The sequence below is a fragment of the Olea europaea genome, unplaced genomic scaffold (genome assembly GCF_002742605.1).
Source record: "Olea europaea var. sylvestris unplaced genomic scaffold, O_europaea_v1 scaffold188, whole genome shotgun sequence".
Lineage (NCBI taxonomy): Eukaryota > Viridiplantae > Streptophyta > Magnoliopsida > Lamiales > Oleaceae > Olea > Olea europaea.
The window spans coordinates 507,284-579,372 of record NW_019236598.1 but is presented as its reverse complement, the minus strand read 5'-3'; the positions used below and the strand labels follow the sequence as shown (position 1 = coordinate 579,372).

Here is a 72,089-nt window from a genome sequence, read left to right as displayed (position 1 = left end):
TCTGTATATGAGATAATGTGGATATATCAGCTCTTAATTAAAGTTGGTCTTAAGGTTTCAATACCAGCAAAGTTGTGGTATAACAATCAAGTTGTTCTTCATATTGCTTCTAATCCTGTGTTCCACAAGCGAACTAAGCATATTGAGATTGGCTATCATTTCGTTTGTGAGAAGATGCAGAAAAATTTAATCTCTACAGGATATGTGAAAATTGGAGAACGATTAGGAGATATTTTCACAAAAGCTCTAACTTGGACTCGAGTTGATTATATTTGTAACAAGTTAGGCATGATTAATAGAGGGTAATTATAGAGATTCCTAATTTGTAAATTTTCCTAATATAGAGCTCTAACTATGTATATATATGTATCTCTTTATATGAATGTGAATAAGAAAATATTTTCTTCCTTAAATCTTTTCATAATTCTGCTAGACATTGTTTTGATTATATGCGGACGAGAGAACTATGGAAATGGTGAAATGGTTGGAGACGAGGATCAAGTTCAAAATGATTGATCAAAATCAATAATGTAGAGTTATTATCCATGTATCAAGTTACATAATTTATAGTCTTAATTTTAAATTTGGCTTCTAAGGTCACTAATAAGAGATAGAGCCACATGCACATGTCAAGTCAAGAAAAGTAAGTGGTTTCCTCGAAATATTGACTAAAGCGCGAAGAACATTAGTAAAACATGTTGAATCAGTATACCACTTTTATTGGCACCTGTATAAGAATTAGTGAGAAAAATGTACGTTGTACATTAGTTGATGAATGTTAAATATAAGTGTACGATGGTTGTTGAAGGGACATGCACAACATTACTTTATAAATTGAAATTCAATAAAATGGACACAAGAAAGACCTGCAAGCAAATTGTAAAAAATTATCGTTGTTCGTTGAATCCACCCATCAACAATGTCCTTGTAAGAATAAATATACACGGAGAAAAGAGTCCATTATTTGCAAGTTCAAACAATTCGTACGATTAGTCATCCAAACAAAGCATAAAATTATTTAAAAAATCACATTAACTCATTGAATAACTTTTAACAAACTATGGATGTAATTTCATTACTCACCCAACTTTTGAAGCACAATTTTCAACTAGATGGCGACATTCATAAATCAAAAATGTATTTGGTTAAACAAAAAAGTTATTATCCCGATGCATTAGTTGTTCAAGGTTATGAACAATAAATATCTTGCAATGATGACTCAAAAAAATCAAAGAAAAATAAAAATCCTTTCATAACCTTGTTCATTATAGGGAGAAGAAAGAACAAAATGAAGGCATCAAGTTAAGGTATAGCAGTCCCGTGATAAAGTTACACACTCGATTTTCGAACCATCAACTCTAAAAACACTCCCACCCACAATTTAGTTTGTTTAAAAAGATTTGAATGTTGTTTCCAACACATTTAGGTGCTTGTTATTTCTCTTCTACAATCCCCAACTCTAAACCTACAAGAAGATGAAGGAAAAAACATTACAGAGAAACAAGAAGAGCTTGTCAACATTCAAATGCCTATTTAGCTCTATTAGATACATAATTATAACTTTCGAAGATATCCCAATAAAAGAGAAGTTGCTTTTGTAGGAATATTTCATCTTGTTGACTATTCATTATTCAAATCACTAATTCGGGGCAATAAAGAGTACATTAATATTAAGATGACTGAGGTTAGAGCAAATAAATAGGAAAATAAGAAAGTCCTAAAAATGAGATGATATTTCTAGTAATAGGGAAAAGGACTTCATGTTGATTAAATTTTAAAATATTTCTCTGTGAACCCTTCCAAGGAAGTCGATCGGTGTAGGTAGGATTAAAAAAAGCAACCAATTTACTACGATACACATGAAAAAAGTTTTAAGCATTAATATCATGAATCATGCTGACGATATAAATGCTTTTTCTTTCTTTTCGAACTTGAAAACCAGTAAACGAAAAGAGTAATGAGATTGAAATTTATCAAGTCACCAAAAGTCATATTTCCATTCATAATCTCCTTGAGAATAAAAGAACTTAGTTGCAAAGTGTTGTGCTAGATATCAAATTTTGACCAAAGTTTAAATAGGCAAAGCTTTGTCGAGATTTTAATGCAACATGACATATTAAAAATATATTATATCATCTATTCAAATCCACTCTATTAGAATTGCAAATAATAGAGTAGGCATATAAGGCGAGACGTGATCGAAATACTCTCCAGCACGTAAAACGTACTAAAAGCAAGCAATTTGATGTCAAAATAATTTTTAAGGCTCTATGAAACATCCAGACCATTGCAATTATAAAAATGTTCAACCTCTCAAAGAGTTATCAACAACGACCTTAATGCTTTTTTTTCCTCCCCCTTTCAACTCCTCAAGTTTACCTCCATTGTTCACATCTCATGTCTCATTCATTTCCATTTTATTCCAAGTGGAAAGTGAGAAAGAATTTTTTATTTATCCAAAATTAGATCCATTTGGTAAATTCTTTCTCTTTCTCCCACAATATGTAGTTACCATTTCTCTTTTGATTTCATTCTTCTTCCTTTGATATTTTTGGGGTCGCTGTCGTAGCGGAAGATTATAGGGAAAATGAATAAATCTCACAAGATAAAAACTCACGAAAATTTTTATTCCTGTTAATGAATGCGGTTACAAAGAGCTTACAATACTTTAGGATTTGCTTACTAGAGGGACGGAGAGTTCAGCGGTGACTATGGAATGGGCTATATCAGGCTCCTAAAGAAGCCGAAAATATTCAACAAGGCAACTGACTAGCTTGATCAGGTTATAGGCCAGAACACGTAGGTACAAGAAAAGGACATACCAAGCTTACCAAATTACCTTACATAGAGTCCATCGTCAAAGAAACCATGTCTCTGCACTCTGTGGCACCAATGTTGGTGCCACGATTATCCTAAGAACACTGCAAAGTTGCTGGCTATGACATTTAGAAAGGAACAAGAGTGTTGGTCAACGTATGGACTATTGGAAGAAAACCTGCACTGTGGGAGAAACCAAGCGAATTTAGGCCAAAGAGGTTTATTGGGAAGGATATTAATGTAAAAGGACTGTCACTTGCCTGTTGCCCAAGCGACATGATTATGCGGCCCAAGCCCCTTTTTACGTTTTTTTCATATATATATACTCATACAACATTTTGAGAGTTTCAGATCTTAATTGTAAGTATTGAAAACTTATTGTAAACACAATTATTATTGATTATAGTGTATTTCTCCTATTTTCTCTGTGAATTTTTCCCATCTTGGGTTTCCACATTTTGCTCTTCATTATTGTCATTATCTTGCGATCAATTCATAATAAGTGGTATCGCAACCATGTTGATTATTTCTCATGGTAACAAAAATATGATATTCTGTTACTGGATCGGAACACAAAATTTACTTTATGGCAAGTAAAGATGAGAGCAATTCTCATGCAAATGGATTTGGAGAAAGCCTTTCTTAGCATTGATAAGATGCCTTCAACCTGAAAGCTTGGATGAAAAGCAGTGTAGGGATTGAAAAGCCCAATCCAAATTCATCTATATCTATCAAATCAAATTCTTCAGGATGTTCTAAAAGAGAAAAGTATCGCTGCGTAGTGATTGAAATTGAAGCAACTTTGTATGACAAACAGTTTGACCAGCAAGTTACACTTGAAAATAGGGCTCGTATTCTCACCAGATGTCCGAGGAAGCATTATCAGATTATCACTTAACTATGTTCAAAGAAATTGTGGCTGATTTGGAAACATTGGAGGTTAAGTATGATGAAAAGGATCTGGCGTTAATGTTATTGTGTTAATTGTCGCTATCGTATGTGACTTTTAGATATACTATTCTTTATAGTCGAGATACTCTTACTATGAAAGAGGTCTATGATGCTTTACTATCTAAGGAGAAGATGAGACATCTTGCTGGATAATCTAGAAGTCAGGCTGAAGGCTTTATTGTTCGTGGGAAAAATAAAGATAGGAATCTTGGTAGGAGTATAAGGCACAGATCGAAATTTAAACATGTGAAGAAAGTATGTCATTACTGTAAGAAGAAGGGATATATTAGAGCTGATTGCTATTTACTGAAAAACGAAAATAAAGCTACTAGTACTATCGAAAAGGGAAAGAAACTTGTTAATACAGTGAAGGCTGGTGTCGTGGAAGATGGGTAAAGTGAACGAGAGCTTTTTGTGATTTAGAACATGGATTCTAAACTTTGTGAGGAATGGATTCTTGACTCGGTATGTACTTTTCATATGTGTCCCAACAATGACTATTTTACAACATATGAAAGAGTTTTGAGAGGTGCAATGATTATGAGAAACAAAAGGCCTTGCAAAATTGTCGAAATTGGTACAGTGAGAATGAGAATGTTCGATGGCGTTACCAGATTTGAAATTGGTACAGTGAGAATGAGAATGTTTGATGGCATTACCAGAATGCTTACAAACTTCAGGCATGTTCCAGAACTGAAGTGAAATCTCATATCTTTGAGTACATTTGATTCAAAGGGTAATAAATACACTGACGAATGTGGAGTTTTTAAGGTAAGTCGAAGCGCTCTTGTTATCATGAAGGGATAGAAAAACTCTACACAGTTGTATATTTTGCTTGATTCCAGAATTATAGGAGATGAAACAGTTTCTACTTCTTTTTTTATTGATGAAAAAGTTACTAAACTTTGGCATATGCGACTTAGGTATATGAGTGAGATAAATATGACATAATTCAGTAGGAGGAAACTCTTGATGGATAGAAGACCAGTAAGATGAAGTTTTCTGAGCATTGTATATTTGAAAAATAGAAAAGAGTCAAATTCACTAAAGGAAGACACAACACGAAGGGGATACTTGAATATATCCATTCAAATATTTGGGGACTGGTCAGGGGTGCCTTCAAAAAGAGATGCTCATTATTTGTTGACAGTAATTGATGATTTCTCCAGCAAAGTTCCAGTATTCTTCTTGAAACAAAAGAATGACGTGTTTGGGACCTTCAAGGAGTGAAAAACAATAATAAAAAAGCATATTAGAAAGCAGGCGAAATGTCTATGCATAGACAATGGGTTGGAGTTTTGTTTGGATGAATTCAACAACTTCTGCACGGTTGAAGAAATCTTTAAGTGATTGCTCGTGGTTATATTGTAGTGAGCAAAAGTTGATACTAAGGATAATCATATTGATATGATGACAAAACTAATTTTCATTGCTAAGTTTGAGCGTTCTTAAATTTAGTTAGTGTTTGTCATTGATCTAGCCTATTAGGTTTGTTTGGAAGAGGAGTGGTGTTTATTTTGGATATGTATTTTTTGGAAATCATTGTGTTAAAATTTGGTTTAAGGTGGAGATTTGTTGTAATGTAATCAAAATTCTAGAGTTTTAAATGAAATGGTCTTGAAGAAATCAAAATTAAGGAATGAAAAGAAAAGTTGCCACATTTCGCTAACCTGCCACTAGCTGACCACTCTAGTAGTACCTACATATTTTCTACAAAGATTGTCGCTCGCCTGACGCTCAAGTAGCTTGAGCAACAAGATTATTCGATTGAAGCCCATTTTCATGTGTTGACACATTCTTTGGATTGCTATTTATCTACAATTTAGTTTCTAAGGTTATATACATACACACATAATTACTATTAATTATAGTGAATTTCTGATAAAACTTTTGACAGTGAAAAAACATAAATAATAAAGAAATTTATAACAATCCCTTTGGCCAATATTTTGCTGGTTCTAATATTATAATCGACAACCTCGCTCGTCAAGAATTGTGCCCCTATGTTGCGCTTGGCCATTTGGGAGATGTCTGCAACCATGAGATTGAATCTGATTGCTTGAATATTGTTCAAGCTGTGAACAATCCATCTAACTGAAGTATTGTTAATTTATGACGCTCTTCGATGTTTTGTTCCTTAGTTCGAGTTGAAGGTAATAGTCAAAGATGCTCTCTCTCCTTTTGATTTTATTTTGGGCTTTATTGATGACCTTGTAATTCGCGAGTGGAGTTCGTGTTCGGGCCAAAACCATCATGCTGAGAGTCATTCTGCGAACGGCAAAGCTCAAAGATTCCAATTTTCACCCCCACTCTCCGTCACGTTGCCATTACAGTCGACGCTTCTTCTCCACCGACTCGCCGCAGGCGTCCTCCGAGTTGCCTCGAGTTGAATCACTTGTCAGCGGCTGTGATTATCAACACTGGCTCGTTGTCACGCACTCACCCCCTCATAATTACCCACAAAGAGACCAAATTATTCACCATTACATAACCACACTCTCTATGGCTCTTGGAAGGTAAAGTTTTTTCTCCAAATTATCAAGGAAAAAATATTTTTTTTTTAGTTTATGTTTTCTGTATATATTTGTCCTCTTTTAGTGAGTTTCATAATACAAATGGGGCTTTTGTTTTTCAATTTAATGTATGTTTTGTAGTTAAATATTAATGTCATATGGTATTTTGAGCAGTGAAGAGGCAGCAAAGAAATCTATATACTCAGTTTCAACCAAATATTACTATGCATTTAGCTGTAAAGTCCCGGAGAATCTGACTCATAAGATCAAATGTAAATTTTCTGGAGTACTATCTAATTTTTCTTGCTTTTGTTTTAGTATTAAAATTTTTGAACATATAGTGCTTACTTGGTAATCAGTATTATACCGTGCTCTCGAATGTCGTCTAATCCAACTCATCAATCATGCCAATAACTTGTTAATACAAATAATACTACTCCTTTGCAGCCCTCCCAGGTGTAAAATGGATTTTGCCAGACTCTTACTTGTATCCTGATGAAGATGGATATGGAGGTACTTCAAGCTCTTTCTGATTATATTCTTTCTTTCTAAAAATATTGTCACAGTTTAATTTATCAATGGTCCTTGCTAATTGAAACCTTGATGATCGACGAGATTGAAAAATATTTTACCAATATATGCTGTTAAGGTTGTGTTCAATTGATTTAGCAGATAAGCACTACTCATATTTTTAAGAGGAACTTGACTTGAAAGGTCTATTTTGGAATCGGAGGGTAAGTTTCAATAACTCAATTCTTGATATCGATATTCAATATTCTCCTCATGGGAAAACTGTACTGCTATATATACTTGAAACCCCTGTAGATAAAGAAAGCTACAAGACTTAAAAATAATAATAATAGTACAAAAAATAAAAAAAAATCCTATAAATGATACCTGGAAACTGTGGAAAGGAAATAAATCAAACACAGAGAAATCCTCAAAGCGAATCCAAATTTCTTTCCCTAAAATAATTATCTAATATTCGTAAGTCTTTGAAAATAATATCCATTAGAATTTCCATCATAATGCTTTCTTAATTTGTTTATTTAAGAAGAGCCACTTTTTTGCCAACTAGTTTATGGTTCAAGCGAGAAACAAGTTGATTAGACCTCTAGACGGATAAAGATGTGAAGATTGGTGGGATTTGCCAGCAAGTGGTAGGGGCAAGGCTGCTCAATCTCAATTGGGGTCAAGTAGGCATATGGATCCTTATGCTAACGTTTAGTTGTGATATTGGGGTTCAAGTGGCCATTTTAACTTTATATGTTGTTAGTTTCCTTCAAAAAATAATCTGCCTTGATGGATGTTTATTTTCTCTCCATAGTCCATCCAAAACGTATACCTGGCTATTTCTATATCTTTATCACATTGTGCATTCAATATTTGCTTAATTTGAAAGTTCAATTTTGGAGTTAATGATCTATAAGATGACATTGATAGGAAGATAGGAAAATACTCGAATAACAGGTATATTGTTGGTCTCGTTCAGATAAACCATAATACATACAGGTGCAATGTGATTTGTCTTCATGTTTATACTATTTTTTATGTTTTGAGTCTCCCATCTCGTCCTAGCATATTTGGCCTAACTTGTATTGCTATGTAAGTTGATCTTATGATTTAATCAGGACATATTTACTCTTTAGGGGAACCATTGGTTGATGGAGAGGCAGTTTCTTACGATGAGAAGTATCATTCTAACTGGTCACATAATGAATGTGACATCGGACCTACTGACAGAAGTTGGTCAAGCAAAACCAAGAAGAAAAATGGAAGAAGGCATAACTAGTTCAATGGAAACGGGTGGTTTAATCAAAGACACCTTAAATATGCTGGGTTGATGTCAAAGTTTGCAGTCTGCACTCGGATCTGGGGTGCTTCTGCAGAGTCATATATCAAATGGATTCAGTTGAATGTTTTCATGTCGATTCATGTTTTCATTGACACGTTTACTTTCATCCCTTGCCCAAAGCCACTTTGCATGTTATCAATTCATGGTTCGTATTGCTCCCCGGGGCATAGGTCAGTGGTACAAAGGACAGGAGTGAGATTATCTCACGCCTTGTTGGCAGTCCAATGTGGGGGTTCGATTCCTGAGACATGGAATTGGACTCCTTGTAGGTGCAGTGTACAGACAGCTCTTGTTTCCTGACCTGTTGGGGGCACATCTTGCGATTTATTTTCCTCACAAAACTTTAGAGGCGGGACGGTGGGATCCCCAAGGTTGAGGTTCAACTTTTATTTATTTATTTATTATTATTATTTTTTTTTTATAATAATCCATGGTTAGTACTGTTTGTGTAGAAAATATTGATTGTAATTTCGTTTTATATTGGGTTGATTGTACTGGCGGTAACGTCTGAGACGTTGGATTCTCCCTTGTTATTTAGAAGCTTCTTCTCACCAACTCTCTTGCTTTTTTTTTTCCCCCACAAGAAAATAGAGCATCAAAAGTCAGCTACAAGTTGTTAAGTTGTTACAATCTCATTTGATAAGTATGTTTGACTAATGTTGCCTGATCCACACAATTTTATAAAGTTTTAAAAATGGTTTGTGCCCATTATTTGTGAATAACATATTATGAAATAGTGATTGATATTGAAATGTGTAGTTAAAAAAGAATGAAATTTTTTTGATTTATGTGTAATGTTATTTTAATGAAAAATGTGGTAGAAAATGAGTACTGTAGAAAAAATAATGTAGTAGAATGGTAGACAAACAAAGCTTAATACTCAAGTTGGTTCTTCAAAGTTCAAATGGAAACTTAAAATTTTGACAAATAGATGGTGTGACTTGAATTTAAGATCTTTGAGATCTTTATTTATGCAGTATTACTGTTTCGGGTAAAGGTTAGTCCTATTGGGGAAAAAAAAAGACAAAAAAAGGAAAATTTCAAATTCAATTAACAAACAAGTTGTGAAAAGGAAAAATTGAAGTTTATTTTCAAATGTAACTTTAGCCTAACAAACATTGTGTAGACTTTTGTTGCCCTGATATTTGCTTCATGAGACTATTCCATACACAGACCCACCTCTCACATTTCTTTAGCCTGGAGGACAATGCAAACACACAATCTTTGTCCTAATTATAGAAAAATCACAAACAATAAGGTAAGTTTAATTTAAAATGCTCTACAAACGGATATTTTTTCGATTGCATTTTTGTAGGATGTCGCTGATTTTATTGAGTTAGTAAAAACAAAGTTACAACTTAAAGTGTGATAGTACAAATACTGTCTCAAAAATAACAGTTGAGCAAAGGATGCCAAATAAGGGAATTGGAATGAAATTAGAATGACTTTTGAAGATTTGTGTTGTGGTGGTATGCATGATTTATAAGCTTCTGAGTTGTGACATAGCATAAAAACAACATTAAATAGAAACAGAGGAGAAATTGCAGTAAAACGATACAAAAGAAACAACGTGAATACATCAACTACACACATACATTAATAATTTTCAACAATAATTAGCATCCCTCAGGCTGAGGTCCTTGTTCTTGGGAGATTCTCTTTTGTTCTTTATAGTTCTGTATAAAGCAGTATCAGAGTATACAGCACGAGACCTGATTCGATGCCTGTGCCTATAACCTTTCTTTTTCTTTACTTCCTCCTTTTCTTGATGTCCTTGATTTCCATTCCCATTCAGTTTGGCCTCATTTTCATCATGTTCATTTGTCTTTAGATTGACCTCTTTCTCTTTGCCTTCTAGGGAAACAACACCCACAGAGGACCCAACTGGGATATTGTTGAACTGTAGGGTAAGTTCCAAGATTTTCACCACATTGTTCATCGTTGGCCTGCTTTTGGGAAAGTGGCTCAAGCATTGATAAGCCAGTTCAGCTACTTTCTTAGCACCTTCAGTTGAGTATTGACCTTCGAGTCTTGAGTCCATTATTCTATCAAGATTACGGGAATCCTTCAAAAGAGGCCTTGCCCATTCCACCAAGTTTTGCTCTCTACTTGGACGGTTCTTATCCACTGCCCTTTTTCCTGTCAGCAATTCTAATAGAACAACTCCAAAGCCGTATATATCATTCATCGTTGTCAAATGACCTGGATTCTGTAAGTATTAGAGACATATTTCATGCTGCTATTCAAAAATAAAATCCTTATTTGAAAATCAAGTTCATATGTTACCAGTCATGACATATTCAGGAGCGGCATAGCCATGGGTGCCCATCACACGTGTTGAGACATGTGTGTCATCTCCTTCTGGTCCATCCTTGGCCAGTCCAAAATCCGAAAGCTTAGCAGTATAGTCCTGGTAAATATACCGATCTTGACAGTATTAGATGGTGGGAAGGGGAAATTTAGCATAAATATAACATGATTGAACAAACTATTGGAAATGGGACAGGAAGTTACAGAATCCAATAGGATATTTGAAGTCTTGAAATCCCGGTATATTACTGGTTGATCTTCCCCGTGAAGAAATGCCAGTCCTTTTGCAGCACCAACTGCAATTTTTATCCTTGTCAACCATGGCAAGGCAGTGGAATACCCTACAGCAGTCAAAAATATATATATTGTCAATTTTTATTCCAGATGATGTTTAAATTCTTTACACGAACCATCATCTTCAATTATATGTAGACTTACTTCTGAATAATTGATTTTCGAGGTTGCCTCTGGCCATATATTCATATACAAGAAGCCTGTGTTCATCCTCACAACAATATCCAATCAACTTCACAAGATGGGGATGCCTCAATTGCCCAAGTAAGATGACTTCAGTCTATAACTTGAAATAAAAATATGAATCAAGACTAGATTCAAGAAATTTTCTAGTATCTAATACAAGGTCAAGGGGGAAAATGAAGAAAAAAGTGAAAAAATTTGACGAAAGCAGCATGAGGTATTTCAAGCTGAATTATCACCAGCCACTCTCGATGACCTTGAGTGCCATCCAGATCGAGTAACTTGACAGCAACAGGCTGAGCCCTAAGCCCAGGCCCGAACTTGTCGTCAATGAATCCTTTGTGCACTGGTCCAAAACCACCTTCTCCAAGAAAATTACTTGACGAAAAGTCATTAGTAATCAGTTTGAGTTCTGTTAGTGTGAAAATGTGTAGATTTGATCCGACAAGAGAGTTAGAAAGGTCACTGGCAGAGAGTAGGGAACCGGAATCACTTATATCAGAAAGTGATAGCCTCTTATCAGAATTTTGTTTAGAAACTCGACTTTTGGAATCCAGAGTGAGGCTCTTGAACTGGAAACAAGTAGGAAGGAGAGTTTTCCATGTAATCTTGAAAGCCATAGTGTATCGTAACTGATCAAACTTCTTTCTAGAATCCCAGGTGTATAAATATGCGTGTGTGGGTGCAAGGTAAGAAGAGAGCAGAAAAAAGTGTGTGGTCACAGATATGTTGGCAGCCAAATATCGTGGTTTTGAATGCTGAGCTAATACATATAGTACCGATAAAATCCATCCTATTTTTTCCTGTTTGCCAATATTAATAAGTTGATCAACATGGAAATCTTTTAAGCCCATTTGGTAGCAATTTTTTCACCCAAAAATCAATTTTATGATCGTTATTTTACTATTTCAACCGTCATTTTTGACTTCTTCACTTACAAATGGAATCTATTTTACCTCTAACGGTCAAAAAATTAATTCTCATAATTATAACCGAACAAGCCATAAATCTAGATGGAGATGATTGAGTCCATCTTCAATAGAAATATTTGGAAGTCTTGAGTTTTTCTATCGAACATGTTCATTATACAATATTGTATTTGTTTGAGTATGAGACAACAAATATTTTTGTCGACCCCGTAAATTGGTCTTTCGACGTGGTCAACTAAAAGCTACTCCAATTGTTCCTCCCTACACACAATAACAAATGGTTAGGTGTATATGGCCATTCCCAGCTGTGGTGGTGGTCACATACACTCCGACGATTAAGTTAGTTGACGATAGTGGTGATTTTTGTCGGAATACGCAAACTTGGGGGAGGAGAAAATGTATAGCCAAGCTTTGGGTATTTATAAGCAAAAGGCGTTGTCAGATGCAAGACACGTGGACTCATTCGACTGTGCGATGAGTCTGCTCGTAGGCGTCCATCAGCCACTTCCTGGGTGGGCAGACAATCAATTCTTCTGAATAGGGATTGACATTTGACAGAAATATCACATCCATCATTTTAGAGATATGGACATAAATCTGGCCATAAGATTTGTTCATGAAACAGGCGACAGAGATGTGCTTATCCTCTTCTTCGTTGTGTATTGCCTCGGTTAAACATGCTTCAGAGAGCTAGGCCTCAATAAATGTAAACGCCTCGGACCTTGTCACTTCGGAACATCAATGCCTCGGTCAACATCATACCTAATGCGCCTCAGATGCGTCTGCCCCTAGATGCACGATGTGCTCTGTGAGGAGGCGTAACAATTTTCTTAATAATCTCGTCAAGGACTATGCAATATGAATTATGCTATTTGTGTTGGGTTGTGCGCCCAACATTGTATGGTTTTGTTGATATAAAAATAACAATATTCTTATATCAAATAAAATTGTTTTTCCTTTACTTATTGCATTTATTTATCTTTGAGCATGCAAACTAAAGTGCCTACGATCATATCTGAAAATATAAGTTGGGTACTTCATACTTGAGTTGAGAAATATAATGAGATACAACTTTTATTTTGATAATAAATAATTTGTTCACAATCAATATATAAGTATTGACACCTAGTACTAGAATGTTGTAATGTTGATCGATTCACTATTCAGGTTTGTGATTTATTTTTATCACAGAAATAGTTAAAGGTTACACTAGTACACTTGGAGTGTATTGAACGGACCACATATTGAGTTTAATTCTATAGCGTGATCATGCAGAGAATTAAATTCCACTACACTGCTGTGCATTTTATCTAAATTCATTGACAAGATTACATATATCTTTTCGTAATTTTAGTGGTTCTTAATTCATCAATAGGTGAGATCAATTTGATTGATCAAATATCTAGATGAGTTTGGAACTTGAGAATGAGTGAAATAGAGAGCAAGAATTCATGTCGGGAACCTTTACCCTGAAAATTGGTAGAGTGATTATTTAAGTATTTTCTATCGAATGATTAAAATCCGAGTTCTGTATTTAGCGATAGCTAAACTTCGACATATGTGATTATTTTATAGGACTATTGAAGAAAATAATACTTAAGTTAGTGAAAATAATTAAAAGGGCAAACACGGTCATTTATGTTCATAACTAATTATCAGATCTCAGATGGAAATAAAATACATATACAACTCAGGCTGAACAAGAAACCGCCAAAACGAATCGAAACTGTTGGTTTGGTTCCATGTGTATCCGTCAACGTTTTTGTTTTGAACCAAACTACTTCGAAGTGATTTAGTTTAGATTTTAATTTTTGCAAACCGTTTCAAACCACCAAACCATTTACTTAAAAAAAATTGAAAATAAATTACTCTAAATTCTATTTAACCTAATTAAAACTTAACACATTTCAATTAAAAAAATACATCTATATTAGACATAATTCAATTAAACTAAAATCCACAATTATACATCTCAATTAATTAATTAATCTTATCAAAATATTTATGAGTCATCATAACTGTGAATGTAAAACCCTCAAATTGGGTCTCCCTTAAAGTAATTCATCAATATTTAGATTTAGTAAAAGTTTTGAATGATTCACAAAAAGTCATAGTAGTTAGATACTATTGTATTTGAATTTTTTTAATCATTTTATATCATTTAACTATAATCAACAAATTTATGTAATATATTTTTATATTTATCTTCAAGAAAATGAATCATGTACTACACTTGCAGATGGTCAACTAAGAGTTTAAAATATTTATATTATATTGTTGCATTATAATGATATTAATTATATAATTTTGATTTGTACTTTTTTTAATAATACAATTTATGTTTTAACATGAAATTTTAGACTAATATTTATTATTTAACTTATTTATATATATTATTTTTTTCTTAAATCGTGGTTTTAAACTGAACCAAATCGAAAAAAATAGTTTGGATTGGTTTGGTTTGGAAAAATTTCAAACCACTTAAAATGATTTGGTCTGAAAATTTGTCTCAAACTGCTCAAATAGAACCGTGTTCACCCCTATGTATAAAAGTCAGAGGAAAATATTATAGATTTAATGGCTTCTGTAATTTTATATATTCCAATAGTTCAATCTTTTGCTTTTAGTGAAAAAATCAAAGATTAATAATTAAATTCGGTGGTCTAGAATCGATTAGACATCATCTAATTATTGGAGCTTGGATAATAAATGTCCTATTAGGTTCTTGTGTTAACTCTATAAAGTATTGGAACTTAATTATGATAATTATAATAGTTTTGAGTTTAATTGTAATTACAATAAAATTTTGTACTTATTTGTAATTACTATGAGAGTTGTAAATTTAATTATAATTGTAATTGAAGTTCTAGAACTATGCATGTAATTAAATGCAAATTAATTGGATTTGGACTTTAATCAAAATTCGTACTTGAATTTTAATTAGAACTTTTATTTGAATGTGAAATTGTTATTGTACATGGATTGTAACTATTTTATTCATATAAATAAAGATTAGATGGAAATTAAACATCCTATGAGATTGTATAACAATTATAATATATAATTCCAGATTGTTCAAATGTTGATAGAAAAAAGAGAAAAAAAAATATTTTTTTCTCATCTTGTTCAATTGTCAAGTTCAAAAATTAGTTTTTTGATTTAATTAAAAGAAAGTGCACATCCACCGATATAATTTTGACTTTGGAGAATACCATAGAAGACTTGGATGTTTGAAACATCAATTTCTTGCAATAAAACATGCTGAAATTTAGTGATTCATAATTTATTCAAGAATTCACCATCAAATTTAGGTAAAATTTGAATCCTTTATTTTTGATATAACAATTTGTATATTAAAAATGTATAACTTTGTTGACATTCAATGAGATGTAAAAATTTGTCCCATTGATTGTTTTAAGTGGTATTAAAATCAATAACAAAAATATTGACCACCTCACTTACTGTTAACAAAACTGTCAATATTTTTGTTATTGATTGAGACACATCTCCAAGTGGTAAAATGGGAGGGTGGAGAAATTCAGTTTTGCTTGAGGCTGCAGCGTCAAGGGTTCGAATCCTGAAATATGGATTTGGTTCTTGGGTAAGTGCAAGTGTACAAGCAGCCTTCCACCCTATACCCCTTGGAGGCATAACCTGTGATTTACCTTCCTCACGATACTCCAGGGTAAGGGCGGTGGGGGACCCTCAAGGTTGTGGTTCAACCTTTTAACAAAACTGTCAACCATATTGTACCTATAGCAAAATTGCTACAATATAAGCCTTGACTTTGAAATGTTCAAATTATAATATCAAATCCATGGAAAGCAGGGAACCTTGCAAAGCACACTCTATCATAATATTCATACATCAATTTGTTGGTTTGGGCAGTCTCTCTTTCATAAACAATTCGTAAATACAACTTGTAATTACCTTTTTATATTTCACACAAAGTCATTCGTGGATGTACATACACTTGAATTTGAGCTTTGTCACCGAGTAAACTTTTAAAACACTGCAGATAAATTCAACAAAGCTAGTTTTTAATTGATTTGTGGTGTCACCTAATTCATAATTCCAAACTGAAAGTGGAAAATCCTGATTCTACAAATAGGAAGAGGGAAATAAAATATTTAAAAAAGGACTGGTAAGCTGGAGGAATGAAGCCCAAAAGTCAGTCAAGAGTCCTGTTTTTTCTTTCTTCATTCATATCAGATGACAAATTGGAATTTTCTCGTACTAAACACCAAAATAATGGAGCCCAAGAGGACCCTATTTTCATTCAAAATCCCACCCTGTGCATACGCTAGTGTCATGGTAAATTCCTTCCAGAGCTTGATGAATGTGTCAACTCCAATGGATTGATTTTGAAATAAGAAAGCAATGTCTCTTGCATAAATTATTTTTAATTTTGCTAATTAAAATCCAAAGATATTTGTAATATTGACAAAAATAGTGTAACACTATTAACAAATGCGTGGACTAATTATTTTTCATGTCCAAGCATGAATCATGTGTGAATCGACAAGGTCGGAATCATCCGCCAAACGAAGCAATAGCCTAAAGGTCTTCAATGTAACTTTTTTGTTCAATAAAAATGAAAATGATGCAGACTGCAGAGCAAGTCAAAATTCAGAAACATTCGAAATGGGATTCATATTCTTGGTTGGTGAAGAAATTTGCAAAGCTGTGTTGACCTGGGCGGGCACTCCAAATTCCAGCCTTGGAGTCTAAATCAGACCTAACACGGGAGGCTCCCATTCTAAATATATGTGAATTGGATAGCGGTCTTACCTAAACTCCGACTTGACCCAAGGTACTGTGCGTCCGTAACTGAAATTTTCTCTATATACATCAACAAACATCATACCACACAAAACCAACTAATGGCAAAGACAGCGGGTCCCTAATGACATGTTTCGTATGCGGGAAAACAGTAATGTATGTTGTACTATCGAACCATCTTCCTTCATTATAGCATTCATATATTCAACAAACAAAGATAATACCTATATAAAATGAGAAATAAATAAATAAATAAGCGCATTCAACAGACCTGCACTTCAAGAAGAAGATGAAGAAATAAACAAAAAGCAAATTCCCCTCCTTTTTCTTATGGCACAACTAAAAACAGAATCATATTCTTTTCTAGATCCCCGAGGAGCAATAACTTCATTTGCTTCCCTCCTCGGAAATGAACTAGAAAATTTTGTTAGTCGATCACACAAGAAGAGCACAGGAATCAATGGCCAATAAACAAGATTCGGTTTATAGACAACCACCTTGCCGAAGCTTTAGTCAAATGCTCAGCACCAAAAACTCAGTGCCAAAACAACATTTCACATTGAACCACTTTCGCAAATTTACACCTGTCATGTCAATGCAATAGAAACACGTTAGCATTCAAGAAGGATCAAATGCAGGACTTAAAACTTGTGCCAAGGACATTGTTTATGGTCATACCTCGCTGTCCAATGATAGCAAAATGAACGGTATTTACAGAAAAGAACCCCGTGATACTCATAAGTGAAATCCCAAGGGGAAGTAAAATTTCATTAGAAAATGCATAGCGGAGTACAACCTTTTGGCAATCAAAAATGAAGCAACTCAACTGTTTACAGCATTAAGCATTTAGCAGCTATGATGATGGGTCTGTGTATTTGGACATGTTATTTAAAACGAAGCTGCAGTTTTGTCGAAGTATCAAATGTTCAATAAGAGACTGGTAAAAAGACTTCAGAGCCTTGATGTCATTACCCTGAGAATGAAAAGATTGAGGTATATATGAGATTAGATAAGGAAAAATGAGATGGTAGATTCGATAAAGCAATTAGGACCATGCAAGGGAAAGGTGCATAACAAGATCATATCATAAGACCGTACATATATACTTATGTGAAAGGTGTTGGGAATGGAGAGGGAAATATGGCACCATATGAAGTATTGATCACACAAGTAAGAACAAGATTAAGACAAGAATGGTAGATAAATCAAGTAATTTTATTAATTGACAATCAATGGAAAGAAAAATACAATTTTAGCAATACATAAACTAGAAGAAAGTCAAATATATATAGGGATAATCCAAACCCTAGAAGCAGAGTTGTGGATAAAATAGAATAACTAAAAGTATTTTGATCTCTTTAAGTCCAACACAAATTACAACTCCCAATAGGACTTCCAAATATAATTTCAATTAGAATTTGCCAATAGACTTCGAATAGGATTCCAAAAACATTCTAAATAGAATTCTTTTTAATGCACACTTTAATTAGAACTCTTAACTATCTTCATTAAAGAATTCAATTCACACCTAAATTCTAACAATCTCCACCTTGACACGAATTTCGATTCAACGAATGAAGCTCCAAAATTTCTTCACCTGGAAAAATAAATTCGACTGCAGCAAAAGGGACCGAACTCTTCAACCAAAACCCAACTTTTTCACCTCATGAAAAATTACTCTTCCTTTTTCCACAGTATCCACAAATGATACCCGAACCCAAATATCGGGTTCCCAAAATTCCCACAAGAAATTCAAGATTTACCAAACAGGGTCGAAGCATACACTGTAGCAAAATCAACTCTTAATGTTTTTACCGAAAGCCTCTTGTTATTCTCGACACCTTCAAAAACTCCAAAAGCATGTGCAACCAAATCAGCATTCCATACCTATCTGCAATGGATTTATTCCTAGCAATTGAATATGATGGAACTGCGAACAATGGCGGCAAAGTGGAATTACCCATATTCTCTAAACTCGACCGAGTAGTATTCTTCAATATAGACCTAGGTCCAAATCCCAAAGGTATAGTACCAAACAGAATCTCAACTACGGTACTAAACCTGTGCTGACTTTTCTTCACCGATTCTGCTCAGCCTTGGAATATGTATAATTGGGACCTCTTCCATCCCTCTAATATAACACCAACATCCTTCCGGACCCTCAAGACTCCACTTGCTCCAGAGAACATGTACCATTTCGAATCAAGAGTATTCAACGAAATGAGATTTTTCTTCAAATCTGAAATATGTTAAATGTGATCAAGTGTTCTACATATTCCATCTACCAACTTCAATCTAACTTTACCAATGCCAGCCATCTAACAAAATTCATTGTTACCCATGACAACACCACCTTACGTCACCGTTTCATATGTTTCAAACAAATCCCGATTGTGACACATATGGGACTTACAAGCTGAGTCCAAAATTCACTCCTTGTCAGGTTTGGATTCCACGTAAGAAATTGTCGAGACATCTCCATCACTCAAATAGTCCTCAATTATGTTGGTCTCGTTCGAAATGTTTGATTGGTTTCCCTGATTTACAGCTGAAGTACTTTTATTCTGTAATTTTTTGCAATCTCTCTTAATGTGTCATTTCTTCTTGTAATAATATCAAACTTGATTGCTAAAACTCGACCTTGCCTTATCCCTTCACCAAACACCATAAATCAGAAGACTTGGACTCAGATCCAACCAGATGCTTCATATTATCCTTTGAGAACAGGATATCATATACGTCTTCAATGATAAAATTATCACGACTATATAAAATCGTATCCCTAAACGAAGTAAACGAAGCGGGTAGCAAACACAACAGGATTAAGGCCAAATCTTCTCATCATACTTCACCTCTAATGTCTCTAAATCAGCAACGATCTCCTTGAACACAACCAAATGATCTTCCAAAGATCCACTTTTGCCATGGGATGAGAACATAACCTCTGCTTCAGATGAAATTCGCTCCTCAGACTTTTGGTCACGCACAATTGCTCCAGCTTCAACCACAACGCAGCTGCTTTCTTTTCCCTCAAAACGTTTTGAAGAATTCTGTTAGAGAAATGAAGATAAATCTGTGAAATAACCTTCTGATCCTTCCATTGTTTCTCATCTGTTGTCCAAGTTGTGAGCATTTTGTCAAATCCTAATAACGCATCATTCAAATCCATTTGTGCTAATACAACTCATATTTTCATTTGCCACAATGAAAATCTTGTATTGTAATCCAAAAGTGAAATTTCATACTTCATGGTTGCTATCGATAGCAGAAAGCCTCAAACAAATCACAACCAATAGCTCTGATACTACATGTTGTGAATGGAGAGGCAAGTATGGTACGATATAAAGTATTGATCGCACAAGTTAGAACAAGATTAAAACAAGAAGAGAGATTGATAGAAGAACCAGGTAATTTTATTAATTGGCAACCAACAGAGAGAAAAATATAATTTTAGCAATACATAAATTGAAAGAAGAGTCAAATATATATAGGGACAATCCAAGTCCTAGAAGTAAAGTTGTGGATGAAATAAAATGCTCAAAAGTTTCCTTATCTTGATCTTTTTAAGTCCAACACGAATTCCAACTCCACAATAGGGTTTCGAAATAAAACTTCAATTAGAATTTGCCAATAGACTTCGAATAGGATTCCAAAAGTATTTCAAATAGAATTCTTCTTAATGTACATTTTAATTAGAACTTTCAATTATCTTCGTCAAAGAAATTGGGTTACACCAAATTCTAACAAAAGGAAGTCCAGCTTGGCATCTAGAGTTATTCATCTAGGGATCGAGTTTCTTTTTGTGTTTGTCTGAGCATGTAGGAATATACGAATACCAGGAGTCGCTAATTTTGTGTAATGTATGCACAAGGCTCAGGTAAGCTGGTTGTACACTATATTTAGCCCCTGTTGGGTGGGATTAAAATAAAATTTTTAGTAGATTTTAATAAAAATTGATAAAATGTGTAAGTTAAATGATGTGGATCTCATAAAATATGTGGTTAAAATTAATTATGAACTTTGATTTAAATTAAAATCTAGATTTGATTTTTCCCAAACAGGGGGACACTTTTAATTTTAAAAGAGAAAACACATACACATGCGCACATATAGATATTAACATATTTCAAAAAAATATAAACACAAGTGTGTGACTTCAGGTTTGTGGTTGAGCTATCCCAATACCTTACAGTTTGTGAGCATGTAGGAGCATATGAATACTAGGACTTTCTAATTTTGTGTGATGTGTATAGAATAGGGCTCAGGGCTAGCCTTGAGAGATTTGAAGACCCAGGCGAATAATTGTATTGAGGCCCTTAAATTTTGTTTGTTAACAAGTGTAGCAATACTAAAACATTTAATAAAAAATATATTTATATTTAAACGAAGACTTTGTACAATCTAAAAATATATCTTAGAACTGAGAGATTAAATTTTCATATTTTGAGATACAAAATCAAACTACTAAAATTAGGTACTTTCAACCCTACTTAGATTCAGTATATCGTGAATCACTTCCTAGACTATTTACAGAGATTCATTAGTGAATCATCGATGAAAACTAGCATCATCCTAGTCTTAAACAAATTTTTTCGAAATATGGTCTTGCCCATTACTGCTTACCCCGTCATCTCTATCAAAATTCTCTTCTAAATCTTGAAATATCGCAGTTTCAAAGGATATTACATGAAATAGTTTCATGGGGTGCCTTTCTTCTTGGTACAGAAAGAGACATCGTGCAACAGTAGTTTACTTCGCTAGACTACCTTCTGTCTTTTCTCGATCGCATCGGGACGAAAGAAATTTTGATTACAATTTTGTAGAAAACTTACAATAGAGAATTTGATTGCATTGAAAATAAATTGATCTTTGATTGACGAAAGCTAAAAATTACAATTGATGAAAGCAGAAAATTACAATTGCTAGTGCGGAGGCGGATACTAGTGAGTTTGAAAGATTTTTAAATGACTAATACTTCCTATAATAACATTTGTAACAAAAACCTAAGTGATAGAAGTAGATGTTTAAATGACAAGGAATCATACAAACTTTTACAAATATCAGAGCTATTTTACAACTGAAATAACTATTACAATGAAAAGAAAATTACAACTCAAACTTGAACAAATATTTACAACGTGCGATCAAAGTTGGGCAAATTGCGATTGCGATTGTGTCAAGGGCTAAGTAAAGCTACGGTCTTTGATATTCTCTCCCATTTGTTTTGACAATGTCCTCGGTGCCATCAATGCACGATATGGTTTAATCAACGGTTTGAAGGCTCCAAGATCTTTTTTTATTTCCTTAGTATTCTCGTCGTTGCTACATCTGATCCATTTGACCAAGTACTCTTGATGATCTTTTATAGAGCTCGAGTGATTTGATCATCAAGAATAGCTTCAGCAACCATCTTTCCAGCTTTCTTCAATTCAAACACAGGTCACTTTGGCTCATTTCTAGATGTGTCCTCCTTATCTGCAAAGTATGGCTTCAGCACACTAAGATGAAGGACCTTGTGAATTTTACACCATGAAGGAAGTTCAACTCTGTATGTGACTCTTCCAATCCTCTTCACGATGAGTAATGGTCCAATATATTTCAGCGCTAATCTTGAGTTCTTTCCTCTTGTCGGTTTATAAACATTTATGTCAGGAAGCTTAACCATTACGAGATCTCCAACGTTGAATTCAAGGAAACGGTGCTTTAGATCTGCAGACTTTTTATACAGTTTTTGAGTTTTCTCAAGATAACTTCGAGCAATTTCAATATTCCGTTTCCACTCTTGAGAAAAGTTTTTCGCTTGATGAGACTTGGTACTTTGTTCGATATCCACTGTATGAGGGAATAACGGTTGCTGGCCAGTAACAACCTCAAAATGTCTCTTATTGGTAGAAGAGCTTTTTTGGACATTGAAGCAAATCTGAGCTGCAATCAAGAGTTTCACCCATTTTTTCTGTGAAATAGAGATAAAGTGCCAAAGATATTCTTTTAACACAGAATTGAAGTGCTTTGTCTGTCCATCAGATTGTGAGTGAAAATTAGAACACATACGCAAAGTTGAACCAAGAAGTTTGAACAACTTGGTCCAAAATTTGCCAGCGAAACGAGGATCTCGATCACTGACGATGTCTTTAGGCAGTCCCCAGTATTTGATAAATGTTTGAAGAAGAGTTGAGCTATCTCTTTCGCTAATATATACTTAAGTGCTGTGATGAAAGGTGCGTACTTTGATAAACAGTCCACCACGACGATGATAGTGCCAAAATCCTCAACTTTTGGCAATCCAATAATATAGTCCATTGATACACTTTCGAATAGCCTAGTTGGGACGGAAAAGGGCTCCAACAAGCCTGCTTTTTTTTTGATGACCTGCCTTATCTTGCTGAAAAATAAGACAGGTTTTCACATAAGTTGCAATGTCATCCTGCATTTGAGGCCAGTAGTATTCACGTTGTAGTAGTGCACAAGTACGTTCCTCTTTGGGTTGCCCTGGACAAATCGTGTCGTGCCATTCCATAATTAGTGATTCTTCAAATCTCCGCCCTTAGAAACATATAAGTGGTCTCTTTTAGTCTTCACTAGTTCCCCATCAAGCCAGAACTGTCGAGTCTTACCCTGCTTGATGAGGTCAACCAAATGTTGAGTAGCCGAGTCCTTATCCATAAGTGCCCAAATTTGATCTCTTGTATTCATGATAACGGTACTCCCTGAAAGAGCAGCCACAGAGCAAATGGCAATCAAATCGGCCCGTTGACTAAGAGCATCAGCAATATGATTACTAGATCCGGGATGATACTCTAGCATAAAATTGAATCCTGAAAGAAATTCCTGCCAACGAGCCTGCTTGCTTGATAGTTTTGGTTGGGACATAAAGTGACTAGCCGTAGCGTTATCTGTCTTCACAATAAATGGAGACCCCAGTAAATAGTGCGCCATCCTCTAAGATAATGGACTACTGCCAATAATTCCTTTTCATGCACCAAGTAACGACATTATGTTTAGTTCAACTTTCGACTCTTATATGCTACCGGATGTCCTTTTTGCATAAGGACTCCACCAAATGCAAAATTTGAAGCATTTGTGTGAACTTCGAATGGTTTAGTCATATCTAATAAGGCTAAAATCGGGTTCATCCACATGGATTTCTTCAACCTTTCAAAAGCAGTTTGACATTGGGATGACCAGTCCTAATCTTTATCCTTCTTTGTCAATTCGGTAAGTGGCAGTGCAATTTCTTATTATCCTTTCACAAATCTTCGATAATAATTGCATAACCTAAGAAAAGAACATACATTAAGTACAATTTTTGGTGGTTGCCAATCTTTGATGGCTGTCGAATCCATGCAGATTTTACCTTGTTCAATAATATAACCCAAGAAACTGATAGAGGTTTGAGAAAATGAGCATTTAGACGATTTGACATAGAGTTCATTCTCTCATAACTGATTAAAAACTTGCCTCACATGTTGCACATGTTCCTCCAATGTCTTGCTGTAGATTACTATGTTGTCGATGTACACCACAATAAAATCGTCCAAAAATCGGTGAAGTACCTGATTCATCATAGTACAAAACGTTGCTGGAGCATTTGTCAAGCCAAAGTGCATCACTTTAAATTCAAGGGCTCCATATTTAGTTACCACCTTAGTCTTTGCTTCATCTTCCTCCTTGATCTGAACTTGCTAGTATCCGAATCTAAGATCAATTTTTGTGTAATACTTTGCCCGACTCAGTCGATCGAAGAAATCCGCAACAAGTGGAATATGATAGTCATTCTTTACAGTGATCTTGTTCAAGGCTCGATAGTCACAGTACATTCTAAGAGAACCATTAGTCTTTTTCTGAAACAACACAAGAGCTTTGTATGGTAACTTTACAGGCATAATAATTCCACTCTCCAACATTTCTCCCAATTACTTCCTAAACTCTTCAAGCTCAGGCTGAGACATACGGTATGGTGCTTTGGCGGGAGGTTTGACACTTAGAATAAGTTCAATTTCAAGATCAATCGTCCTTCTTGGTGGAAATTTCTTAGGTAATTTGTCCAGCATGATGTCCTCAAATTCCCGAATAAGCCTTTTAACGAATTTTGGAATAGGACCAGTCGCCTCTTTGATCTCCTTTAATCGAAGAGTAAACAAAAAAGAAGGTTCATTTCTCTTAAAATCCTTGCTAAATTACATGGCCAAGATATTCTTCTCCCCCATCCTTCCAGCTTGTGTAGGGATGACACAGGGCTTATCACCCATCATCATTAACGAATCGAAATATGACAACACTGCTGTCTTAGTATTCCGAAGGAATTCCAATCCCAGAACAAGTTTGAAGTAATCCATTTGAACTATAGATAAGTTTATCTTTTCCTTGAAAGGACATACTTTGATAAACACCAATTTCGCCACTCCAACTATTGGTTGAGCAGCGAAATTGATTGCTTTGATTTCCCAATACCCTTTTCCAGAACAAGTCCGAGTCACTCTACTTTGGTACATGTAAGGTAGTTGTGGGTGGCACCAGTATCCACCATAGCCCTGATTGGGTTCCCATTGATCTTTACATCAATGTACATTAGGCCTTTGGCCCTACAAATACGAGCCTTTACTTCTTCCATCTTTGCCTCTTTTAAGGAAACATCATCCTTTTCAGCAACCCGATGTGATAGTGTATTGCACCGATGTAAAAATGCACCAACTACATCGTTATACTCTTCAGAGTTGATCTTACCATGTCTATTAGCTTGAGAGGTATCTTGCTTTGAACTTGATTCTCCATTTGCTAGTTGACAATATGCATTTCCCATCCGTTTCTAAGGACACTTCGACATAAGATGAGGTCCTTCGCATAAAAAGCACATAGTTTTAGGAGTGGCATTAGGTCGGCCCTCCGTTGCTTTCTCTTTGTTCCAATTGTTACTGTTGCTACCATTATAGTTCCCTTGACGGCTATTATGATAATTTTCATGAGAGTGACGGGTGCTTTGATAGGCTCATTCCTTATTCTGAGAGTAATGCTCTCCCTCATTTGGGTTTGAGCTGGGTTTGTAAGGTCTATTTCCACCTTCAATTGCTTGATTACTCCCCGAAAGTCGATCTTTTTTTGATTTTGTTCGATAGTCACTCAAACATTCGCGGCTCCCATGGTCATGCTCAAATCAGTAACATTTTGTCTCTGAAGTCCTGTGCATGTCCACGGTTTCAACCCTTCCATAAAGGTGAAGAGCTTTTCCTTTTTTGACATATCTTGAATATTCAACATATGCCCTGAAAATGTTTTCACATACTCCCTGATGGAGCTTGTATGTTTCAGGTCTCGAAGTGCCCGTCGAGCCTGATACTCAACATTTTTTTGGGAAAAACTGCGATCTGATCGCTTCCTTGAGGAGATCCTAAGAATCTATTCGGACCCTGTTGGCCTGAATATCAGCATATTTGGTTTGCCACTATAGTTTTGCATCTCCACCTATATACATGGTAGCTGTGGTTACCTTTCTTGCTTTGTCTTCAATCGAACCTCTGAGAAAGTACTATTTCATGTCAAACAAGAAGTTTTTGACTTCTTTTGCATCACAGCCCCTTCATAGGAACATAGTTCAGGAATTCTGAGTCTGAGAGTATACTCATGTACGTGAGCTTGCCCATTGTCCACCGCATTGGAGTACTCGTAATTGAGCTCTCAAATGCTTCCATTTCATCTTGCAAATCATGAATGATTGCAATAGCTTCAGTCATTACTGTGGAAGCCTTTTGCCTTTCATCCAGTTGGATGTGTAATTCACGAATCTCCAACTCTGCCACTTCAACTTTTTCCTCGAGGCCCTCCACGGCATAGCACAACCTAGTAATTGTCTCATCCAGTGCATCCACGCATTGTTTAGTGCTCTTCTTTTGAAGATCTCCTACTTCAGTGGTGTGTGATGTAATTGGATCCATAGCTTTCTTATCGAGGGTCGTGAGCCGTAACTCTGATACCAACTTTTACGGGGTACCTTTCTTTTGGGTACAGAAAGGAACATCGTACGACAGTAATCTGCTTTGCTAGACTACCTTCCGCCTTTTCTCAGTCGTGTTGGGATGAAAGAAAATTTGATTACAATTTTGTAAAAAGCTTACAATAGAGAATTTGAATGCATTGAAAGTAAATTGATCTTTGATCGATGAAAGCTGAAAATTACAATTGCTGGTACAAGGGGTAGATACTAATGAGCTTGAAAGATTTTTGAATGACTAATACCCCCTATAATAGCATTCACAATAAAAACATAAGTGACAGGAGTAGACTTTAAATGACAAGGAATCCCACTAAATGTTTACAAATATCAGAAAATAACTATTACAATGGAAAGATAATTACAACTCAAACTTGAACAAATATTTACAATGTGCGGTTGAAGTTGGACAAACTGCGACTACGATTGTGTCAAGAGCTAAGTAAAGCTGCGGTCCTTGAGACCTAGTTCTTTAAATTCATCAACTAATAATCTACTCATATTTGTAATATCCACAGTATTTGAAATAAGAATCACACTAAATTGAAAAGACATTACCAGATAAAAATCATTACCCCTCATTTTCTGGGTAGCTTCAAAACTAGCAAAATTTGCGGCAAATTCATCTCTCCTCAAATGGGTTCTTGTAAAAATTGGTTCTGCTGAAGAATTGCTGTACAATTTGGCCAAAACATATATAGTTATTGATATAATTTCTTGCTGAAATGGAGGGATCGATTTAATGATCCAAGCCCTTTTTTTAATAAATTTTGAGGCCCCCCTTAAATTTGAGGCTTGGGCCATTGCCCATGTGGCTTTTGCCTGAGTTCGGGCTTGATAGGGCTTAGGTAAGCTAAGTGTCTAATGTATATTACATTTAGCCTCTTCCCTTCTTCATTGGGGGAAGATTAAAATCGAATTTTTAGTAGATTTTGATTAAAATTGAAGAAATGCGAAGTTAAAAAGTTATAGTCTCATAAAATATGAGATTAAAATTATTTATTGACTTTGAATTACATTAAAATTTGGACTTAATTTTTATCAAGCAGGGGGACACATTTGATTTTAAAAGATAAAACACATACACACGCGCACATGTAGATGTTAACATGTTTCAACAAATAATAAACTCAAAGTGTGTGATTTCAGGTTTGTGGTTGAGCAATCTAAATAGTTTAGAGCTTGAAAATCTACTTAGCAACCAAACCTCGACCCAAGCAGTTGGCACTAGACACTCAGAGTTACGCCATAGAATCCTTCTGCTTGTCTCTACAGGACCTACAACCTACCACTTGATTCCTCCACCTTTCTGCCAACCCACCAGCATAAAAGTCAAATTGAAAATAGACAAAGAAAAGGGTCTCACTATATATATTGATTAGCTGAGCTCCAGCAGAAATAAACAAACTACAAAAGTTTAGATGACTGTCCAGTTAATTTATTCAAGAACATGTATTCTTTCTCCTTTTACAAAGCAACAAAAATGAATCATTTTGATGGGCTTAGGATCCATTATCAGTCGTTTGTGTTGGGAATTTATTTAACATGCACGGTAAAAAATTAAACGAAATTCAATTGCAAGTTTAAATTACTGTTGATAAAAGCAACATATGCCTACAGCTTTTGACAATACTGTTCTGCTAAGTCTTGAGGAGCTGTGGAAGGTTGAAGATATAGTAGGCTAGTATGTGGTGGAATAAGAGAGCAGTAGGAAGAGGCGTCAACGTGTGGGGACAAGTGAGCATGGGCTAGAGATCATGGCAACGATAATTAAGGTTCAGCATAGAATAATAAAAATGCAGATTAAAACATACACCAGTTAATTTGGATACGAGAAAAAGATGAATAGTGAAGTTTTCCACCAACCTATTTGAACATGAAATCAATAGCAGGACGACTTCCACTTATGAGAGGCTCACTGAAGCACTTACGAGAGGCTCACTGAAGCCTTGAATCAAACAGGCAACACACTGATTAGAACATAAATTTATGCAAACATAATGAAACTGTAATTGTTGTCCAAGTANCATGTTTCAACAAATAATAAACTCAAAGTGTGTGATTTCAGGTTTGTGGTTGAGCAATCTAAATAGTTTAGAGCTTGAAAATCCACTTAGCAACCAAACCTCGACCCAAGCAGTTGGCACTAGACACTCAGAGTTACGCCATAGAATCCTACTGCTTGTCTCTACAGGACCTACAACCTACCACTTGATTCCTCCACCTTTCTGCCAACCCACCAGCATAAAAGTCAAATTGAAAATAGACAAAGAAAAGGGTCTCACTATATATATTGATTAGCTGAGCTCCAGCAGAAATAAACAAACTACAAAAGTTTAGATGACTGTCCAGTTAATTTATTCAAGAACATGTATTCTTTCTCCTTTTACAAAGCAACAAAAATGAATCATTTTGATGGGCTTAGGATCCATTATCAGTCGTTTGTGTTGGGAATTTATTTAACATGCACGGTAAAAAATTAAACGAAATTCAATTGCAAGTTTAAATTACTGTTGATAAAAGCAACATATACCTACAGCTTTCGACAATACTGTTCTGCTAAGTCTTGAGGAGCTGTGGAAGGTTGAAGATATAGTAGGCTAGTATGTGGTGGAATAAGAGCAGTAGGAAGAGGCATCAACGTGTGGGGACAAGTGAGCATGGGCTAGAGATCATGGCAACGATAATTAAGGTTCAGCATAGAATAATAAAAATGCAGATTAAAACATACACCAGTTAATTTGGATACGAGAAAAAGATGATTAGTGAAGTTTTCCACCAACCTATTTGAACATGAAATCAATAGCAGGACGACTTCCACTTATGAGAGGCTCACTGAAGCACTTACGAGAGGCTCACAGAAGCCTTGAATCAAACAGGCAACACACTGATTAGAACATAAATTTATGCAAACATAATGAAACTGTAATTGTTGTCCAAGTAGATTCAAATCTGACAATATTGTGTCAAGTCAAACTAGCAAATTAGTAGCAGCTTTCTTTTCTGTCCAGAAGAAAAAGTCTCTCTTAGAGATGCATTTTCCTCTTTTAGTTCACTCTATAAAGAAAGATTAATAATTATTAAAAAGATGCCATCCATTCTCAGTGGTTGATCCAAGATTGGAAGTCAGCAAGAATATATATAGAAATTACACTAGTTAACTAATTAAACTAACAATTTTAATAATCAAATTATGAGCTTTTGTAAATTTAGATGAAAAGGTTAATAAGACCTCGAATCCCTATTATTAATTCGTTTCAATGCAATTAAATAACATGACAATATGTGCACATTTTTGTTGATAATGTTCTTAAACTAATTTAAAGCATTTCATGATATTAATTAAATCTATCTTTTCATGTGACCTTCGTATATCTTTATGAAAGACGTGAACATGAAAGCGTACAATAAAATTGCTAGAACATCTATAGAAATTATACAAAGTATAACGGTATATTTTTATCCCCTATCAGACTTTACAATGATTGTCATTAAGTACTTTTTATCATATTATTTCTCTCAAAATCACTAAAATTCACAATCAATAAAATGAGCGATCACGTAATTGAAAAGTTATTAAGCCTTATAATAATCATCCGAGAATGAATACATATTGGGCTTTAACTTCTATTTCTGTCCAATTGAGCCCATATCATCTTCAATTTTCATTTTGTGGTCCAAATCAACTATTGACAAGTGGCAATTAGGTTCCCAAACTTTGGATTTTACCATTTGTTGGCTTCTTTCTTTTAATTTCACATCCAATTATCAAGTTTCACCTAATAAACGAAATATTAAAATAAATTAGGCTATAATTAATCAAAAGAACTAATAAATGTCTATATTTTTTTGTCCGAATAAGTGTATAAAATACACTTGTCTTTGTTCTTGAGAATACCTAAATATATACATACGTCTCTGACATGCTGCCTATATGCAAACGTTCCTGTCATGACATGCACATGATGTTGCATTCGTGTGTCAAGATAACTACCGCGGCCTACGTACGATGCTACCATTATGTGTCTAAATCTCTACCATGACAGTTGACACGTGATGCTATATTCAAATGCCTACGTTCTTGCCATGACAAATACACGATACTGCCTTCATGTGTGTAATTTCTTGAGACAATCTGCACAGGGTGCTTGCTTTGAATGCCTATGTACTTTGCCATGGTGAGTACATTTTATTGCCTTCGTGTGCACACGAAGCTGCCACTGCATGCACAGGATGCAGCCCTCATGTGCACATGGAGCTGCCCGACTTGGTGTCATAAGGTGCCTGACAAATCTTTCTACAATTGTATGGCTTATCAAATTATGACTTCAAAAAATTGGTCTTTTTTGAAGATTTTCATGACTCTTTTGTCGTTTAGGAAAAATATTCATAATCAAAGCATGAGTATGATCTTGAAAATCTTTTCTTCCATATGTAAGCATACTAATAGAGCTTTAAAATGGTGTACGTCTCAGTAAATTTTGACAATTTCGTAAAATCGATGATGTGATTATGTAACACGATTTTTACTCTTTTAACGAAAACCTTCTTCACTCTAAGTGTAACGACTCGATCTCTGTGTCCAAATTATTAACTTACGTACAGAAAATCAAAAGGGATAAGATGGACTCAAGTTCTCCTAAAGCGGCTAGTACGTAAGAGAATGAATGACACGAGGCTAAGGTCATTAGAAATTTGGAAGTATTATCATTTTATTTTCTTTTAGAATCAAATATGTGGAAAACGATTAGATATTTCTATATAAGATTCAATAACTTCGTTTATAAAAATAATTTGTGCTTGATAAAAATTTAAAATAATTAAATTAAATATTAAGTTCGTCGCAGCCACACGCCATCTTTTCAAATCATCTTATTTCATCATCTGAAAAACGGGAAAGAATAACGTGAAATGAGCTAATGTTCAATAAGCAAATTCACTGCATATATGAATGCTTATAACATGTAGATGTATTTCTTTGACATAAATAGTTTTTTTCTTTTTTTTTCTTTTTTGTCGCAATATGTATCTTATTTTCTTTTATTTCTTTAAAGAAATTGACATTAATACTGTGAGCTCACTTTTTGGGACGGAGCTTAGCCACGTGAATATGAATGAAGTTGGAAACAGTTGACCACGTCATCCATGAAACCGAATTTACCACAAACCTCAGCTAGAAGGCAATTACTCAAGTTCACAATCTTTTGAAGTGCCTACAATTCAAATAAATGACAGACATCAATCATTCCAATTCCATAGATGCCTTTTCAGGTTTTGGCTGTCACTCTATCTTCTTGTGAATTTCTTCTATTGCCATGTACTCCTTGACCACATCTATATCTCTTTTAATTTGCTATGCCATGCATAAACTCTGTCATCAGATTAGTGAGTAGTTGATTGCTTTTATCAACCAATATTTAAGGCAGTTAACAGCTGACATAAGTTGCAAGCTGTATGGAGTCAAACATGTGTATAATAAAGAGATAATAAGTCGGTACATATGATCTCAAAATGTACTATGGCACTGACAAAGATACTATATTGGGATGAGCATTTATGTGTAAGTTATGATTGATTCAATTTAACTTCACAATTTTTGGGTGCTTTATTCTCAAAGTTTCTGATAGAAATACTTCTCTTTGATAATTTCGAAAGGATTATTATTCATCTAGATTACTAAGTAGATAATGCCGCCAAATCGCCTGCTAACGGGCTGATTTTCAAAGGTTTCCTTGTACAGTTTTTATCGTGCTGCCAGCAACTAAGCACATCTTTATATTACACATCATTTTAGAAGGATTAATTTTTGCATCTCTTTGTCGGTTTCAAGCTTTAAATGAAGTCATAAGTTCCATGCTAGACCACGTGCTTTCACAAATAGCTAGTGATTCTTATTACGCCAGGCCATATGGACATGTGGTTCCATGTGCCAAGTCCATCGAGGCCCATTTACTCATCTTACCCAACCAGAAATCTTCAGAACTTCCCTAAGGTCCTCGTCGATTGGGCTTTCTTCATGGCCTCCATGTCTGCTCCCCCTTCTGAGTCCTTCACTGGCCTTTCGAACCTCCTTTATTTTAATAGCCTTTATTGAAGCCTCCATCAACTTTGGGAGAGGATTCATGGCATGCTTAGCAGTAGGGGCAGCAATAGTGCCTGATTTTCCAAAGATGGAGCTGCTGTGGGACAGCTTCCTTTTCTTCCGAGGCTCCTCAGCTTTCTCATTTCCTTTATCTTCATTTTCCTAGGCCCTATTAACCTTGAGAAGTGCATCCTCGTCATCTTCTTCGTACAATCTTTGCTGAGGTACTTCAGTTTGCCCTTGACATACTTGGTGCTCTTAAAAGAGGGTTTCAGAGCCCTAGCGCCCACAGCTGAAGTGACCTTTAAGATTGAGGCCATGTCAAGGGTAGGATACTTCTTCTTCTCGAAATTATCTGTAAACAACAAAAACAAAGGTTAGAGACTATAAAAAACAACTACGAATTGGCTCATACAAGACATTGGAGGTTACCTTTCGAGGCCATCAATCCGAAGTCCAAGAAATATCTGCCTTGGTCAATTAAGTGACCAAAGTACCATAGTTTTAGAGAACGATTGTAGATGCCCTCAATAACGTCCCACTCAATCTCGAATAATTTGAAACGAGACCCCAAATCTGCAAAAAGAAACGATATCAATTGAGGTTAGGGAAAATGAAGACAAATTGTAACTGAAGACACTCAAGTACTTTGGAGTATTAGGTCGGTACGCTGCAAAGTGGGACATCACAAAGGGGGGACATCAACTCCCCAAAGGCTTATGTAGTACCACCTCTTCGACTTGTCTTTCTCAAGTATCCGAAGTTGGAAAAGTGTTTGGAAAACATGCAGAGGCATGTCCTCATCGAAGGAGACCTTCTTCTAGAAGAAGTAGGTCCCAACTAGTTGGCTCTACCCATTTGGCAGAACCTGGATTAGAGCTAACATGAACCAGGAAAGCAGTGCCCTAAAGAAGCGGTGTAATGGTAGACGCATTCCTGTTTTAAACAAGAATTCACTCACTGCCACACAACCCGACTTCGGATAGCAGTTACGCTCGTAGGCCTCAAGCACTTAGAGTTCTATGTAATCTGAGATACTATGCTTTTGTCAAAGTTTGGCTAGTTTGGTGGAGGTCATAACGAACGAAATATTAGTAGCCCCACCCCACAATATATTGGACCCTCACTCATGGCCCAATAACCACCTTCAAATCCCCCAGGTAAAGCCTCTTTTCCGAACCTAATGTAACCCTGCCAACATTAGAACTTGACCTGAAAGCCATTGAAGAAATGACGAAATGACAATGAAGAAAGAATCTAACAGAAGTTTTACCTAGATGAAAGGAAAGTCTAAAAACGGACGTTGTCGAAAAATAGAGGTTGCCAAAAAATTTGAATATTGAGAGAGTTAGATGATTTTCGCTAAAGTAAAGACATAACAATGGAAGTTTTTGGCTTTTATAGCAAAGAGAGGATAAACCCCAGTTGTTGGATCAAGATCCGTTCAATTTGAGATGTCCAATTATCAACTAAATTTGACACATTGAATTTAAACGATTTTTCTTTTAGATGCCTCAGATTAATACATGTCTCCTATGCACAAGCCTCAATATGTCAAGCTTCGAATGCAATACCATGGCCATCATTGCGCATTCAATGTAACGACCAGACGTGTATTGGAAGTTGCAGCGCTTCGACTGTCTTTTCTTGGTAATATGCAAGAATATCAAATCATTGGCACCACTATCAAGGTCAACATCTTCAAAATGAAAGAAGTCTGGATAGTTCGCCTATATCCCACCTCGGTCCAAAATAAACCTCAGACATCTTGAAAATAAAAGTAGCCTTGATGATTCAACTATATCCTGCCTCGGTCCAAAATAAATTTCACACATCTTGAAAATAAAAGGAGCCTTGATAGTTTGGCTATATACTGCCTCGGTCCAAAATATATTTTAGAAATCTTCAATATGAAAGGACCTCGGTAGTTTAGCTACAGCCTGCCTCGGTCCAAAATAAATTTCAGCTATCTTTAAATGAAAGGAGCCTCGGGAGTTCAGCTATATCCCGTCTCCATTAAAAAAAAAAATCAGGTATTCTCATAGCATGAAGGGATATGGATAACTTTCAACTCCAATCATGATATGAATATCCATACTTGGACTTGGGAGACTATAAGTGTTGTAAAAAAAATGGAAGATAGAAACTATTGTTCACTTAATACTGAAGTCCATGCATGATATGAATAACAATACATGGATTTGGGAGACTATTGTTACGCTTGGGTACTTGGGCTCTATGTGACAAGTCCACCAATGCCCATTTGTCGATTACTGAACTTATCAACCCATCCACCGAAGTAGTCCTATGTCAAGGCCGAAGCCCCGAATCTTAGCTTAGCTGTTTGCTTAGGTGATGAAGTTCGATATAAGTCAGAGTCGAAACCCAACTATAGCAAATGAGCACAAAAGGATTCTGAATTTATGTAGGAAATCCTTTTTGGAATGATTGATGAGAATTTTGTAATGAGTAAAATCTCTTGTCATGTCAGTTTAGGCAATAGGGTGGCTGCTCTTTGTAAGAGCATTAAATGCATCACATGCTAGAAAGGTCAAATTGATGCCTAGATAGTACGCTTCAGCTAAGGAAATGAGACTACGTGGATTTTCATCCAACAGATACCATTTCTTTGTAACACTATAAATACCCATCTATGTATCCTTTGAAGGCTAATGCAAATCAATTTACTTGAAATTACTATTTATTTTCTCTCTTACTGAATATACACTAGATCTTCCTTGAGTTAAGATTATCTAGCTTTTGTTAACTTGTTGACAATTGATTATTATTGCACAATCGATCTTAAACTATATTATTGGAGTCCAAACATATTTGTCTCATGTTATAAATAATCTCCTACATCCAAACCTGGATTATTATCAACTAGCATTCTATCCATACGTGTTGAAATTTGCTTACATGGACACGTGTGGATCCGATATTTGTTGTCTGCATCAACCAACAGAAAGTGAGGTCTACAGTGCTCATTGCACTTGGACTATCAAGTGGTGCAACTAGCAATTAATGTACAAATTTTCAACATTCTATCTAAGCAATTAAAGTCCAACAGGAAGAATTATACCAAGCCAATTCTAGAAGCAAAAAGGTTTCGAATCTTATTTCTATTAACTGTCCTTGTCTTTACTTGCAACGCTTCTCTACTGGACTTCTGTGTAGTAGACTTGAAAGCCCCTGAAGGGCCTGCAGGTTATTCCTGCAAGAATCCTGGAAATGTAACAGTGGATAATTTCGTGTTTTTCGATCTGGCAAGCCTGGAAACACCACCAACATTATCAATGCTTCCTACATTTGCAGCTCAATATCCAAGACTCAGTGGCATAGGTCTCTCTATTGCACGATTGGACTTAGCCCCAGGTGGTAAGATACCAATGCACACCCATCCTGGGGCTTCTAAACTGCTATTTGTTGTGCAAGGTTCTATCGTTACAACATTTATCTCTTCGGCCAATAAAGTTTACCTCAAGAAACTTAAAAAGGGTGATCTTATGGTATTCCCACAAGGGCTTTTGCATTTTCGATGAATGCTGGCGGCAGAAAAGCAATTGCTTTTGCAAACTTTAGCAGCTTAAACCTTAGACTCCAAATAATTGATTTTGCCTTCTTTGTAAACAACTTGCCTTCTATGCTGGTGGAGAAGACCACATTTCTTGATGATGCTACTGTCAAGAAACTCAAGGCTGTTCTTGGTGGCACTAGCTAAGTTTGCCAAATGCCAACCTTCCATTCTCTTCTTCTTAGCATTTCTTCAAGTTTTGTTGCCTTGTCAGTGTTTTTAGTACTAATTGTTTTGTTATTGGGTTCTCTACGTTCAGCTCTCTTATACGATTTCACTCCTGTCCCCGAAATATTGTTTATCCAGCAAGTAATCTGTCCAAAATATATAATATGTTTAAATATGATTCGCTAGAGTGGGGAGAAAGAACGACAAATTAAAATGGGGCGCCACTGTTTGGGCTCCATTTTTTACAAAATATATATTTCTTCTTTTTTATTTTCAACTATATATTTTTCAAAAAAAATAATATTACACATAAACTCAAAAATTTTCCTTATTTTAAATCGTACATTCTCCAAAAATCACTCTTTCACTGTACATTTTTCCCCAAAATTTAATGTTTTGGAAACAGGATTACAAATTGCATTTGTTAATTAATGTTGTCTTGCCTTAGCTTTTTACTCTAATTGTAACTAAGAGCACGAACTTTATGGGAATTCCTTATCTTCATAAGCACATTATTGTTCACATGGCCTTAATATGTCAGTTCACGAGTTGTATGGTAAGCCTACTATATATCAGACATTACACAAGTTTTGAATAATGCTTATTGGACAGAGGCAACGATAGGGTTGAGGTGACATGGTGGTGTGACAGTAGTGATGGCAAAAAAACCCGCTCCGCCGCGCCCCGAATGGGACAAAAAAACCCACCTTGTACGGGTTGGTGGGGTGGGGAGGGGAGGGGCAAGGTGAGACCCCCCATTGCGGGGCGGACAAATATGATGTTTACTGAGTTTTTCTTACATCATTTCAACTTTTTTATGCTTTTAAAGCTATAAAGTTTCCTAATTTATATTTTAAAAACCACAAAATGGGATTCTTCGTGTTTTATGTAGTCATAAGATATGTTCCTCCCTATGTTAAATGTTAAAATGATAAAGAATATGAAATGTTATATGGTTCATTGAACACATGTTCTCAAAAATATATTCGATTCATTTTAAACACAAGCGCGCATCTCAACAGAAGTGTTTTTGCTTCATATATCAAGTTCATAAGTTGTATCTTTTGTACTTTAACAATAACCTCACCTAAATTTAAGGAAAAGTGAGCAATTCATTTGATATTTAACTAATTCCTACGAGTGTTAGAGCATTTTAATATGTGTTTTGATGTTATGGTATAGGTTGATGAGATTGAAGGAAATAAGTAAAAGTTGACAAAATTGGAGAAAATGGTTAAGTTGTAAGAGATCCAAAATCAAGGACTAAAATGTAAATGCTTAAAAGTTGTGTCGAACATCATGATGAAGATTCAAGAGTGTTCGGAGTCAATTGGATAAAAAAAAGGCATCAGATAGGTGATATACAATCAAAGTATGATTACACATCAATTTCTAACTGAAAAAGTTATGCATCGTTTTCAGCCTCATATTGGGACTCATTTCTGACATAGCAAACGATTGAATTTAGAAATGGTATTTGAAGCAAAATTGTATTTCTTTGAGTTATCTTTCCAAGGCATCTTGAATCGCTTCAATCGAACATTAGGAGAGAAAGTTATGATAAAAATATTAAAAAAAGCGCTGACAGATTTTCCACCCACAACGACCACCATCATGGCGCCGAGGCATTACCAAAACAGAGCCCTGGCGCTGCTCCTATGGTGCTGAGGCGCCGCCTGGGTACATCTAGGGCACGTTTTGGCCCGTTTTGAAGTCCATAAAATCCTACTTTTGACATACATGTGGAGGCACATATAAATACAATTTTCTCACACTTTTGAGAGGATTCTACACATTGAGAGGAGGAGATCACAACTTGAGAATTAGAGAGCAAAAAACAATAATTCAAGGGTTTGAAATCAAGATTTGGAACGAGAAGAAGAACTTGGTGCAAGATTCATCCACTCCTCTACATCTAAATTCAAAACCCAGCGATGAACTCGACTATTGTTATTTGTTTTTCATTCTCTATTATGAATAACTAAAATTCTTGTTAGGGTGAATAATGTAACCTACTTGGAACCCTTAATATATTTTATTTAAGATTCTTGTTCTTTATTCTTTCATGTGTTGATTTTACTATAAGTTTAACGTATTGAATTAATTGATCACTAATTTGATGATTTTGTGAATTTTTTACGAATCTAGAGGAGAGTTTAGGATTTAAACCATATAGTAAAATTCGAAAAATTGGTATAACGAGTAGAGATACTTATACTAATTAATGTGGTCATAATTGAATTTCTAGGGCAAAGAACCTGTTTAACTAAGCTAGATTTGCATAGAGATGTGAAATTGAATTTGTTAAATAGGCTCAATTAGAACTCAAGAGGTAAATTGAATATAATAGGAGAATTCGACCGAACGCTACATTAGATATGAATCTTGATTTAAGATGTAAATATGAGCAGTAGGTAAAATTGTTTTGCCCTAATATCTGTTTATTATTTAATCCCTACTTAAATGAAGGTTACATGGTCTTTGGAGAATTCATGTTTAAAGAAGAACCGAAAAAGTTGGGATACCATCACACTATTAAATTTGATAAGGATGGCTTCCCAAAGGGACTAAACATAAAATCTATTGTTTATGGGGGAGATTAGACTGACTTGTGAATATTGAGGTGCATTTCATTGTACTAAAAATTTCTTGTTGTTGGAAACTCCAATGGAAGTGAGGAAAGATATCTTCGATTATCCGTATGAAGAACAATTTGATTACAGTAAAATAGCTACGGAAGACATCATCATAGAAAAAGATAAAAAGATTAATGATTAAATAATTTCGGACAAGCCAATAACATGCTAATGGATGATCTCTTCATTATTCAACCCGAGGAACCAACTAAAGAAGAAGAACATGTAGAAGTGAATAAATTAATCACCAGGGAGCCAAATGCATTAGTGGCATTCAAAGAAGATGGGATCAACATGAAAACCTCCAACTTCATTGATTTTGTGATTAAAGTCGACGAGAAGATTGAAGTATTATTAGTTGAGTTCGAATTAGACAACTTTGGCAAGTCGTACCGTATTCAAAAGGGCAAAGTACGATCGTGGAGTACATGTGAAATATGGAACAAAGTCAAATTAAGCAAGCTAAGTAGAGCTTCTAAAATCATATTTAAAGTGCCATGAAGCACTTGTGCAAAAGTTTAGCTAATGACTTTAAAGAAGTGTTTCTTGGGAGGCAAACCAAGTTCTATCATTTTCATTATTATCACTACTTAGTTTTTAGTTTCAGAATTGTTTAATTTATCGTCATAACATTTTCGTTGTGTTGTTTATAGGAAGATTCTCAAGTGTGTGCCAACAATGTGATTATCCAGCCAACTATGATCTATCTCACCAAAGCGATGGCGATGATAATTTTAGGGAATTCCTACTCCCTCCTCTGTATTTTTTATTTTTATTTTATTTTATCTTTTTTTTTTTTTTTTTTTTTTTTTTTTTTTTTTTTTTTTTTTTTTTTTTTTATTTATTACATTGGGGACAATGTACGTTTTAAGTTTGGGAGTGAATCATCAAAGTTAATTGCTTCTATCTTGAGTTTAGTAGTAGAGTTTGTGTGCTTGCATAACATTATATGATATAGTGTACACTGTGTTAAAAAAAATTGCATGCTTTGTGAGTTAGATAATTTTGTCGGTTATGATGAATATATTTGAGAGCATGTATTAGTTTATGGATTGTGGATGAATCATATGCTTTAATTGAATTTTCTGCTTATCTATATGAGGCGGTAGAATATTTAAGCACAAGTATCAAGTTTAGCATCATACAAGAACATGAGGGTTCATACACATAGGCTAAAGAGATGAGTTAGGTGCATCCCTTAACCCATTAATCTCAACGCCCTTTAACCGTATACATTATAATTTTGGGCGTTCTAATCGGCAAAAGAAATAATTTAAGATTGAGGTGATTCTGTGAATGTGAAAAAGATTGTGTGGAGTGTCTTTGACTTTTTGGAATAAGGTAAGTGATTACCGAATGCTAGGAGTCTAACGCCTGTAAAATTTGCTTCCATTTTATAGAAAATAAGTATTGCACTTATTCAACTTGCACCTTTTTTACTCGAGTTATTAAGTCCGTAGAGGTCTTTTGAAACCTAGTGCCCTTTGGTATTAAAAAACCGAAGGGTTATTGACCTAACACTCGTCACAGGGGTCAAGAAGAGAAAAAAGGGTGAGGTCAAAATTGAAGAAAAACATAGAGAAAATTATAAAAGTGTGCAAAAAATATTTATTTTCGAGGCCTAGATAACTTGTAATGCCCCAAATTTTATTGACTTAGATTTTGGGGTGTCACCAATATCATTTCACAACATGTACTTGAAGCGGAAATATTTAATTCAAAGATTTAAAACTCTTAATTTATTGAATACTCAAATATTGAAACAATGTCACAAAGTTTAGAACATAAAAAAATATATATATACTCTAAAAATTTTATTATTAAAGAATTTTCTAAAACATAAATTTTATTTTACTTGGCAGCCCGCGCACCGCCCAACCACCATCCTCGTTGACCGCACTGACCTGAAATGTTGAAGTTGAAGGAGTGAGTAATTTATACTCAGTAGGATACGTGTGTCCAAACATTACGATAACTTTTAAAACGTAAATTCATAACATTTCATACCATCATTTCATCAAGAACAATCGGTGATCAGTCGAAAGCTCTAGCACATTTGAGAAGGCCTGAAGGCGTTCTCACATTTCATTTCATTTCATTTCATTGGGACCTGCAGGTCAATTAGCATTTCATGAAATAAATCACGCATAAAAATCATAATATTGAAAGGACATATCACTTGCACATAAAAGTATCCTACCTTGATTGTTGAAAATAAGAAATTCACGTCCCCAATTTGTTTTCCTCTCTATCTGTGACTATCTTTTTTTTCTACACAAAATAATTCATAACATTTATATTGTATTCTACGCGTTTTCCCATAAATAGCTAATTTTACTTATGCTCTTTTCACACATTCACGTGCATGAAATTAAGGCAATTATTTCAATTTTAATTGAAAGACAGTTGACACACTGATAGTACAAAGGTCATGACTGCCATGAATCACGCCAAGAGATTTGTACAAAAGTATATATAATAAATTATTCAAAGCTAGACCAAAAGAAACGTGTGTTATCTTGGGAACATCAAAAGTCCTAAATGTTAAGTTAATATTATATTCCAAAATCAAGGTAAAAGTCTTCTTACAATAAGTGAAGTTCATTTTCCTCTATCCATCAATCAATCAAGTCAACTAGAAATATCTCTCTCTCTCTCGTTTTGTAAAATGCTCAAATCACGCACAAGAAAAAAAAATTAAATTGCTGGTGTATAAAAGGTAAATAACAATTAAGACAATTGAATCTCTTTTTCTAATAATAAAGATAAACGTTAATTATATGATAAAATATTACTTTCTTTCCTTGTTATCTTAAAAGAAATATTATTAAATAGTAAAAATAATACTTATTACCTACGTTTCTTTGAATTGGAAAAACTTAGGTTTAACTTAGAAGAACTTAAATTTTCTTGAGTCGAAAATATGTTATTGAATGCGAGCTATGAAATGAGCCCAATATAGATATACTCATACTCACTCTGTCGATATTTAATAAAATATGCATTTAAAACCTAAAAGAAAAATCTTTCATCTATTATTCCCAATTTGATGTTCTTATTTAAGGTATGTCATAATTATCCGCGTGAGATATACCTATGAATCATTCATAATTCTTCTATCACCGTATATGGACACACATTTACTATATAACTGCCTAAGTTACACATTGTTTCAATTTAAAATGTAACGTGTCCATCAACTAATGAAATACAAGGAAAGGAAAGGCCAACTTAATTAATTCAAGTAAAGGACAATTTACTCTTTTGGTGGCACCAAATAATGGATGCAGTGTATTATATCAAGGAAGTGTCCAAAATGTTATATAGGTCTACACGTTGGTATCCATTATAAATTCACAACTAAAATTATAAACAATTACCAATAATTGACAAGGACCATAAACTTTATTATTTTTAGTCTAACTTATCCGAATCGACTTTTTCTCGAGCCTAACATACATAATTAATTACGAGTTATCCAACGAGCCCAATATTGATATATAAAATCTCGTTCTATCAAAATTTAATCATTTGACACAAATAAAATATGCATTTAAAATCTAATTCATTTTAGTCCAATTTTTTTTTACAAAATAAAAATATAACATATAAAATAAATACATTTATATTTTAAAATTTTCGGGGCGTTACATAACTGTGGGTTTGAATCACTTAGTATAAACTAGATTGTTGAAACGCTCATAAATTGACAGAATCATCACATGAATAAATTGTTGACGTTGTCGATTGAACTAAACCAAATTAGAGTGGTGTGAGGATATCATAAGTGAAACTAAACTTTAGAATTACACATGGTGAGAGAATAAAAGAAAACAAGTTTGGGGATTTATGAATCTTACGAGCGAAGAAACGAAATACTTGACTATTGAGGGCGGGGACATGAATCAACTTGTGAATGTACGGCATTATACTTGATCCTTCACACACACACACACACACACACACACACACACTTTGCATTGTTTAAGTGGAAGTTTGGTTCTTGCATTGTGATTTTGCCACCGTTCATAAATTTAATATAATGTTCTCAATGTTGAGCCAAAAAGACAAGTTGTCTAACTGTTCGTGTGCATCAATATATTTTCAAATAGTTGTATAAAAAATTATAACATTTAATTCTTTATTTATTTTCGATCAAATTAAATTCAGTAATAATTGAACAAATTGTTAAATAGTAGTTCTCGTGGGAGTGATAATCGAACTCTTAGGTCCACTTTATTACTTGTTACGATCCGTACACTTGCGGGAAATAAAATTGGCAACAACGACTTTTGTGAATTTCGTGAATTTTTTTTATAGATTTATATGGAATTAGTGAAAGTTGATCGTGGATTTCTATAGATTTTCATTTCAAAACTTTCATAGACTTTTCTAGAGTTCAAAACACTTTTATTTGAAATTGAATTTTGGTGAATATAGTGTAATAGTGTGAAATTCTTACCTACGAGGTGATGATTTTCACAATTACCTTTCTCCTCTCCATATAATAAAAAATATTTTAAAAAGAATAAAAATTTAATAACTTAATAAATAAATAATGATCAAATATATATATATATATATATATATATATATATATATTATTTTTAATCACAACTTTAATGTTCGTTGAAGGAAAAAAGGAAAGAGAGATATTGAAAGAAATCTTATTTAATGTGATTGAAAAACAATTTTTGTTACAACCCACATTTTTATCTAGTTAAAGTCAATAGTGAAATTTTCAAAGTGAAGTCAAATGAGGACTTGTATGAAATAAATCATTTTTATTGGGACTTGATTGACCAAATCATTTTATTTGGGTTTATTTTGCAATTAACAAAATATGAAGGTTAAATTGGATACATTTCAAAGTTTGGAATTTATTTATATATTTTTGGAAGTTGAGGATTTACTTGTATGTTGTAATTAGATTTAAGGGACTTTCTTTGCAATTGAACATGTGGGACTTTATATTCAACCTTTGACCAACATTTTTATCTCAAAAACATACACACACACACACTGAAGGAAAACAGGCAGAAGGCTGGAGACTGAAAAAGGGAGAAAAAATTAGGGAAAAAGGGAAGGAAAAAAAAAAAGAAAGGAGGAAAGAAGAAAAGGGAAGAAGAAGAAAAGAGGTAAGGCTAATTTCTTCAAGTTTGGGTTGAATTTTTCCATTTGTTTCAAGTGATAAAGTATGAATTATGTTAAAATTCTAAGGTTTTATTTTGGCTCGAAATTTTCAGATTTTTGAGATGAATACTACTTGGAGCTCAAGTTATTGATTCTTAAATTTGTATCTACATTGAGGTAAGGAGATGTCAATTTTTTTGGGGCAAACCCTAGCTTTTAAATTTGATGATTGACCATGGATTATTTGTGGGAATGATTACATTAATGGAATTATTCACTTGGGAGTTGATTTTATGGAACAAAATGTATATTAAATGGGTGGAATTATGGTTACTAGTTTCACTTGATTGGAGAGTAAAACTAGTTTTAAACTTGGGAAGAAGGTTTTGTTGATGAATTAGTTATTAGAAAAGGGATTAGAAAGTGAGATTAGTTCCAATTGATCAAAAGAATGTTTGGAAAATTCATTCGAGCATCGACCAATTTTAGTTAAGTATTATAGAAGTAGGTCTTAAAGTTTCTTAATTTAATAGTGGTTGATTAGTCATCTTGTTATGTATTCTATGTGGTGATAAGGAGATTGGAAGAACCTATCGACCATCTTAGGTTCAGCTTGTATTATGTGAGTGGATAAGCTTATTTTTCAAAAATTAGTATTTATTTAATTTATATTAACTCAGAAAATTTATTAATTCATACAGTCGATTTGACAACACGATTTTCAGAATAAAGTCGATTTATAACCAGTTGTTTTTAAAAGTTAAATTCAATTTAGTAAATCATTTTATTAGTATGTTGTATGAGTATTAAATGTTTCAGCATATTTAACGTTATTTTTAAAAATCACCAGAAAGTACCCAGGTGATTTTACCCTCGTCTGCATTGGTATGAATGTGTTTCCATAGTGTATGACTTCATATGGTTATTTTACCCACTCTGCGCTGGTGTGAATGTGTTTCCACAGCCTATGACCATTTTAGTGATTTTACTCGCTCTGCACTATTGTGAATGTGTTTCCATAGTGTATGACCATTTTATAGCTCTGTGCGCATGCAACCAGAATTTCAGAATTACAGAATTTCAGAATTGAATAACCTTGCTATTTATATCGAGATTAATCGATTCACGAGTATGGTTATTCCAGGTACATTTTTGGTGTGATGTTTCAGTATTACATAGCTTATCAGATTTTAGAAATGCAGTATATAGAATAAAAATGTTTATGATTATAGTATATTTTAGTTTTGATAGTATTATCAGATTCTAAGCTAGAAAATTCAGTTTATTCAGTTTAAAAAATAAATATCTTAGTTTATATGTTTATGAAAAGAAATTTTATACTATATGTCGATTTTTAGAAAGATTTTATGAATGGAAAAGTATACTTTACAAGTATCCATTCACTAAGTTATAGGCTCACATTTTTATCACTATTTTTCTTATCAGATAGTAGCTGAGTTGAGCACTACTGGGCCAGTTGATCTATCGAGTTGAGCCATAGATTGTCAAGCATTGTATGAATCATCTTTTTAGTTTAATAGTTCATATTTTGGGATAGACACCTCTTTTGGTCAGAAATAAGTTCCATGTGTTGGGCCTGCTATGTTTTGTATATATATTATGCATTTTAGGTACTGTGGTTTAGAAATTATTGCAAAAGTCGAATTGCCAGTATTGTATTTGAATAGTTGATATTTTGAGGAGTCGGTGTACCCTGTTTTAAACTATATGTACATGTTTGGGATATTTGATTTTATTTTCAAGTGGTTTTAGTCAATTTTTCAGAGGGAACTCTGTTGAAATTTTTATAAAATTATAACAATCAAAGCATGTCAAGTTTGCCTTGGTGGTGGGTCCGGCACTTTGCTGGTATATACCATCGGCACACGACACATGTCGAATCTATTAGGGTGATCGAGACGGATCGTGTCAATTTTTACCAAAAATTTTCATAGTCTACCTATATTTATGTTTGTACAATTTTAGGATTAAGTGGAAAAATTGGTTATAGTTATACAAATTAAATAAGAGTATATTAATAAACGAACAAAACAAAATATTCTCAATAAAAAAAAAGACTATATAATTGGGATAAGAAAATAAAGAAAGGTAGCCTATATAAATTAGGAGGGAGCGTTATTTTCCTTTTTTTATTTTATTTTATTTTATTTTTGTGAAAGTCTCCCAAAATCTTGGGATTAATGACAGACAAATTTTGAGATTCTACTTGAGTACTATTTACTTAAAAGTTAGTACTCTAAACTTATAGAGATTTCTAAAAAGTTTTAATCGAATACACCATGACTTTTAAAAACTTTTTAAAAGTCTCAATTGAATACACCAATACTTTTAGAGAATTTCAAAAAGTCTATATTGAATATCTATAAACTTTTTAAATTTCAAAAATTCATTAAAAGTTTCAATTAAATACACTCTCCTTGGTCTTCATGGCTATACTATATCAATAAGTCAAAGGAGCCACAATACGACTTCTTTCGAATTCTTTGCTAGCAAGAGGCTTATTAATAAACCATCCAGTTCTTTCACAAACCAAGCCAATATGCCTCCAACCGAATAATATAGTATTAGCTCTCCCCCCTTGTATTTGGCAGCCAGATCGCAATTTGTATCGTAAGTCGTGGCCAACAAAAATGGATTGAAGGATAAAAGGGACAAACGCCTTTTTAGGTAAATAAAAAGAGAGAGACTGGTTGAAACTTGTCTTGGTAGATTAGAATACAATAAATTATGGAAGAGAAAGATCAAAGTTAACATGACATTTAGTTAAGAATCTGAAAGAAATATATTCATTATAAAAAACTTATTTATTTAAATTTTTTTTTGCTCTTAGTATGCATTATCTAGCTAAGGACGACTTGTAATCGATGGTCAGATTACGACCAAGTTTTTTGCAGGTCAATTTGCTCCAAATAAAAAGACAAAGCTCATCAGCCAATAATCTAAAACAAGGCAATTTTCAAACAAAAACAATTGTTATTTTATTGGAAATTAAAACAGAGTTTGCCGTCTCTCTGACAATTCAAACTCTGGAGAATTTCATATACTTTTCTCAACCACTATGACGTACAAGGGAATATGTTAATAAACAAACAAATCACATACAGCTTTATAAAACTCTTAATGCCTTAAAATAACCTTAATGAAAACATCACAACTGCCAAAATAACAGCAAATTTAAGCGTTGATTATGCCTTCCAATGTCTCTTCCCAGATACATTATTTTATCACTTCAACAAGAAGTCTACACCATACTCTGTGTGTTCATCTGAATCTCTCTCTTCCTTCAACTCCCACAAAAATTTTCAGTACCATGACACTTGACGAACCAGAGCCAAATCCCGCAGCCGATCACATCTTAGAATGGCTAGAAGGATCATTATCATACTTCCCATCATTTTTGGATGATCCATATGATGCCACAGATTTCAGCGCCGATTCGTGGTGGGTTCAAACTCAATGTCTAGATCAAGAACCAATCAGTCAAAGTCCTGCCTCTTTCAATAACTCTATTGCTACAACTGCCACCACCACAATCAACACAAAACCAATGGACTCCTCTGTAGTTTCCAATCAACCAATGCCACCTGATTTACCCAAGAAGCGGAAATTACCTGATGATTTGAGTCCCATGATATCACAAAGCTCCCGAAAGAATCAGAATCCTCGGATCGATGAGGCTGATGTAGCGGGTGCAATTACTGGACAAGGGGTGCCCCCTAGAAGAACAGCTGCAAGCAAAAAGACAACGGGCAAGTTAGCAGTAAATACTAACAACGGTAATAACAAAGAAGGAAGGTGGGCAGAACAATTGCTCAACCCTTGTGCTGCTGCTGTCACAGCCCAAAATCCTTCCCGTGTCCAACACTTTTTGTATGTTCTACAGGACCTGTCCTCGCTAACAGGTGATGCTAACCACCGACTAGCTGCTCATGGGCTCCAAGCATTGAAACACCACCTATCCCACCCTTGCATCTCCTCTGCACCTGCAGGGTCTACTACTTTTGCTTCTAGCAACCCAAAATTCTTCAGAGATTCTCTGATCAAATTCAATGACATCAACCCATGGTTCCGTATTCCCAACAACATTGCAAACACTTCAATCCTCCAAATTCTTGCAGAACAGGATTGCTCAAGTAATCTTCACATCGTTGACATCGGAGTTTCTCATGGTGTTCAATGGCCAACGCTCCTCGAAGAGTTAACTCGAAGATCAGGTGGTCCACCTCCCTTAGTTCGCCTGACAGTTGTCGCTCCTTCTGGGGACAACAATCAATCAAGAAGTACTCCATTTGCGAATGGCCCACCAAACTACGACTTCTACTCCCAACTCCTTGGCTTTGCCAAGATCATAAACATTAACTTACAGATCAACAGACTCGAAAACATCCCATTGCAAAATCTGAATTCCCAAGTTATTAACTCATCAACAGAAGAAGTCTTGGTCATCTGTGCACAATTTAGACTCCACAACCTAAATCACAATATTCCAGATGAAAGAACTGAGTTCCTGAGACTACTAAGGAGCATGGAGCCCAAAGGAGTTGTTCTTAGCGAAAATAACACAGATTGTAGCTGCAACAACTGCGGGGATTTTGCAACAGGATTCTCAAGGCGTGTGGAATACTTGTGGAAATTTTTGGACTCCACTAGTGTAGCATATAAAGGGCGTGAAAGTGATGAAAGAAGAATGATGGAAGCAGAGGCAGCAAAGGCATTGACAAATGTGGGGGAGATGAACGAAAGGAAAGACAAATGGTGTGAGAGGATGAGAAATTCTGGCTTCACTTTGGAACTCTTTGGAGAGGAGACCATTGATGGAGCAAGGGCATTGCTGAGGAAGTATGACAGCAATTGGGAAATCAGAACAGAAGGGAGAGATTACTGTGTCTGCCTTTGGTGGAAAGGACAGCCAGTATCATTTTGTTCGTTATGGAAACCTTGTGACAGTTGATGCAGCTGAGGCATCAATCTTTTCTTTCCCTATTTCAGAATGATTTTGACAATGTAGTGTGATGTTTAGTTTTGTTTTATACTGTATAAGACATTCTGAAATCTAGAGAATTCAAGTCATTATTGAAGCTCAGCTATATCCATACATTTATATCTACACAGACAAAAGCTACATTATTTCTGAGGCATTGCATAATTAATGCTATCTAAAATGCAAAGATCAACTGCACCAACAAATTCATAAATCAAGAAAATCATATATACAATAAAAAGTGACATTCAAACTAATTGAATTATATACAGTAATATTCATGTTATTGTATTAGACTGGAATATTTTCCTAAGCGATAATCTCTGCTAGTCTCTCTTATCGTCTCTAGACTGTGATCCCAAGGAAAAAGAATTGCCATGAAGTTTCTCCACAAGACATACAAGTCCTTTTCTAGCTATTTATTTCAGAAGTATATTGATCATCCTCAAGAATCATATATTCTTACAGAATTCTGGATTGTCTGCCTACATACGGGACACTTGCGTGATATTTCACGTTCAACTGATAGGTCACAACGCTGGCAGCAGACCTGATGTCCACGAAGAATGAAAGCAGATCTGCACCTTCTCATCAGGCAAATCACAGAAAGTTCTCCATCAGGAACGTCTCCAGTCTCTCCATCAGCTGCAATCTGAAGGGGAACACATTAGTTGCAAAATTGTTTTGTTGTTGTGCTTGCCTCTGTTGTCTCCACTCTTTCCATCTATTCCAGTACCTAACATTATGAACACATACAACTGACATTTATAGCAGTTAAACCCATCTTAAAGCATTGTACTATTATTACTTCATAAATATTTATATATGGTTTGAAAGAATATAAAATTATGTTTTGTAGTACAAAGCTAAATGCAGCTCAGCTCTCTCTTGCAGTTAACTATGCCTGCTTACTATAAAAGATAATCATATTCTGACAATTGACCTTTCAACAAAGTATGGTTATAATTCATCCCAATTGCTCTCGATTCACTCCAGTAGAGAATAGAAAGATTATTAATCCAAAATTAAGTATTGTGCACTAACAAATAAAAGTAGTATGAAAAAGTTACCAGATAAATGATGGGAAATGAAGTTCTGCAGACCAAGCATTTTTTAACTGGAAAAATAATCAACATCATGCTACATTTAATGAACTACCATACAAAGAAAAAAAAATAAGCAAAGGGTTAACCTAGCATTTTAACAGGCATGTACACGAAAATGAACAGATGAATGGAAATTCATTTACTGGAATAGACAAGAAGGTCTTAAAATCTATGAAGGTCTAAATTTGATGCATCACTGTACGGTAACCTATTGAATGTGCAATGGAGGAACTAGAATCACCTATTCATGTAGAATGGTTAGATTACCCAACTCCTAACCAGGTTATTGTGCACTTACAAGTGCATAGTAGCAAGAGAAAAATTCCATATGAACAATAGGAAATATGGCTCTTCAGCATTAGATTACAGCAGGACAAAATTGATACCATTCTAAATCTACTGGACTATAGCTGGTTGTCACTGGACTAGTTTCGTCACTCTCGAACTACGCTAGCACCGTGTGGCTCTAATGCTCTACAACTCCCATCCCCACGAGATAGCATTAAGTCATGATATGATACAGGATCCGAAGGTCGAGAATTCAAATCCGAGCAGAGATCCGTTGATAGTTGGAGCTGGTCCGATGATTCAGTCGAAGGCAAAGAAGGTCAATCAGGCAATGGGAATGCTGGTTCAATCAACAATTAAAGAAACATCAGTCTTGGAGCAATAGGGAACAAGTTTGATGTTGAGCTTTGGAGCCGAATCAAGTGTTTGAACTTAATTTAAGTTCAGAACGAAGTTGACGAATCAAGTGGTTGAACTTAATTTAAGTCCAGAACGAAGTTGACGAAGTACCGAAATTTCGCTCACTCATCGCTAGATCATCGCTTGAGTGAGAAAAGCAGAAACATTTTGGTTCACTTTTCGCTAGAGCGTCACTCGTTTTTCGCTTGGCGTCGCTCGAGTGACAGTTAATTTCGGGATTTTATTTGTTTACGCGTTTTTCCATATTTTAGCCAGAACTTTATTCTATCTGAACTTCTTACCCTATTGGACGTTGTTTAGTCCCTTTTTCTTATATTTTTTAGGATTAGTATAAATACTTTAAGTTGGTTTTCATTGTAAGACTTTTGACATATTATTCTATTCAATTCAATTCAAGAGAGGCTTTTGCTTTCTTCCATCGTTCTTCCTTGAACAACTAATCGAAACTATCAAGAATTAAATCTTTGTGGCTTTCAACATCGGATCGTGGGTTTTTTAACTTGTAAACAAGGGGTTCATCGTATCTTATTTATCTTTGGGTTTCTTATTTCACTTTGTCGGGTTCAAATCCAAAACCGGGTTATCAATTGATGTTCTTGGGTTCCGCATCAATCTAGTTGTGGGTTTTGTAGTCACCGTTGCTACGGGTTTCGCATCAATTGGTATTAGAGCTTTGGTTCCAATTTAATCAAGTTATATCTTTATTTATCTTGTTTGAGTCGTTAGTTTTTGTTTTCCTGGCCTTCTGTTGTGTTTTTGAGTCGTTCTTAGTTCCTAGATCCATGTTTTTGTTGGTAGTATAATTTTGTTTTGTTAACAAAAAAATGTTACTGTTCATTCCTGGTTACTGTTCATCTGAAAATAGGTTACTGCTACGTCAAAAAAAAAATTATTATTTTTTTCGTTTAATTGATTTACTACCAACATGCCACAATTTGTCTTACAAAGTTCAAAAGTTGTCAAAATCACTTCAATTTTATTACACTTCCATTGTTGAGTCTATTCCATTCCATTCCCATTCCCATTCCCATTGTTCAAAATCCCTTGAAATCACATTCTTTAACTTACGTTCGTTTTTGAATCCACAAGTTTGAATCCGATGAGTTCATTGTTGTTCTTGGAGCACTTGGTGAAAGCATTGAGTGGTAAAATGCAGAGTAATGAATTTCTTAGAGGGTAAAAGCCAATTGTGTGATTTCGAGTGAACTTAGGTGAGGCAGAAAATTGAGAGCATGTCTGATAGAGAAGATCAAATTCTAGCCGAAACGGTAATCAAATCAAATTCTAGGATGGAATGGGAAGCTTATGATCTTTGCAGTGAATTGGATGAAGATAAATATGACGAAGTGGAGATGGGACGGATGAGTAATAGAGGTGATAGGCTTGAACGATGGGGTAGAAATAATCCCGGTGATGCAGTAGATGGCAATTTGGGTAATATAAAAATGACGATTCCACAATTTAGGGGTAAAAGTGATCCCGAGTCATATTTGGAATGGGAGAAAAAGATGGAGATATCTTTCATTATTTTAGATAATTTCTTTTATGATGGTCGAGATATATTATTTAGCAGCCATCTCTGGCGAATTTCTTTCATGGTCGCTCATCTCTGTGTCGCTCCACCAAATTAAAGCAGTGTTCACTTTCCAAGGGCGAAGCAACTAAGACGAAATCTGCAGAGGAACATTATTTCAGAAAGAAGTAATCAGAATCTCAATTTCATAAACAAGTTTCCTTCTCAACTTTGTCAATTGGTCAATCACATTATGAAGCTGCTGATATGGAAGAGCAGGCATCTTCTATATTGTTAAATGGTAGTGGCCAAAAGTCTAGTGCAGTCATCCGTCCAACCTAAGTGCTAATCTGTCATTATCTATAATTTCACAGCATTTCTAAGGAAGCATATAGAAGTACATAAATTAATAAGTGTAGCACTAAAATTTAAGATGATGGTCACGGTTATAGCACATTACTGTTCTTATTGTGAATGTCTCTTGGCCTTTCCAGGATCTTGCAAATAGAGTGTAGATCAGCAGTCAATCAAAAAAAACCCTCCATTCATTATAAATGCGTCATAAGGACAAAAAAGAAAAGATCAATGTCCTATATTAAGTTGATATGACAAGCAACAATAAAGATAAGCAGAGATGCTTCCATACAATAATTCTCTCATGGTCATAAAAGAACATATTCATTTTAAGGTTTACTGTTTTTCTCAAAATAAGATTCACTGAAAAAAAGAGAAGAAAAAGGTGAGTACACCGTCACAGACTAAAAGCTGACATTTAATCCAGTTAAACTTGCACATCCACTTCTTCATTAGGCAAGGGTGGTGTTGTACGAATACTTCAACGAGGGTGGTATGTCCATGTTCGACACATTTTTAATACCGACACTTTTTGAATACTTCATGGTACATTTTTTAAACCTTGCATGTCAACGTGTTAAACACGTGCCGTATCGGACACACGGGTTCTTATTGGTGCATCATAGGGTAAGGTTAATTTAAAAAAGAATAAAGCCACTTATCCAGGCTAAAAAATAGGGGAGTAAAGAGATAGATTGATGTGTTAAAAAAATAATTGGGTGTTTTTGTTTCAATTTTTCAAATTGTCCAATTATGCGTCGTCACGTGTCCCATCTGATTTGAGCCTGGATATGTAGCAAGATTATTTAAAAAAATAAATGTTTTTGGATTATAATAGGCGAGAGCCTCCAGAATTCAAACTTGATACTACACAAAGAGTGGAAAATTGATGGATTAATCTTGCTTGCTAACTTCAAGTTCAATACAATTCCTTAAACTTTTGGCACCGCTAAATTCAAATAAACCTTTATTTAGACTCAAAATTCAACTTCTTTTTTCTAGAATTACTAGTTAAATTTCCATGCTTTTAACTTACAGTAGGCAAATTTTAGAAATCTGATCAAAATTTGGAAAATCCACAGTTGGGTGAATCCAGAAGAAATTACAATTCCATAACAAAATCTTTCCATTCGATGAAATTAGTAAACCTATAGCGCGTCTAACAAAATTGTAACGAAAAAAAAATGTAAAAACATACAGTTTGAGTTCGCTGCAAGATAACGCCGCTCTCTCCCGACTCCTGATAAACAAGAACATTACTAGTATCACCTCCCAGGATCATCGCTTGCCTCTCCACCGTGGATTTTGCCTCCATGCCGCCGCGAACAATTATGAGTTTTCCACCATCACCATTCGATTGATTTTTACTTTCGCTATTACAGATGTTACTATTACTATCTCTGTTGGCCAGGAGAGAACGGAGGTCAAAAGGTTGGACAGAAGGCGATTTGTCTATTTTGCGGAGAGCTGATGTAGAGGCGGTGAATTTGAATATGCTGCGAATAGCAACGTAAGCTAAGCCAATGCCAAGCATTGCACTATTGGCCGCAAATAATAACTGAGATAAAATCGTCGTCGTCTGGTCGTGTACGGACATCGACGACGGACGGTATTTCACATGTAGAAGAAAATTGATCTTGGTAAATTGGAAATTCTCTTACTGATATGAGCAATTTTAGTCAAGCCCGAGGATGGCATGACTCATAAAGAAGTTGAGCCGTCCTCGGGCTCATCACCTACTCATCACGTTTAAGGATGGCAATGAGAGAACCGATCCATCATTCTTGTCCCTTATTCCATCTTACATTTTTCTTACCTTATTCCGTCTCCATACTCAATTGAAGCGGCCAGGTGGGGCCGGGTTAGAATTGGGATGGGATAGGATAATTCCTATTTCCTGTTTATTTTTTATATTTTCTGGTTAATGAATATTATTATTATTATTTATTTGTTAATAACAACACAGGTTCACTTTAAAAATGATGATAATTTTTTTTTTTGGATAAAAATCTTAAATTTGAAATTAACTTTAAAAGAAGTGGGGACCATATATTTCGTACCAATCCGTAATCACTTTGAGATGATGACCTCCGTCCCGACCTCGCCCCCGTCTCGAAAGGGGTGGGGGCTATGAATATTTGGTTGAATGATAATATTTTTATTTTTATTTTTATTATTTTTATTTTTTTTTGGTCATCCCTCACGTTGGGTTTGTGGCTCGGGTTTGAGATCCCATAAAGCATTACATATCACTATTGATTCTCTCTCTCTCTTTCCTCCCTATGGATTATTTAATCTAAAAAACACTCCACCACAGTCTCATGCTATCCAACTAAAATAAATCTTCAAAATTGTAATACCCAACTCTTCCAAAACTCTCACATTTCCTAGGACTCTTAAACAAAATAAAATATTCAAGTTATCCAATCCTATTGGCATTGCAATGCCCAACGCTATAAATATAAGGTCATTGCACATTATTCAAGTATGCATTACATTATTTCAATTCATAGTCGCACATTTATATTTTTCTTTTTCGCTAACTTGAGCATCTGAGGGACGACAAGGGCATTCCTCGACACCTTTTTTTCAAATCTTAGATATTCTATTCCTAGTCATTCTCAATCATCGGGAATTTACAAGTGTAAATTTTTGGTAGCATCATTGGAGTCATCTACAAGAAGCATTACCAAAAGTAATGGGGTTAGTGCATGTTTCTCCAAGTTCATTTGATTCAGCTAAACTTCCTATTGGGGATTTTCCAATTCCTCCAATGGTTCAACTGTATGTATCAACACCTCAATCTGCAGGCATTAAATTACTCTGGTGACATTTGAAAAGCTTCGCTAACAGGTTGCTACATTGACTTAACTATGGGCCAGCAAAACCAAACTCTAGTGTCTACACCTAAAGTCAATTTTACTACTAGTGCTTGAGCTTGATCTTCTCTTGCTTCTGATAATGATGATGCAAGGTAATCGAGTGAACCATGACCTCCTCCCATCTACTTGACCTCATGGTCCATCACAATAACATCAGATGAACTCACCAAAATCAATCAAGATGGGATAACTATTGGCCTATGCTAGAACATTCAGGGCTCAATGGGTTTCATCCTGAACATTCCATTCACTCCCGAGATTTTATCTTATTTGTTGTTGGACAGATTTAAACATCTTTGAATAAATGAGTATGATGGAACTATGGAATTGATCAACACCTCAATATGTATACCGATGTTATGAACCCGCAGATTGCTCCAACTCGATGATGTGAAAAGCTTTTCGCTTAATGTTTTGTTAAACCACCCATAAGAATTATATTCTGACTTTTATCTAGAGAATAGCCAATAATAGTTTCCATTGATTATATAACGTTTTTTCTTTAATATTTTGGACCTTAACTCCATGGAACAATATGGTGTTACCAAAATATAGATGTATTTGAGCCCCAAAAAGAAGAAAGAGGTTCCAAGAAAGATATGGTATATGAAAATAGGTTTCTTTTTATGTTATAATGAAGAAGTCTGCAAGGAGTGGATGCAAACTTGAGAATCGAAGGATTGAATGTTGATCTGAAATCCAAATTGATAATTGGAACTTGAATAGGAATATTGCAATCAATCAAATCTCCCAAACTGAGTTGGTTAAAAAAATTAATTGTGGTTAAAATCATTTTCAAATAAACAAGATGGACTAATGCCTATCACAATTTTGATGTGAAATATCGTATCAAGTCCATCTACTCTTATGAAGACGGGTCTAGACAAGGCGTCAGCCTTATAGTTGTCAGCTCGGCCAATTTTCAAAATTTCACATTTCTTAAATCGCCTTTGAAGATCATGAACTTTTGAGTCGCTATAAACCTTGATATGCTTAAGCTTAAGGTTGTCGATGAGCTCTAGAGTAATGATGATAGCCTCATATCCTGCCTTATTGTTGGTAAACTCGAATTCAAATCTAAATGTACATTGAGTTTCTTTAAGCTTGTTTGTGTTGAAAATTAAGTAGTGGCTGTGTAAAAAAAATTCGGGTAATTTATTGTTTGAGTTTTCTTGATTTGCGTATTTGGAAGACTGAAAAACTTTGTTAAAAATACCTAAATTGTGTAAGGTAGGCTTGAGATTTAAGCAGTCCATTTGTGATCATCCTTCTAACCTGAAAGCCTTTTCAGTTGCACGTTATTCAAATCAACAAGACAAAAATCAATATTGCAAACCCACTCACAAAAATTATGTAAAGCCCATTTAGTCAAATCTTATTGAAAACAATAAAAAATTTATTGAATAGAAACAACACTATTTATACTCAAGTATTCTATTATTGTTAGCGATATCAAGTTAGTTGAGTTGACTTGAATGACCTCTAATATACGATCCTCATATTTAAGGCTTAGATGGCAGCTAACTTAGCATGAGAATTACTAGTTGATATGCCAAAGATGTAGCAGCAACAACCACCTCAACAGCCACGAGGTAGGTCTTGATCATCTTCAATTATAGAATAATTTCGTAGGATATACCTACTCATGTTTGAAGGTGGCCCCAATTTGCTGGCTGCTGGAGAATGGGTTTACCATCTTGAGCATACCTCTAGGTTTATGAAATGCATTGACGCACAAAAGATCCTTTGTGCGGTATTTATGATGGAGAATGAAGCAGGTCATTGGTGGGATATGACTACTAGATCCCGCATTGAGGAGCAAAAACGTAACCTTACATGGGCATAGTTCAAAGAAATAGCGCTTCAGAAGTACTTTCCAACTACTTTAAAAAACAAGAATGAAGCAGAGTTTCTTGAGTTGAAGTAAGGAAACATGACGATCACTGGTTGAGGAGTTATCCAGATTTGTCCCACATCTGGTGGGAACAGAGGAAGCACGAGCTTGACATTTTGAGTGTGGACTGAGAACTGTTATTAGGATAGTAGTAGCAACATTCTAATTAGGTACTTATCAGTGAGTTTTGGAGAAAGCTCAAGTACATGCCTTTGATGATGACTAGATTGGTGAAAGTAGTAAACAACAGATTGGCTCCTTAGACAAGCGCAAATGGTATGACAATATCAAGAAGAATGGAAAAAGGTCCAATAAGAAGGGAAGGATAAGAATAGATGCTAACATCAATGACAAAAATCAACGACTACTCTGTCCTAAATATCAAAAACTTCATAAGGGAAAAGCTGGTTAGGAAAAGCTATTTATTACAGATGTGACAAATCAGGATACGTCGCCAAAGACTACATTGAGGGTGACCTAAGAAGGCTAAAGATCAAACGGTGGGCAAGGCCAGATGATGAGTACAATTTGTGCACTTATTTAGATCACATTATTAAACTCTTTATGTCATCGAACTATTGAATTCTATTTAATTTGAGTTAATTTTTGTTTGTTTCAGTGTTTAACCCATTTTGAAGCAGTTGGAAAAGACAAAGGATCAATTGGCAATAAAATAAAAGTGTGTGGACTAAATCTCACTTGAATAAAAGTTGGAGAATCAAAATTGAGGAAACAATGAAGAAAAGGACTAACTTGCATTTATTAGTGGAGTGAGTCCTTGGAAGATAAATTGTAATCAATTGGACTCCAAATTAAAGGCACGTGGGGATTGATTTTCTATAGATAAAAGTCGGCAATTGGGCTCGAAATTCGGGCAGAGTTTAAATTGGTTTTTGAGTCAAATTAGGCGGTTGGAAGTAGGAGAAAAAGAATAGGGTTGTCTTCTATATATATATTGAACACATAAAAAAAGGGGAAAGACGCCGGCTACTATTGGAGTAAACAAGGTGGCAGCTTGGAGAAATATACACACACTTAACCAGGCTGCTTTTGAGGATAAATAGAGTTGCTATTGGGTAGTTAAATCAGGCGGCTGCTTGTGAGTTAAACAGGGCCTGAATAAGTGTATACAAATACCCCCAAACTTAAACATTTGTTTGTCTTCAAACAAAACTATAACATAAATAACAACAAATACACAAGCATACAAAAATAATTGGTTGGGTAGCCTAGCTTTTTACCTCGGGAATTGAGATCACCGTATTAAATCTACAAACCGCTTCAAACTCACAATACCAAACTAATATCCACTCTTTCAATGCAAAACCGACGTGTGCATGTGTGAAGGACTAAGTAGACATTAATGAATTCACGAGTTGTTCCAATCCCTATCCTCTATGGTCAAATATTTCCCTTCATCTCTTGTGAGATTCACACACCCCAAACTTATTCTTTGTCACTCTTTTCCCAGCGTGTAATCTAGAGTTGAATTTTTCATTACTATCCTCACCCTCTCCAATTTAGGTAGATGTCACTAGTTGCAAGTCAACACATCAATGAATAAGGATTCTCCAATTATTTGATTGCTTCGACCGTCAAGACTCAATTAGACTAATTATCCTTAATCCAAAGTCAAATTCCTTCGAACAAGTGTTGAGACTTAACAAAGCATTTAATTTAAGCTTTCAAGATAACCCATATAGTAGGCTTTAGGCCAATAACTCCCAAGTCAGGCGATTTTAGGGCACCAGATTTTGAGATACCTTTACATGCTTAATAACTCGAGTAAAAAACGCTTCAAAGAGAACAATTATTTATTTTTTATGTTTTTTTAAGGGTAACTTCATTTTTGATTACTTTCTAAATGACCCATGTAACGAGTTTTAAGCTGATGACTCCCAAGTTAGGTGATTTTAGGATATCAGATTTTAAGATACCCTTGTAAGCTTAATTACTCGAGTCATAAAGGTTTCAAAGAGAAGTTTAAAATTTTAAAGTATATGCATTGATTAGTGCAATGTCCCTTACCACACACCTACTCAAGCAAATCGATTTCTAATTTAAGACTTTTATCCAATTTTATCATATTAGTCTAAGACAATCCACACAAAACGTTTTTTCACACAAAGAATCCACTTTCACATCTGCGTCTTCCTACAATAGTAAAATCACCCCAAAATGTGTTAAATTTAGCATAAGGATAATTAATTTAGTATAGTTTGGGTAAAGCATCTATGTCCAACTAAATCAACCTATCATGAGCATGAAACAACTCATTTCATAACAATGTCGAACTCAATTATAGTGTGCGTATAATATCAAGTTTTGCAAGGTTAAACTTCTATTAATCTAGCATACAACATATCCACAGTTTATAATTTAACTCTAAATCTCAATTTAGATTATCATTACCGGCCAGACTATCCAACCCACACAAGCACACAACCTAATATTTTTTTTAACTAAACACACAAAAACATAAGAAAACCAAAAACTCATAGTTTTTCCCACCCCCAAACTTAAACCCGACATTGTTCTCAATGTCATAGTTAAGAATATATAAGGGGACGGGAAAAGAAAAGGAAAATGGTACTCCCCGAATTTCTCTGGAATGTGAGAGGCATTATGGGTGACAGCTAGACAATCTCTTATATCATGTTTTTCCTTTGGTCTATGTTGATTTGAGTGTTCTATGACATCATGTTCCTGCACATAATTGTCAAATCAAACATTAAAAATTAGATAACTTAGAACATGTGTTACTTAGCCCAACCAATCAAAATAGCCAACAATAGACTCAAGGACCTAAAGGAAACTTTAAGGATGGTGATACCCTATAAATTGAAACGTGCCTAAATTTAATGGAAACTAATAATCAAAATAAATCTATATGCAAATGCGGTGCAAGAAATAAAATAAATAAAAGAGTTAGAAAGATGAATTGCCTCCCAATCAGCACTTAGTTTATAGTCTTTAGCTAGAATGTATGAAGGAATTGATCAGGCTGTGATATGACTCAGGAGTCGAGCCCGACTAAGGCAAGTGCGAGATGATACCCGTTGATAGTCGATGGCGGACCAATGACACAATCAAGGGAAAAGCAAGTGAAACAAGTGATGGGATTGCTCGTTCAAGAAACCATTGATGGAACCATATTCGGGACTCAAAATGGAGCAACTTTCATGTTCGGGTCGAAGGCCGAATCAACTTGGATCAATTTGTTATCAAGCGACGAAACCAAAGGCTGAAAACAAGCCTGTGCGGCCGCACAGGCAAAAACCATGCGGCCGCACGGTGGCATACCGAAAATCAAAACACCAATTCTTGTTGAACCATGCGACCTCATGGAAATACACCATGCGGCCGCACAAGCCAAAAAATTGGCGAATTTTCGAATCTTGGCCGAATTTCCTAGTTTCGATAGAATTCTTATGAAATTAAATTATTACCATAATTTGATGGATTTTGGACGTTTTTACTCATTAGTATAAATAGGAGAATACTTTTCATTGTAAAGACTTTTGACTTTTGCTTGAATAATACTATAGAGAGAGAATTTGTTCTTTCAATTTCTTGTTCTTCTTGAACAATCTTGGAACTTATCAAGATTCAATTTCTTGTGGCGTTCTAAACGACCGGATTGTGGGTTCTTTTAATTGTAATCAAGGGGTTTTAGGTTCTTCGCTAATCCAGGGTTTCTTGCTTCAATTCTTGGGGTTCAAGATCCAAAATCGGGTTAGTATTGGAATTCTTGGGTTCCGCATCAATCTCGTTGTGGGTTTCGTAGTTTCCATTGCTACGGGGTTCGCATCAATTGGTATCAGAGCTTTAGCTCCAATTTAATCAGGTTATATCCTTTGTTTTCTAATTTTTTTTTTCAATTCCTTGTGTTCTTGTGTCCAGAAGGTTTTCTTGATCATTTGATCCAAAAGTTTCATCAAAAAATCTTCAAATTCCATTTCTGGGCTCAATTTTCACCCAAATCAGTTTTTGTTTTCTTTATCAGTTTTTGTTTTCTTTGTTGATTTTGTTATTGATTTTCGGATCTAAAAAAAAAATTACTGATCATCCGTACGGTAAAAAAAATTTGTTAAATATTATTGATCCGTCAAATACCAACTTTTATTATTCAATATCGTTTCTAAATTACTTGGACACATTGAATCATTTCATTCCTTCAATTCAAGTCAAGTTTTAAAAGTTTTCTTTGAGTCATTTATTACAATTATAGAGTTACATCCAGTTTGGGGAATTCTACACGAATTGATTGATTGATTAAGTTCATTGATTGTTCCTAGAAGCAATTGTTGAAAGAACTGAGTGGTAAAAGGCAGAGAGGTGAGCTTAATAGAGGGTAAAAGCCCTTGTGTGTGTTCCGAGTGACTTTTGGTGAGGCAGTAAAATAAAATTTTTAGTGTTAGGATGTCAGAAAGGGCAGAATTAAATTCAAGCCGACAAGGCAATAATAGCAATGCATCAGAAGACTTGGTGCAGAGGTTTGAGAGGGCGTTTGGAGATGTGAGAGATAGGTTGGAGAAACAGGAGGCTTGTATGAATAGATTAGATATATTGGTGGCTAATCTTAGTCGGGGGCATCGAGTGGATATATTCAATGCCAGAGGACCGGATAGATGGGAGCCTAGGAGGAAAATGCGAGAGGAGTATGGATATGGGAGTAACATGGGCGAAGATGAATTTCACGGTGTTAAGATGGGAAGGATGAGGAATAGAGGCGATAGGTCCGACAGATGGGGTCTGAATGATCGCGGGGAGGAGCTGGATGGAAACTTGGGAAATATAAAAATGACAGTTCCTTCATTCAAAGGAAGGAGTGATCCTGAGGCATACATGGAGTGGGAAAGGAAGGTTGAAATGATCTTCGAGTGTTATGACTACTCAGAGGAGAAAAAGCTGAAGTTAGCAGTTTTGGAGTTCAGTGACTATGCAATTTTATGGTGGGATTAAGTGGTTACTTCACAACGTAGGAGTGGAGGAAGACCAATCAGCACTTGGGAGGAATTGAAGTCATTGATGAGAAAGAGGTTTGTTCCTAGCCACTATTACCGAGAGATCCATCAAAAACTACAAGGTCTATATCAAGGGTCGAAAAGTGTAGAGAACTATCATAAGGAGATGGAAATACTCATGATTAGGGCCAATGTGGTGAAGGATCGGGAGGCTACCATGGCACGATTCTTGAAGAAATTGCCAATGTAGTGGAGTTGCAACATTATGTGGAGTTGAAAGATATGTTGCATATGGCTATGAAGGTAGAGAGACAGCTGAAGAGGAAAGGGGCAGCTAGGCAGCCGTTAGGAACTTCGAGTGTTAATCCATCTTGGAAGCCAGGGTGGAACAACAACAACAAAGTTGATAAAGCTGTACCTAAAGGTAGGAATGAGTGGCAGAAAGGGAAAGAAGAAAGTGCTAGCAAAATAGCACCCAAAATAGATTCACAACCATCAAGGAATCGAGACATCAAGCGTTTCAGATGCTTGGGGTCAGGACACATTGCTTCTCAATGCCCAAATAAACGGGTAATGATTTTGTTGGATAATGGAGAAGTGGTGAGTGAAAGTGAAGGAGAGTTTGAGGACATGCCTACATTGGAGGACGTTGAAGAAGACGAAAAATTGGAGTTTCCTCTTGGGAAATCGTTGGTGTCAAGGAGAGCTCTTAACACTCAAGTCAAAGTAGATGATTCGGAGCAGCAGTGAGAAAATATATTCCACACATGTTGTTACGTCAACGATAAGGTATGTAGTATGCTTATTGATGGTGGGAGTTGCACGAATGTAGCTAGCACAACTTTAGTTGAGAAATTAAGACTAGCATTGTTAAGACACCCTAGGTCTTATAAGTTGCAATGGTTGAATTAAAATGGGGAAGTTAGGGTGAATAAAAGAGTTTTAATTAATTTCTCAATCGGGAGTTATAGTGACAAAGTAGTATGTGATATGGTGCCTATGAATGTGGGTCATTTCTTGTTAGGAAGACCATGACAATATGATAGAAGGGTCACACATGATGGATATAGGAATCGTTATAGCTTTGTCAAGGATGGGAAGACTATTACTCTTGCACCATTAACACCGGCACAAGTGTATGGAGATCAAATCAAGCTGAAAAGTGAGGAAGACGAGAGAATAAGAGAGTCAGGAAAAAGGAGAGGCAATAGTGAAACCATCAATAAGAGAGAAAATAGTGAGGTGGCTGAGAGTGGAGAAAAGAGAGAGAAGCCAGATGAGCGGAGAGAAAAAGAGTCAGTTGAGAGGAGAGAAAAAGAGTCAGCTGAGCGAAGAGAAAAGCCAAAGGTCAACTTCTATGCAAAAGAGAGTGAGTTGAAAAAGGCTATGAGCGATAATAGGCAAATGATATTGTTAGTGTACAAGGAGTCACTCCTCAATTTCGAGGATTCTAACACATCCCTCCCTAATTTGATTAAGTCTTTATTGCAGGAGTTCGAAGATGTGTTTCCTGAGGAGATGCCAAGTGGATTGCCACCAATCAGAGGCATCGAGCACCAGATTGACTTTGTACCTAGAGCTATCATACCGAATCGACCAGCTTACTGAAGCAATCCCGAGGAGACGAAGGAGCTTCAAAAGCAAGTGGAGGAGTTGATGAGCAAAGGTTATGTCAGGAAGAGTATGAGTCCATGTGCTGTACCTGTTGTGCTGGTGCCTAAGAAGGGCGGGACTTGGAGAATGTGCGTGGATTGCCGAGCTATCAACAATATCACGGTAAAGTATCGTCACCCAATACCTAGGCTAGATAATATGCTTGATGAGTTGCATGGTGCTTGCATTTTTAGTAAGATTGATCTTAAGAATGGGTATCATCAAATTCACATGCGGGAGGGTGATAAATGGAAAATAGCGTTTAAGACTAAGTATGGGTTGTATGAATGGTTAGTTATGCCGTTTGGACTCACTAATGCACCGAGCACTTTTATGCGTTTAATGAACCATGTTTTGTGTGCTTTTATTGGGAAATTGATTATAGTGTATTTTGATGATATCTTAATCTATAGCAAAAACCTAGATGAGCATTTAGAACATTTAAATTGTGTGCTTGTTGTGTTCCGAAAGGAACAACTGTATGCTAATTTTAAAAAGTGCACATTTTGCATGGATAGAGTTGTTTTCCTAGGATTTTTGGTTAGTGCTAACGGGATGGAAGTCGATGAAGAAAAGATAAAAGCTATAAAAGAATGGCCAACACCTAAGACTATAACTGAAGTTAGGAGTTTTCATGAATTGACTAGTTTTTATAGGCGATTTGTAAGAGATTTTAGCACCATCACCACATCGTTAACTGAAATAGTAAAGAAGAGTGTAGGTTTCCATTGGGGAGAATCTCAAGTAATTGTATTTAACACTATTAAGGATAAGCCATGTAAAGCACCTGTTTTGGCATTACCAAATTTTGATAAAACATTCGAGGTTGAGTGTGATGCATCAGGAATAGGTATAGGAGTAGTGTTAATGCTGGAAAGGAGGCCTATTGCTTACTTTAGCGAAAAGTTGAGTGGGGCAGCATTGAATTATCCGACATATGATAAGGAGCTGTATTCACTTGTTCGAGTATTGGAGACTTGGCAGCACTATTTATGGCCAAAGGAGTTCGTGATACACACCGATCATGAATCTTTAAAGCATTTGCGAGGTCAAGGCAAGTTGACCAAAAGATATGCGAGATTGATGGAGTTTATTGAGACATTTCCCTACGTCATCAAGTACAAACAAGGCAATGAAAATATAGTTGTTGATGTGCCGTCTCGAAGGTACGTGCTTTTAAATTCATTAAGTACTAAATTACTTGGTTTCGAATATATTAAGGGCATGTATGAATCTGATTGTGATTTTTCTAGTATTTATGCTTCATGTGACAAAGGTGCATTTGATAAATTCTATAGGCATGAAGGATATTTGTTTAGGGAAGATAAGTTGTGCATTCTTAATTGTTCTTTGCGTGAATTATTGGTAAGGGAAGCACATGGGGGTGTTTAATGGGACACTTCGGGGTTCAAAAGACTTTAAACATGTTAGGGGAACATTTTTATTGGTCTAAAGTGCGACATGACGTAGAATAAATATGTGGAAAGTGCATAACTTGTAAAAAGGGTAAGTCTAAGGTTCAACCCCATGGTTTGTATACTCCTTTGCCTGTACCTAGTGAACCTTGGGTAGACATATCTATGGACTTCGTGTTAGGTTTGCCTAGAACAAAAAGGGGATGAGATTCAATATTTGTAGTGGTCGATAGGTTTCGTAAGATGGCACACTTCATACCATGTCATAAAACTGACGATGCTACTAATATTGCAGACTTATTCTTTAGGGAAATAGTACGTTTACATGGAGTACCTAAGAGTATAGTGTCTGATAGGGACGTGAAGTTTTTGAGTCATTTTTGGTGTGTTCTGTGGAATAAGTTAGGAACTTAGTTATTATTTTCTACAACTTGTCACCCACAAATAGATGGACAAACTGAGGTAGTTAGCCGAACTACGACTCAACTACTTAGGACAGTGATCAATAAAAATCTGAAATGGGAAGAGTGTTTACCGTTTATAGAGTTTGCATATAATCGAGCTACACATTCTACTACTTCGTTTTCTCCTTTTGAAATTGTTTATGATTTTAATCCACTAACATTTATAGATTTAATGCCTTTGTCTATACATGAACGAGGTAGCTTGGATGGGAAACGAAAAGTCGAGATGGTGAAAACACTCCATGAAAAGGTCAGGATGCAGATCGAAAAGAAAGGAAAGCTAATTGCATCAAAAGCAAATAAAGGAAGAAGACGCGTTACATTTGATCCTGGAGATTGGGTCTGGGTGCATTTCAGAAAAGAGTGTTTTTCAGAACAGAGGAAGTCAAAATTGCAACCACGAGGCAATGGATCGTTTCAAATCATCGAGAGGATCAATGACAATGCATACAAAGTGGATTTACCTGGTGAGTATAATGTATCAGCTACTTTTAATATATATGATCTCTCTCTGTTTGATGCAGGTTCAGATTCGAGGACGAATCCTTTTGAAGAGGGAGCGGTTGATATGATCCAGGAGTCGAGCCCGACGAAGGCAAGTGCGAGACGAGACCCGTTGATAGTCGATGGCGGACCAATGACACGATCAAGGGTAAAGCAAGTGAAACAAGCGATGAAATTGCTCGTTCAAGAAACCATTGATGGAACTATGTTCGGGACTCAAAATGGAGCAACTTTCATGTTCGGATCGAAGGCCGATCAACTTGGATCAATTTGTTATCAAGCGATGAAACCGGAGGCTGAAAACAAGTCTGTGCGGCCGCACAGGCAAAACACCATGCGGCTGCATGGTGGCATATCGAAAATCAAAACACCAACTCTTGTTGAACCATGCGACCGCATGGAAATGCACCATGCGGCCGCACAAGCCAAAAAATTGGCGAATTTTTTAATTTTGGCCGAATTTCCTAGTTTCGATAGAATTCTTATGAAATCAAATTATTACCATAATTTGATGGATTTTAGACCTTTTTACCCATTAGTATAAATAGGAGAATACTTTTCATTGTAAAGACTTTTGACTTTTGCTTGAATAATACTATAGAGAGAGAATTTGTTCTTTTAATTTCTTGTTCTTCTTGAACAATCTTGGAACTTATCAAGATTCAATTTCTTGTGGCGTTCTAAACAATCGGATTGTGGGTTCTTTTAATTGTAATCAAGGGGTTTTAGGTTCTTCGCTAATCTAGGGTTTCTTGGTTCAATTCTTGGGGGTTCAAGGTCCAAAACTGGGTTAGTGTTGGCGTTCTTGGGTTCCGCATCACTCTCGTTGTTGGTTTCGTAGTTTCCATTACTACGGGGTTCGCATCAGGGTGGTTGAAACAGGTATCTTAAGCTTTTGCACTCCTTGTAATTTCCCACTTTGCATCCTTGTTTTGCCCTCTAAACCTTGAGTCATCCATTCTTCTCTTGTCCAATGCCCACTAGACGTTTAGGCTTTGTCTCCTTCGAGCCTTGCTCCACCATTGTAGCAATATACTTGCACTCTTTCTTCGCTTTTGCCTATCTCTTCTTGTAATGGATTCTCGATAGTGTTGTAGATCTTGAACTTTTCTTGTTTATCTTCCACTCTCAATGTCAGTTCGTCACTTTCAAAGTCCATGATAGCTCGACTTGTTGATAGGAAGGATATGCCCAAGATAAGTAATGATGTACCCCATGGCTCCTCTATATTTAGGACAACGAAATCAACCAGGAATATGAAAAATTTTCCCCACTTTAATGAGCACATCCTCAACTACTTCTCATGGGTATTTGATTGATCTGTTTGCTAATTGAAGGGAGATAGACGTACCATTTAGTTCTTCCAATTCTAATTTCCTATATACAGAGAAAGGTGCTAGGTTTATACTTGATCCTGAGTTACATAAACAATTAAAATTCGAATCATTTCCTATTGAGCAAGGTATTTTGAGACTTCCTAGATCTTGTAGCTTAGGAGGTAATTTGTTCTGCAAGATGACACTACACTCTTTATTTAGCTTGATGGTCTCAAAATCTGTAAGCCTTCTCTTTTTGGATAGGATGTCCTTCAGAAACTTTGCATAGTTCGGTATTTGAGATATAGCTTTAATCAGTGGAATGTTGACATAAAGCTTCTTGAAGATGTCCAAGAACCTTGCAAACTGTTCTTCCAACTTCCTCTTTTGCAATCTCTGTGAAAATGGGACAGGAGGAACATGAGGTTTGATAGGAGCGGTTGTCTTAACATGCATATTTTCTGACTCTTGATATGGAATTACTTTGTCTGGCTATTCAAATTTATTCACTTGCTCTTCATCTATAGAAGGTACATCTTCATTTATCGTCACCTGTCTTTCAACTGTGATTTCTGGAAGTTGAATCCCACTGTGTGTAGTGATTGCCTCAATTTCCTCATTTTCGACAACTTTTACTGCCATTACCGGCTGTTTGGGATTTGTTTCTGTGTCGCTTTGCAATGCTCATTGTTGTCTTTCTGAGAGTGCTTTTGTTATTTGTCTCATCTAATTTTCTAAATTCTTGATAACAGCTCTCTGAATGTGTAAAGTCTTGTTTGTTCTTTGAATGTATTGAGTAGAGATCTCTGCTAATTTAGTAACAAGATCTTCCAATGAAGACTTATTTTCAGCCTATTGAAAACTTGGAAGTGCAGTCTGCTATGACGCAATCTAAGCTCCTTGATTGTTGCTTCATTGAAAACTTGGGTGATTTCTCTAGCCGTGGTAGTAGGTGTTAGGATTCTAATTGTGTTGCTGTCATTGAAAATTTTGCGCAAAAGGACTACCCACGGTGCAATCAAAACTTCTATTATTTCTCCACAGTGCTTGTATTTTTGTCCGACTGTTTGAATGACATTCATCTAATCCACCTTTTTAGCTAAAGCTGCTAGCTGTGCTGAGATTGCTGTTAATGGATCCACCTCATGTATTCCAGCTACTTTCTTTACACTTGTTCTTTTAGTAGAGGCCACAGTGTACTAGTGAATGCTAAATCTTACATGATTTGATATACTTGATCCACTGTTCTCTTTGTGATAGAACCATCGCACACAGAGTCTACGTTAGTCCTGCTTGTCAGATTTAGCCCAATGTAGAAATATTGTACCTGGGCCATTTTTGCAATCCATGCTGTGGAAACTGACGGAGAAGCCCCTTGTACATTTCCTAAGCTTCTTAATAGCACTCTGAGACAAGTTGAGAAAATGTGGTGATTTCGTCCCTTAACCTGACAATCCTTTTAGATGGGAAATATTTGTTCAGGAACTTCTAACTCAGACTATTCCAACTGGTGATGCTGTGTAGAGGAAAAATATCCAGCCATTCCCTGGCTGAATCTCTCAAAGTGTAAGGAAAAAGCTTCAGTCGAATTGCTTCGCTCGAAACACTTGGATAATCAATTGTTGCACACATGTCCAAGAATCTTGAGATATGAGCATTGCGATTTTCAGTAGGTTTCCCAAAAAATTGCAATGCATTTTGGAACATGTTGGTCACATCTGTCCTCAAGTGAAAATTTGGTTGACCAAATGCCAGATATACTATATTGGATGAGCTCTCCACGACCGGTGGAACCATATACTCTTCCATCAACCTAATGTTTTCATTGGATGCAACTTCATTATGTTGCGGTACACCCAGATTAGCCTCGATGGCTATTTGGTTCAAATTTTGTTCTGCCATGAGCTCTGCTTGCTGTTTTTGGTGTGCTTCCAACTGTTGTCTTCTTCGAAGGTTGAATATTCGTTCGATCTTCAAGTCAAATTGAGCAAGATCCCCAATTCTCGAACTTCGCATACGTCCTGACAGAGAAAGTAAAAAAAAAAAAATTACTTTAATATTTTTCTAATATAATAAACTAAACTTAAAAAAGAAGAAGTAAAATTCAGATTAAAGCTAAAATTAACTAAAACTAGTAAAAAAAAAAAAAAAAAGGCCACCGGCAACGACACCAAAAACTTGATAGTTTGATTACGTACAAGTTAACGGGATCGTGAATAAGTAATAAAGTAGTGTATAGAGTGTCGAACCCACGATAGCTCTATGTTTGATTAAATTAAAGCTAATTAATCGAAAACTTCTCTCGATAGTTATTAAATCTATTTCTCTCATGCGACCTTCCTATCTCTCGATGAAAGTTACGAACATGATAAATGTATTAACCGAGTTAAAACATCTTATAAAAACCATATGAAATATAGAGGTATATCTCTATCTTCTATCGAACCTCACAATGTTTATTATTATGTGTTAATGACCTTATTATCTCTCTCGATGATAATAAAATTCACAAACAATTTAATTAATGACCAAATAGTTGAAAAGAAAATTAAACCATAATAAACATCCAAACAATTAAACAAATTAACGTCAATTTAATTATTCAAACTAAAAACTTCAAAACAAAGGTTCATTAAAAAGGAAAAAAAAAAAAAAAAAGCCACGCATATTATTGAAGTTAAACACGAAAAAGTTAAAAAACATTACCAAAAATCGACGAAATGTGATTAATTCCCTCTCAATTGTTTATAAATTATCGAAAAAGGACTGGGCACTAATTCCAATATCCAAAGCTGCCGCCCACTTTTTTGTATGTCTTATTTTCTGCCGAATACGCGTGTCTCAATTCAATTGCTGGCCACTTTTGCATGAATATACATCTCACCAGACATCTTTTGCTATATATATATATATATATATATATATATATATATATATAACCAGCAACGGCCTTCTTGTGTGGTTTTTCTCTCCGTTTTCTGTTGACAGAATGTGTAAAATCAGTCCCAAGGCTGCCGTCTTCTTGTGTCCAGAAGCTGCCTTATTTTTGTTCCAAAAGTTGACTGCCGTTTTCTTTTGCGTATGAATAATTTATTTCAGCAGTAGGTCGCCTTTTTTCTCCAATTCCTGCGTGTATAATCTCCCTCGATTTTATGCAGAAGCTGCCAACTTGTATCAGCTACCGTTTATGTGTGTTTTTTTTTTTAATTTAATTTCAGCAACCAGCAGCCTCCTCTTTTCTTAATGTGTGTCCCCTCCTCCGTCTTTCTGTGCGCATCTCTATATAGTCTGCCCTAATGGGTACATATATATAAAATATGATTCAGCTCTCCAATTCTCTTCCAGCAACCGGCAGCCCTATTTAATTAATCTAACAAATGTCCAATTTGATTTTTATTTCCATTCCAAATACAAGTCCACTTAAGGCCCAAATTAATGTTCATTGTCTTTAACATAAAGCACACTTCATATTCCAACTCCAGTTGATAAATGACCCATCAGCTTTATTTTTCTTCAATTTATCTAATAGCCAAATTTAGTCCCCGTATTTTGGATTTTGCCATTTTCCGCTAATTTCTGCTTCTTTCCTTAACTTCCTTTTTCATTCAATTAATTTACCTATTAAATATAAAATACAATAATTTAGGATATAATTTGTCAAAAGAACTATCAATTATTATTATTTTAGGCCTGTGTCATGCCCAACAAAAGCCCCTAGGAATTATCTCTTTATCAGAGCCTCAATATCTCACTGCAATCCATCAAAATGTTAGGCCTAGAGGTGTTTAAACGGGTAAATGACATTGGTAGTGCCTCCTGCCTTTGTTTTCCTTGAGCACTGTCTTGCCATGTGTTAGAATAATGTTATCTCTTGTATTTGAGCTTCTCATGGATGAAGTCAATTTATCTTCCTCTTGAAGCCATTATATGAATCTGATGAGGTCATTATCGATCCAACTCCAAGTTCTGCAAGTCCAGTAATTTGAGGAAGAAAGTTGGAGTCGTGTCTTGTTTGGATCTTAAAGGTTCTTTCTGAAATACATAAAAACTCTATTTCATAACGTGGTTTTGTTTTTCTTTTAAACGTTTTCCTGGGAAG

The 72,089-nt window shown here is 35.3% G+C and overlaps 5 protein-coding genes, 1 long non-coding RNA gene and 1 pseudogene across 11 annotated transcripts; 4 read left to right on the top strand and 3 right to left on the bottom strand.

The window, feature by feature from the left end:
- The first annotated feature begins 5,709 nt into the window (after positions 1–5,709).
- On the top strand, positions 5,710–8,691 carry LOC111378841 (multiple organellar RNA editing factor 7, mitochondrial). Of its 4 annotated transcripts, none has more exons than XM_023002114.1 (5): positions 5,710–6,284; positions 6,456–6,553; positions 6,729–6,794; positions 6,954–7,015; positions 7,931–8,015. In XM_023002114.1, the coding sequence occupies exons 1-4, from the start codon at positions 6,022–6,024 to the stop codon at positions 6,974–6,976; spliced, it is 450 nt and encodes a 149-aa protein (XP_022857882.1). In that variant the 5' UTR covers positions 5,710–6,021; the 3' UTR covers positions 6,977–7,015; positions 7,931–8,015. The 4 variants fall into 4 exon arrangements, with proteins under 4 accessions (XP_022857882.1, XP_022857881.1, XP_022857880.1 ...); XM_023002113.1 differs by having other exon boundaries at positions 6,951–7,015; XM_023002112.1 differs by lacking the exon at positions 6,954–7,015 and having other exon boundaries at positions 7,360–8,066.
- Positions 8,692–9,578: 887 nt separating this feature from the next.
- Positions 9,579–11,676, bottom strand: LOC111378840 (serine/threonine-protein kinase RIPK-like). The gene is made up of 5 exons (XM_023002110.1): positions 11,163–11,676; positions 10,885–11,020; positions 10,651–10,787; positions 10,423–10,546; positions 9,579–10,338 (listed from the first exon to the last, which is right to left on the bottom strand). Exons 1-5 carry the CDS (start codon positions 11,541–11,543, stop codon positions 9,743–9,745), a joined length of 1,374 nt encoding a protein of 457 aa, XP_022857878.1. The 5' UTR covers positions 11,544–11,676; the 3' UTR covers positions 9,579–9,742.
- Positions 11,677–21,104: 9,428 nt separating this feature from the next.
- On the bottom strand, positions 21,105–22,934 carry LOC111378834. Its single transcript, XM_023002104.1, has 6 exons — positions 22,686–22,934; positions 22,452–22,587; positions 22,079–22,343; positions 21,832–21,962; positions 21,258–21,289; positions 21,105–21,152 (listed from the first exon to the last, which is right to left on the bottom strand). The coding sequence occupies exons 1-6, from the start codon at positions 22,932–22,934 to the stop codon at positions 21,105–21,107; spliced, it is 861 nt and encodes a 286-aa protein (XP_022857872.1).
- Positions 22,935–35,231: 12,297 nt separating this feature from the next.
- LOC111378833 lies at positions 35,232–36,422 on the top strand (annotated as a pseudogene).
- Positions 36,423–44,097: 7,675 nt separating this feature from the next.
- LOC111378839 lies at positions 44,098–46,003 on the top strand. 2 transcript variants are annotated; one of them, XR_002699919.1, is made up of 3 exons: positions 44,098–44,217; positions 44,326–44,389; positions 45,659–46,003. It is a non-coding gene; the product is annotated as an uncharacterized LOC111378839 (long non-coding RNA). The 2 variants fall into 2 exon arrangements; XR_002699918.1 differs by lacking the exons at positions 44,098–44,217; positions 44,326–44,389 and adding an exon at positions 44,400–44,834.
- Positions 46,004–47,093: 1,090 nt separating this feature from the next.
- LOC111378837 (nodulation-signaling pathway 1 protein) lies at positions 47,094–49,316 on the top strand. Its single transcript, XM_023002107.1, has one exon. The coding sequence runs from the start codon at positions 47,421–47,423 to the stop codon at positions 49,182–49,184; it is 1,764 nt and encodes a 587-aa protein (XP_022857875.1). The 5' UTR covers positions 47,094–47,420; the 3' UTR covers positions 49,185–49,316.
- A 126-nt stretch (positions 49,317–49,442) lies between these two features.
- Positions 49,443–54,713, bottom strand: LOC111378838 (E3 ubiquitin-protein ligase SPL2-like). 2 transcript variants are annotated; one of them, XM_023002109.1, is made up of 3 exons: positions 54,094–54,713; positions 50,285–50,331; positions 49,443–49,950 (listed from the first exon to the last, which is right to left on the bottom strand). In XM_023002109.1, exons 1-3 carry the CDS (start codon positions 54,490–54,492, stop codon positions 49,815–49,817), a joined length of 582 nt encoding a protein of 193 aa, XP_022857877.1. In that variant the 5' UTR covers positions 54,493–54,713; the 3' UTR covers positions 49,443–49,814. The 2 variants fall into 2 exon arrangements, with proteins under 2 accessions (XP_022857877.1, XP_022857876.1); XM_023002108.1 differs by lacking the exon at positions 50,285–50,331 and having other exon boundaries at positions 49,443–49,866; positions 54,094–54,711.
- Between the last annotated feature and the right edge of the window lie 17,376 nt (positions 54,714–72,089).

Coding starts and splice junctions, on each gene's coding strand:
- LOC111378838 (XM_023002108.1), bottom strand. CDS start 54,492: ATGTCCGTACACGACCAGACGACGACGATTTTATCTCAGTTATTATTT. Junction 49,867..54,093: donor TCTTGCAGCGAACTCAAACT/GTATGTTTTTAC, acceptor GTTCCCCTTCAG/ATTGCAGCTGATGGAGAGAC.
- LOC111378834 (XM_023002104.1), bottom strand. CDS start 22,934: ATGGACTATATTATTGGATTGCCAAAAGTTGAGGATTTTGGCACTATC. Junction 22,344..22,451: donor TACAGTGGATATCGAACAAA/GTACCAAGTCTC, acceptor AAAAGTCTGCAG/ATCTAAAGCACCGTTTCCTT. Junction 21,963..22,078: donor ACATCTAGAAATGAGCCAAA/GTGACCTGTGTT, acceptor CAAATGGATCAG/ATGTAGCAACGACGAGAATA.
- LOC111378837 (XM_023002107.1), top strand. CDS start 47,421: ATGCCTTCCAATGTCTCTTCCCAGATACATTATTTTATCACTTCAACA.
- LOC111378841 (XM_023002111.1), top strand. CDS start 6,022: ATGCTGAGAGTCATTCTGCGAACGGCAAAGCTCAAAGATTCCAATTTT. Junction 6,285..6,455: donor CTCTCTATGGCTCTTGGAAG/GTAAAGTTTTTT, acceptor TATTTTGAGCAG/TGAAGAGGCAGCAAAGAAAT. Junction 6,554..6,728: donor TCTGACTCATAAGATCAAAT/GTAAATTTTCTG, acceptor ACTCCTTTGCAG/CCCTCCCAGGTGTAAAATGG.
- LOC111378840 (XM_023002110.1), bottom strand. CDS start 11,543: ATGGCTTTCAAGATTACATGGAAAACTCTCCTTCCTACTTGTTTCCAG. Junction 11,021..11,162: donor AAGGTCATCGAGAGTGGCTG/GTGATAATTCAG, acceptor TTCAAGTTATAG/ACTGAAGTCATCTTACTTGG. Junction 10,339..10,422: donor TCCTGAATATGTCATGACTG/GTAACATATGAA, acceptor TACAGAATCCAG/GTCATTTGACAACGATGAAT.